This window comes from Triticum urartu, chromosome 3A (genome assembly GCF_056163025.1).
Source record: "Triticum urartu cultivar PI428250 chromosome 3A, HENAU_Tu73, whole genome shotgun sequence".
In the NCBI taxonomy this organism is placed as follows: Eukaryota; Viridiplantae; Streptophyta; class Magnoliopsida; order Poales; family Poaceae; genus Triticum; species Triticum urartu.
This window is the reverse complement of record NC_141875.1, coordinates 58,845,260-58,896,847: the sequence shown is the minus strand read 5'-3', so window position 1 is coordinate 58,896,847 and position 51,588 is coordinate 58,845,260. Positions and strand designations below refer to the sequence as shown.

Sequence of the window (51,588 nt, the reverse complement as noted above, 5' to 3'; positions counted from 1 at the left end):
AGGATGGAACTTCTAGTGATTTATGATGCTGATGATGATGATATCTGTCGGTTGAACTTGTATACTATTTGTAGCGATGCAACTTTGTGATGTCCACGATCCCTAGTTGCATCTAGTTGCTAACCCTTTCTTTTTCGGTGTTCTCTAGTATATTTTGTTGCATATATATGATTGTACATCCTCTTCATGAACATGCATCTCTAACAGGTACCTAGTTTCTTGATGGCGAGATGGAACTGCTATGTCGTGTACAAAGGGAAGGTTCCGGGGGTGTACAACGAGTGGAATGAGTGTCAGGCACAAGTGAATGGGTTCTCGGACGCCAGCCATAAAGGCTTCAAAAGCAGACAAGAAGGAGAAACTAGTTACTTGAGGTTCACGCTAGCGCGAGAGAGGACTCGTAACCGCCATCTCATGTACTGCATAGTTCCGCTCTCACTCATAGTGATAGCTCTTCTCGCGTATACCTTTGTTTAGATGGATGACGTTGTAGTTGCAAGTATTCGAGACTTGCATGTATCGCTATTTTCGAGATGATGACAAGATACCACTTTGTGTTGGATGATGATTATGACGAGACTATTTGTATGTATATGCTATGATTACATTTGTGGTCTCGCAGGCATTTGTATGTGTATCATGATGACATTTGTATGTGCTAAAGATTCTTCTATAAAGCCTGTTCAAATACAAAACAAATATGCCGAAAAAAACAAAAAACTACTAAAATTAGCAGTAGCGAGTGGAGAAAAGTTAGCAGCAGCGCGGTTGTAGCAGTAGCGCGCACAGGGGAAGCGCGCTATAGCTATTAGCAGCAGCGAGGTTCCTTTAAGTGCGCTGCTGTAACACTTGTGTAGCAGTAGCGCGGGTGGACCAGCGCTACTGCTATACGTTAGCTGTAGTGCCTTATTAGTAGCGCCGGCCCCCGTGCTACTAAAAGGCCGAAAACGCGCGCTGCTGCTAGGCTTTTCCCTAGTAGTGATAGGACCAGCGCAGCAGAACAGCAAAACACAAACGTAGACGAATTACGACCAGATCCGAGCAAATCCACCAAGAATAGATCTGCCGGAGACACACCTCCACATGCCCACCAACGATGCTAGACACATCACCGGAACGGGGGCTAGGCGGGTAAGACCTTATTCTATCTTCAGGGAGCCGCCGCTGTCTCGTCTTCCCGAGAAGGACACAAACCCTAACAAAACTTGAAAAAAAAACATGTAAAAACGGAGCCCTCCCGCCGGCAAAGGCCGGGATCCACCCCGCCGCCATGGCCCTAAGGCCACCGAAGACGAGATGGACTGGCGGTGGCAACGACGGGAGGCAAAGGAACCCTAAGCGTTTCTTGGGGAGGAGGATTTTCTTTGTTTCGTACTCTTGTACTCTTCCACGTCATTGTTCTTGATCCAGTGTGGTGATGTATTTTGGCATGCATCTAAACATTGTGATTACAACCCATAGTTTGTTAATCTCACTACAAAAAAGCTAGGATGGTTACCATATCGACAAAATTAGCTACATCCTTGGTTCATATATATGGCAAGGGGAATACAAAGTGGTTGACAGAATGGACATAAAACCCTAGTTGTCCATCATACCATCTGCATGAGTGGCTTGTGGGCTTGTATATATTATACTGACACGTCACAACTAATTTTGTTCGCAACTTCCAACAGTGTCGTGCTGATGTGTTCGCATAATTGCCAGCTTTTCAAGTCCTGAGTAAAACCCACAGTTTGTTAGAGGATTCTAATTAGCTCATGCAAAGAAAAATACCAATGCAAGATTCAACTTGGCATGATTTGTCCACCTTTGCGTGAGTAAATCACTAAATGGAGTGCTCAAGAAGCAAGAGAATATAGCCAATGCATACACAAGATTGGATAAGAAGAGAATGCACATATCGACGAGGCCAATGGAGTTTGGTGGAAAAGAAATTACGTGTGATGTTTTCTCTTTAAAAAGACGCAGTCCAAATATACAATAAGACAAAGTTCACTACCTGATTTGAACATCTTCCGTGTGCTTGGCACACGACAAAAGCCTTGTGGTTCATATGAAATGCAATATGATTTCATATGTGTTACAGATTACTTAATGTAATGTGATTTCATATGTGTTTCAGATTATATAATGTAATGTGATTTCATATGAAATGCAATTATATAATGTAAATGTAATGTGATTTCATATCCAACACAATTTTTAATGTAACAAGATTTCATATGCAACACAATTATTATTTTTATAAATCATTTATATTTTATAGTGGCGTTGTTTTTTATTGAACACCACAAAAAAATAAGTACATGTGCCGTCGGCCTACCCGTGCCAATAGTACCAAAGTTATCAGTGTCATTGGCCGCCGACGCCAGTAATATCGTGTTTCTACCGGCGTTGTAAGCCGGTGCCGCCAGTGAGCCTTATCAGCGCCGTCATACTAGCGGCTTCTCCGTTCCGTGCCACTAACAATGTTTTCCGGATGCCTCTAATAGGCTTCAATGCTTGTAGTCATCACTACGTGGTCTAGAATCTAAATGTAATTTTTATTATTCATGGTCTTCGTTGTACTACCATAATTGCACAGGAATAGATCAAAAGTTTTCCGACAAAAAATGTACCGGGAGCCGTTGGACATCATGTACACACAAATCAACACATATCATTCTTTTCAGCCCAAACCACACAATAATATGCCCCGATCCTCGGTCATGACGCCCAAAGCCCTCCTCACACTAGTAGAAACAGGGCTTTGGTCCAGGCCGAGGTGGCCCATTAGTCCCGGTTCAGTCCAAAACCGGGACCCATGGGGCCATCTGTCCCGGTTCGTGAGGCCAGGGGCCTGCCGGGCCTCGTGGGGGCATTAGTCCCGGTTCGTCTGGCCCCTTTGGTCCTGGTTGGTGGGACAAACCGGGACCAATGGGCCTCACTCCTGGCCCACCACCATTGGTTTCGGTTAGTGGCTTGAACCGGGACCACAGGCTGCCCTTTGGTACCGGTTCATGCCACGAACCGGGACCAATGAGATGCCTATATATACCCCTCGCCCGCGAGCAGAGCACCCCAGTGCTCTGTTTTTCTCTGGCCGACGAGGGGAGGGCTTTGTGGTGCTCTAGCTCACCTCCTATGCACATGAGGTGTTCGATGAATCCTCTCGAAGCTCGACCTCAAAGCTCCATTTTCCTCGAGATTTGTCTAGGTTTAGCGGCCCGCCACGTCCCACTCCCGTCTTCACCGCTGTGGATCGCCCGCACCGATCTCGTCGCCGGCACCACCGTGGTGAGCCTCTTGTTCTTATATTCTTTCTGAAAGAAAAAAAATTCTTACTTTAGCTAGATAGATACTTGTCTAATTTTCTTACTTTTATTATTGCTTGTTATTATATAGTGCGATGGTTTTGGTATCCGCCCCCGTCGGCCCTCGTCCTGGCTATGATTCGGATGTGGTATATATTTTCTTTTTATAACTATTTGGTTCATTTATTGTTTATGACAATCATGCCGACCAACGTGACATAGATTTTATTTATCTAGGAGGTAGTTGAACTAGAAATTCCAACCGACCCTATTGTTGAGAGGTTAAATTTAGTTGAAGAAGAAAACAATTACTTGAAGGAAAAAATAAAAAAATGAGGAGGAGAAGATGATATTGGAGTTGCATGTTGTGGATGTCGTCGATGATCACAAGATCAAGATGGATGCAATGCGGTTGACGATGAGAAAGATTAGAAAATATGCCATTCATACCGAGGCTTGGTATCATTATGCCGTCGGATCAATTGTTACCTTGGTTGCGATTATGATCGCATTTGTTTTCGCATTGAAATGTTTTACATAGTTTCAATGTATGGTTTAATTAATTAGATGCTCTGGAGAGCTATATGTTGTTAGATGAGAAATATGTATGTACTTTGGTTTTAATGTGATGATGAACTTCTATTAATTTGGTCACTTAATTATCTATTCATGATGTTCTGTAATGGTTTTTGACACACTTAATTATATATAATGCATGTAGATGAACCGGCAATGGATGTACGGTGGCAGACACACCTCCAAGTACGTTAAGGTCGTGCATGATTTTCTTGAAGTGGCTGAGGCAAACAAGCAGAATGGTTTTATGTGTTGTCCATGCCCTAAATGTGGGAATACGAAGTCGTACTCTGACCAGAAAATCCTTCACACCCACCTGCTTTACAATGGTTTCATGCCACACTATAATGTTTGGACAAGGCATGGAGAAATAGGGGTTATGATGGAAGACGGTGAAGAAGAAGAGGACGATGACAACTATGTGCCCCCTGAATACGGTGATGTTGCAACGGGGGAAGCTGCTGAAGATCAAGAGGAACCACACGATGTGCGCAATGATGCTACAACGGGGGAAGCTGCTAAAGATCATGAGGAACCAGACGATGTGCCCGATGATGATGATCTTCGCCGGGTCATTGTCGATGCAAGGACGCAATGCGAAAGTCAAAAGGAGAAGCTGAAGTTCGATCGCATGTTAGAGGATCACAAAAAAGGGTTGTACCCCAATTGCAAAGATGGCAACACAAAGCTCGGTACCGTACTGGAATTGCTGCAGTGGAAGGCAGAGAATGCTGTGCCTGGCAAAGGATTTAAGAAGCTACTAAAAATATTGAAGAAGAAGCTTCCAAAGGATAACGAATTGCCCGACAGTACATACGCAGCAAAGAAGGTCGTATGCCCTCTAGGATTGGAGGTGCAGAAGATACATGCATGCCCTAATGACTGCATCCTCTACCGCGGTGCGTACAAGGATCTGAACGCATGCCCGGTATGCGGTGCATTGCGGTATAAGATCGGACGAGATGACCCTGGTGATGTTGACGGCGAGCCCCCCAGGAAGAGGGTTCCTGCGAAAGTGATGTGGTATGCTCCTATAATACCACAATTGAAACGTCTATTCAGAAACGAAGAGCATGCCAAGTTGATGCGATGGCACAGTGAGGACCGTAAGAAAGACGGGAAGTTGAGAGCACCCGCTGACGGGTCGCAGTGGAGAAAAATCGAGAGAAAGTACCGGCCTGAGTTTGCAAGTGACCCAAGGAACGTATGGTTTGGTTTAAGTGCGGATGGCATTAATCCTTTCGGGGAGCAGAGCAGCAATCACAGCACCTGGCCCGTTACTCTATGTATGTATAACCTTCCTCCTTGGATGTGCATGAGGCGTAAGTTCATTATGATGCCAATTCTCATCCAAGGCCCTAAGCAACCTGGCAACGACATTGATGTGTTCCTAAGGCCATTAGTTGAAGAACTTTTACAGCCGTGGAATGGAAACGGTGTACGTACGTGGGATGAGCAAAAACAGGAGGATTTTAACCAGCACGCGTTGTTGTTTTTAACCATCAACGATTGGCCCGCTCTCAGTAACCTTTCAGGACAGACAAACAAGGGATACCACGCATGCACGCACTGTTTAGAAGAAACTGAAAGTATATACCTGGACAAATGCAGGAAGAATGTGTACCTGGGCCATCGTCGATTTCTTCCGACCAACCATCAATGTCGAAAGAAAGGCAAGCATTTCAAAGGCGAGGCAGATCACCGGAAGAAGCCCGTCATGCGTACCGGTGATCACGTACTTGCTATGGTCAATGATTTACATGTAATCTTTGGAAAGGGTCCCGGCGGACTAGCTGTTCCAAATGACGCTGAGGGACACGCACCCATGTGGAAGAAGAAATATATATTTTGGGACCTACCCTACTGGAAAGACCTAGAGGTCCGCTCTTCAATCAACGTGATGCACGTGACGAAGAACCTTTGCGTGAACCTGCTAGGCTTCTTGGGCGTGTATGGGAAGACAAAAGATACACCTGAGGCACGGGAGGACCTACAACATTTGCACGAAAAAGACGGCATGCGTCTGAAGCAGTATAAATGTCCTGCCAGCTACGCTCTTACGAAAGAAGAGAAAGAAATCTTCTTTGAATGCCTGCTCAGCATGAAGGTCACGACTGGCTTCTCGTCGAATATAAAGGGAATAATAAATATGCCAGAGAAAAAGTTCCAGAACCTAAAGTCTCATGACTGCCACGTGATTATTATGCAATTGCTTCCGGTTGCATTGAGGGGGCTTCTACCGGAAAACGTCTGATTAGCCATTGTGAAGCTATGTGCATTCCTCAATGCAATCTCTCAGAAGGTGATCGATCCAAAAATCATACCAAGGCTAAGGAGTGATGTGGCGCAATGTCCTGTCAGTGTCGAGTTGCTGTTCCCACCATCCTTCTTCAATATCATGACGCACGTCCTAGTTCATCTAGTCGACGAGATTGTCATTCTGGAGCCCGTATTTCTACACAATATGTTCCCCTTTGAGAGGTTCATGGGAGTCCTAAAGAAATATGTCTGTAACCGCGCTAGGCCAGAAGGAAGCATCTCCATGGGCCATCAAACAGAGGATGTCATTGGGTTTTGTGTTGACTTCATTCCTGGCCTTAAGAAGATAGGTCTCCCTAAATCGCGGTATGAGGGGAGATTGCCTGGAAAAGGTACGCTGGGAGGGGCCTCAGTAATATGCAGGGACGAATATTCTTGGTCTCAAGCACACTACATAGTTCTACAGAAAATAAATAATGCAAAAAACAAAACAAAAAAACAGGAAAAAATATTTTTATAGTAAAGTTAATCACAAACTTGTGATTCACATAAATTTCAAACAATTCAAATTTTAACTATTTAAATTTGAAAACTAATGGCACTAACAGAAAGTTTATAATTTTGCTGACCTAAAAGCAAAAAAATTTAAAAATAAAGCAAAAAACAAAAGAAAATAAATAATGCAGAAAACAAAACAAAAAAACTGGAAAAAAACTATTTTTCTAGTAAAATTAATCACAAACTTGTGATTCACATAAATTTCAAAGAATTCAAATTTTAACTATTCAAATTTGAAAACTAATGGCACTAACAGAAAGTTTATAATTTTGCTGACCTAAAAGCAAAAAGAATTAAAAAATAAAGCAAAAAAACAAAAGAAAATAAATAATGAAGAAAACAAAACAAAAAGACTGGAAAAAAACTATTTTTCTAGTAAAGTTAATCACAAACTTGTGATTCACATAAATTTCAAAGAATTCAAATTTTAACTATTCAAAATTAAAAACTAATGGCACTAACAGAAAGTTTATAATTTTTCTAAAACTAAAAGCAAAAAGAATAAAAAAATAAAGCAAGAAACAAAATAAAATAAATAATGCAAAAAAATAAAAAAAACTGAAAAAAAAATAAAAAAAACGGCCACCTATTGGGCCATCACGGCCTGAATACGACTAGAAACCCAACCTGGGCCAGTATTCAGGCCCGCAGGAGGCCCAATAGGCCCACAGATAGCATAGTGTAAGATTAGGCCCGTAAGCCTACATTTCAGAGGAGATCGAGAGGGCAGCCGCAGTGGGGCTTATAAACCACTCTCGAGCTCTCTCAGCTAGCGAGGTGGTACTAAACTTTTGACGCGGGGCAGCACAAGGCCTTTGGTCCCGGTTGGTGCCACCAACCGGGACTAAAGGGGTGCATTGGTCTCGGTTCGTGGCACCAACCGGGACTAATGCCTCTTTAGTCCCGGTTGGTGGCACCAACCGGGACCAAAGGCCTCCGCTTCCCGCCCTTTGGGCTGCTGAAAAGAGACCTTTGGTCCCGGTTGGTGGCACCAACCGGGACTAAAGGGAGGCATTAGTCCCGGTTGGTGCCACGAACCGGTACTAATGGCTTTGCTATATAATATGACACTTAGGAAATTTTCACTTCTCATTCGCAGTTGCCCCCGATGACATCGACACCGCCAGGCTGCCCCGACGCCGCCCGCCGCCCCCGCCATCGCCGTCGCCCACCGTCGCCCGCGCCTCGCCATGGCCCGCGCCCTCGCCCGACGCCGTCGCCGCTCGCCGCCCCTGTCCTGACGCGCGCCGCCCCGGCCCTGCCCCGACGCGCGCCGCCCCGGCCCGCCCCGTTGTCGCCGTCGCCCTGCCCCGCCCCCTTCGTCGTCGTCGTCCCCTGCCCCGTCGACGTCATCGCCGTCGCCATCCTCGCCGCCGACCCCGCGCCCCTGCCCCGATCACCTTGGTCCGGCCGGCGCCCTCCCTGTCCTATATATGCTTGTTTTTTTCATGTATATATGCTTGTTTTTTTCATATATATGATGATATATATATATATGCTTGTTTTTTTAATGTATATATGCTTGTTTTTTTCTTATATATGATGATGTATATGCTTGTTATCATAATTTTTTTCATATATATGATGATTTTTATATAGAATATGATGTTTTTTTGTTCATAGATGATCATATATATGATGTATGCATGGATGTGGATGAAATGAGATGAGATGAGATGTGTTTTCTGTTGGAGAAGAAAACATTTTTTCCATGCAGAAGTTACATTTTTAGAAAAGTTTTATATATAGCTAGGAAAGGAAGAAGAAGAAAAAGAATGAGAGGAAAAAGGAAAATAAGAAGAGGAAGAAAGGAGAAGAAGAGGAGAAATAAATAAGAAGAAAAAAGAAGAAAAAGAAGAGGAGAAGAAGAAAGGAATAGAGGAGAAGAAGAGAAAATAGAATATTCTATTTTCTCTTCTTCTCCTCTATTTCTTTTTTCTTCTCCTCTTTTTTTCTTTTTTTTCTTCGATCTTCTCCTCTATTAATATCTTCTTCTCCTCTTTTTATTTCTTCTTTGTCTTCTTATTTTTTATCGGATATGTCATTGTCGATATACCCCGTGTCCCGATAACTTCAACACGAGGGGGGGTGGGTTCGACCTACCCCCTCCCCGATAATGTTATTTTCCCATGTATGTTTGCAAAAGTTACATTTTTAGAAAAGTTTTATATATCTAGTTAGGAAAGGAAGAAGAAGAAAAATAATGAGAGGAAAAAGGAAAATAAGAAGAGGAAGAAAGGAGAAGAAGAGGAGAGGAAGAAGAGGAGAAATAAATAAGAAGAAGAAAAAAGAAGAAAAAGAAGAGGAGAAGAAGAAAGGAATAGAGGAGAATAAGAGAAAATAGAATATTCTATTTTCTCTTCTTCTACTCTATTTCTTTCTTCTTCTCCTCTTTTTTTTCTTCTTCGTCTTCTTATTTTTTATCGGATATGTCGTTGTCGATATACCCCGTGTCCCGATAACTTCAACACGAGGTGGGGTGGGTTCGACCTACCCCCTCCCCGATAATATTATTTTCCCATGTATGTATGCAAAAGTTACATTTTTAGAAAAGTTTTATATATCTAGCTAGGAAAGGAAGAAGAAGAAAAAGAATGAGAGGAAAAAGGAAAATAAGAAGAGGAAGAAAGGAGAAGAAGAGGAGAGGAAGGAGAGGAGAAATAAATAAGAAGAAGAAGAAAAAAGAAGAAAAGGAAGAGGAGAAGAAGAAAGGAATAGTGGAGAAGAAGAAAAAAAATAAAATATTCTATTTTCTTTTTTTCTCCTCTATTTCTTTCTTCTTTTCCTCTTTTTTCTTCTTTTTTTTCTTCAATCTTCTCCTCTATTAATATCTTCTTCTCCTCTTTTTATTTCTTCTTCGTCTTCTTTTTTTATCGGATATGTCGTTGTCGATATACTGCGTGTCCCGATAACTTCAACACGAGGGGGGGGGTTCGACCTACCCCCTCCCCGATAACTTATACCACGGGAGCACCCCCCGGCCCTCTCGCTCGACCAAAACTCTCGAGGACACCCTAACCCTAGAAAAAAACGATGCCGGTCTCCTACCCCCTCCCGCCGCGCCCCTACCCTTGAAGCGTTGCCGAGGCCACCCCAAACCCGGAATAAGCTAGGTCTACGTTTGCCACTAATATATCCACATGCTGTCATGTTTGTGTAATAATTGCCATGTTGTAATATTTGCAGAAACAATGGAGTTTGGACGAGACGAGGAACAAGAACAGGTGTTCGGGGACATAATCTTAGCCGGAGGTGATGTCATGTCATATCTTAAATACAATGATGGTCTGGAAGCAGAACAGGGTGAAGAAGAAGTAGGCTACGGTGATCGAAGAATGGAGGAGGAAACACATGATTATGATGGCTCCGGTGACCCAATGCTGGTGCAAGAAGGAGCCCGTCGTGACGGCTCCTGTAACCGAACAGAGTCCGGCCAGGTAAATATATTAGTTAAGCCTGTGATGACTAGCTAATTGATGCATTCATTGTTTTGGTATGTACACATATTAATTAACTCTCATCTAATTCTTCTTTTTTCTAGCCCTCCGGATTGAGCACAACTTTGGTAAAGAGACGAGGCCCGAAGAAAAAGTTGCGCTCGGATGAAAGGTTTGAGATCACAGAAATCGCGCGCGATGGCATGCCGATTGAACCCATCCGGACAAAGGAAGCATTTTCTGCTCAGTGCGGGGTTCTTGTTAGGGACAAGATCCCGATCAGCATCCAGCAATTGTATAAGCCTAAGAATGAAGACCCTGAGGTGTCTTATGTCAATGATATGAAGAAAGATGATCTTTGGACTGAGCTGAAGGCAAATTTCACCCTACCGCCAGAGGAGGTGAAGGAAATATGCCCTAGAGGCAATAATAAAGTTATTATTTATTTCCTTATATCATGATAAATGTTTATTATTCATGCTAGAATTGTATTAACCGGAAACATGATACATGTGTGAATACATAAACAAACAGAGTGTCACTAGTATGCCTCTACTTGACTAGCTCGTTGATCAAAGATGGTTATGTTTCCTAGCCATAGACAAAGAGTTGTCATTTGATTAACGGGATCACATCATTAGGAGAATGATGTGATTGACTTGACCCATTCCGTTAGCTTAGCACTTGATCGTTTAGTTTGTTGTTATTGCTTTCTTCATGACTTATACATGTTCCTATGACTATGAGATTATGCAACTCCCGTTTACCGGAGGAACACTTTGTGTGCCACCAAACGTCACAACGTAACTGGGTGATTATAAAGGTGCTCTACAGGTGTCTCCAAAGGTACTTGTTGGGTTGGCGTATTTCGAGATTAGGATTTGTCACTCCGATTGTCGGAGAGGTATCTCTGGGCCCACTCGGTAATGCACATCACTATAAGCCTTGCAAGCATTGCAAGTAATGAGTTAGTTGCGGGATGATGTATTACGGAATGAGTAAAGAGACTTGTCGGTAACGAGATTGAACTAGGTATTGAGATACCGACGATCGAATCTTGGGCAAGTAATATACCGATGACAAAGGGAACAATGTATGTTGTTATGCGGTCTGACCGATAAAAGATCTTCGTAGAATATGTAGGAGCCAATATGAGCATCCAGGTTCCGCTATTGGTTATTGACCGGAGACGTGTCTCGGTCATGTCTACATTGTTCTCGAACCCGTAGGGTCCACACGCTTAACGTTACGATGACAGTTTCATTATGAGTTTATATATTTTGATATACCGAAGGTTGTTCCAGGATGTGATCACGGACATAACGAGGAGTCTCAAAATAGTTGAGACATAAAGATTGATATATTGGACAACTATATTCGGACACAGGAATGGTTCCGGGAGTTATCGAATATAAAACGGAGTACCGGGGGTTACCGGAACCCCCCCGGGGATTAATGGGCCTCATGGGCCCAAAGTGGAGCAGAGGAGGGGCGGCCAGGGCAGGCTGCGCGCCCCCTCCCCCGCTAGTCCTAATTGGACAAGGAGGGAGGGGCGGCGCCCCCCTTTCCTTTCTCTCCTCTCTCCCTTCCTTCCCCCTCTCCTAGTTGGACAAGGAAAGGAGGGAGTCCTACTCCCGGTAGGAGTAGGACTCCTCCCTGGCGCGCCTCCTCCTGGCCGGCCGCCCCTCCCCCTTGCTCCTTTATATACGGGGGCAGGGGGCACCTCTAGACACAACAATTGATCCTTGAGATCTATTAGCCGTGTGCGGTGCCCTCCTCCACCATAATCCTCGATAATATTGTAGCGGTGCTTAGATGAAGCCCTGCGACGGTAGAACATAAAGATCGTCAACACACCGTCGTGCTGACGGAACTCTTCCCCAACATTCTGCTGGATCGGAGTCCGGGGATCGTCATCGATCTGAACATGTGCTAGAACTCGGAGGTGACGTAGTTTCAGTGCTTGATCGGTCGGGCCGTGAAGACGTACGACTACATCAAGCGCGTTGTGCTAACGCTTCTGCTTCTGGTCTACGAGGGTACGTAGACAACTCTCTCTCCTCTCATTGCTATGCATCACCATGATCTTGCGTGTGCGTAGGATTTTTTTTGAAATTACTACGTTCCCCAACAGTGGTATCAGTGTTGGAAATATGCCCTAGAGGCAATAATAAATTGATTATTATTATATTTCCTTGTTCATGATAATCGTTTATTATCCATGCTAGAATTGTATTGATAGGAAACTCAGATACATGTGTGGATACATAGACAACACCATGTCCCTAGTAAGCCTCTAGTTGACTAGCTCGTTGATCAATAGATGGTTACGGTTTCCTGACCATGGACATTGGATGTCGTTGATAACGGGATCACATCATTAGGAGAATGATGTGATGGACAAGACCCAATCCTAAGCCTAGCACAAGATCATGTAGTTCGTATGCTAAAGCTTTTCTAATGTCAAGTATCATTTCCTTAGACCATGAGATTATGAAACTCCCGGATACCGTAGGAATACTTTGGGTGTGCCAAACGTCACAACGTAACTGGGTGGCTATAAAGGTACACTACAGGTATCTCCGAAAGTGTCTGTTGGGTTGGCACGAATCGAGACTGGGATTTGTCACTCCGTGTAAACGGAGAGGTATCTCTGGGCCCACTCGGTAGGACATCATCATAATGTGCACAATGTGACCAAGGAGTTGATCACGGGATGATGTGTTACGGAACGAGTAAAGAGACTTGCCGGTAACGAGATTGAACAAGGTATCGGGATACCGACGATCGAATCCCGGGCAAGTATCGTACCGATAGACAAAGGGAATTGTATACGGGATTGATTAAGTCCTTGACATCGTGGTTCATCCGATGAGATCATCGTGGAACATGTGGGAGCCAACATGGGTATCCAGATCCCGCTGTTGGTTATTGACCGGAGAGTCATCTCGGTCATGTCTGCATGTCTCCCGAACCCGTAGGGTCTACACACTTAAGGTCCGGTGACGCTAGGGTCATAGAGATATTAGTATGCGGTAACACTAATGTTGTTCGGAGTCCCGGATGAGATCCCGGACGTCACGAGGAGTTCCGGAATGGTCCGGAGGTAAAGAATTATATATAGGAAGTGCTATTTCGGCCATCGGGACAAGTTTCGGGGTCACCGGTATTGTACCGGGACCACCGGAAGGGTCCCGGGGGTCCACCGGGTGGGGCCACCTGCCCCGGGGGGCCACATGGGCTGTAGGGATGTGCGCCTTGGCCTATATGGGCCAAGGGTACCAGCCCCAAGAGGCCCATACGCCAAGAGATAAGGAAAGGAAGAGTCCTAAAGGGGGAAGGCACCTCCTAGGTGCCTTGGGGAGGAGGGACTCCTCCCTAGCCGCACCCTTCCTTGGAGGAAGGGCTAAGGCTGCGCCCCCCCTCTCCCTTGGCCCTATATGTAGTGGGGGGAAGGGAGGGCAGCCCCATCTAAGCCCTGGCGCCTCCCTCTCCCTCCCATGACACATCTCCCTCCTCCCGCAGCGCTTGGCGAAGCCCTGTTGGAATCCCGCTACTTCCACCACCACGCCGTCGTGCTGCTGGATCTCCATCAACCTCTCCTTCCCCCTTGCTGGATCAAGAAGGAGGAGACGTCGCTGCTCCGTACGTGTGTTGAACGCGGAGGTGCCGTCCGTTCGGCGCTAGGATCATCGGTGATTTGGATCACGACGAGTACGACTCCATCAACCCCGTTCTCTTGAATGCTTCCGCGCGCGATCTACAAGGGTATGTAGATCCACTCCTCCCTCGTTGCTAGTTGACTCCATAGATTGATCTTGGTGACACGTAGGAAAATTTTGAATTATTGCTACGTTCCCCAACAGTGGCATCATGAGCTAGGTCTATGCGTAGTTACTATGCACGAGTAGAACACAAAGTAGTTGTGGGCGTTGATTTTGTTCAATATGCTTACCGTTACTAGTCCAATCTTGATTCGGCGGCATTGTGGGATGAAGCGGCCTGGACCAACCTTACACGTATGCTTACGTGAGACCGGTTCCACCGACTGACATGCACTAGTTGCATAAGGTGGCTGGCGGGTGTCTGTCTCTCCCACTTTAGTCAGATCGGATTCGATGAAAAGGGTCCTTATGAAGGGTAAATAGCAATTGGCATATCACGTTGTGGTCTTTGCGTAGGTAAGAAACGTTCTTGCTAGAAACCCATAGCAGCCACGTAAAACATGCAAACAACAATTAGAGGACGTCTAACTTGTTTTTGCAGGGTATGCTATGTGATGTGATATGGCCAAGAAGAATGTGATGAATGATATGTGATGTATGAGATTGATCATGTTCTTGTAATAGGAATCACGACTTGCATGTCAATGAATATGACAACCGGTAGGAGCCATAGGAGTTGTTTTTATTTATTTATGACCTGCGTGTCAACATAAACGTCATGTAATTACTTTACTTTATTGCTAGCCGTTAGCTGTAGAAGTAGAAGTAATAGTTGGCGAGACAACTTCATGAAGACACGATGATGGAGATCATGATGATGGAGATCATGGTGTCATGCCGGTGACGATGATGATCATGGAGCCCCGAAGATGGAGATCAAAAGGAGCAAAGTGATATTGGCCATATCATGTCACTATTTGATTGCATGTGATGTTTATCATGTTTATACATCTTATTTGCTTAGAACGACGGTAGTAAATAAGATGATCCCTCATTAAAATTTTAAGAAAGTGTTCTCCCTAACTGTGCACCGTTGCGAAAGTTCGTCATTTCGAAGCACCACGTGATGATCGGGTGTGATAGATTCTTACGTTCACATACAACGGGTGTAAGCCAGATTTACACACGCGAAACACTTAGATTGACTTGACGAGCCTAGCATGTACAGACATGGCCTCGGAACACAGAAGACCAAAAGGTCAAGCATGAGTCGTATGGTAGATACGATCAGCATGAAGATGTTCACCGATGTTGACTAGTCCGTCTCACGTGATGATCGGACATGGCCTAGTTGACTCGGATCATGTAATCACTTAGATGACTAGAGGGATGTCTATCTAAGTGGGAGTTCATAAGATGAACTTAATTATCCTGAACATAGTCAAAAGGACTTCGCAAATTATGTCGTAGCTCGCGCTTCAGTTCTACTGTTTAGATATGTTCCTAGAGAAAATTTAGTTGAAAGTTGATAGTAGCAATTATGCGGAATAGGTCCATAAACTAAGGATTGTCCTCATTGCTTCATAGAAGGCTTATGTCCTTAATGCACCGCTCAGTGTGCTGAACCTCGAACGTCGTCTGTGGATGTTGCGAACATCTGACATACACATTTTGATAACTACGTGATAGTTCAGTTAAACGGTTTAGAGTTGAGGCACCGAAGACGTTTTGAAACGTCGCGGAACATATGAGATGTTTCGAGGGCTGAAATTGGGATTTCAGGCTCATGCCCACGTCAAGAGGTATAAGACCTCCGACGATTTTCTTAGCCTGTAAACTAAGGGAGAAAAGCTCAATTTTTGAGCTTGTGCTCAGATTGTCTGAGTACAACAATCATTTGAATCGAGTGGGAGTTGATCTTCCAGATAAGTTAGTGATGTTTCTCCGAAGTCATTACCACCAAGCTGCTAGAGCTTCGTGATGAACTATAATATATCAGGGACATATATGATGATCCTTGAGATATTCGCGATGTTTGACACCAAAGTAGAAATCAAGAAGGAGCATCAATTGTTGATGGTTGGTGAAACCACTAGTTTCAAGAAGGGCAAGGGCAAGAAGGGATACTTCATGAAACAGCAATCCAGCTGCTGCTCTAGTGAAGAGACCCAAGGTTGAACCCAAACCCGAGACTAAGTGCTTCTGTAATAAGGGGAACAGCCACTGGAGCAGAATTACCCTAGATACTTGGTAGATTAGAAGGCTGGCAAGGTCGATAGAAGTATATTGGATATACATTGTGTTGATGTGTACTTTACTAGTACTCCTAGTAGCACCAGGGCATTAGATACCGGTTCGGTTGCTAAGTGTTAGTAACTCGAAATAAAAGCTACGGAATAAACGGATACTAGCTAAAGGTGAGCTGACGATATGTGTTGGAAGTGTTTCCAATGTTGATATGATCAAGCATCGCACGCTCCCTCTGCCATCGAGATTGGTGTTAAACCTAAATAATTGTTATTTGGTGTTTGCGTTGAGCATAGACTTGATTGGATTATGTCTATCGCAATACGGTTATTCATTTAAGGAGAATAATGGTTACTCTGTTTATTTGAATAATACCTTCAATGGTCTTACACCTAAAATGAATGGTTTATTGAATCTCGATCGTAGTGATACACATGTTCATGCCAAAAGATAGTAATGATAGTACCACCTACTTGTGGCGCTGCCACTTAAGTCATATTGGTATAAAACACATGAAGAAACTCCATGTTGATGGATCTTTGGACTCACTCATTTTTGAAAAGTTTGAGACATGCGAACCATGTCTATTGGTGTATATGCATAAAGAAACTCCATGCAGATGGACCATTTGGACTCACTTGGTTTTGAATCACTTGAGACATGCAAATCATACCACATGGGCAAGATGAGTGAAAGCCTCATTTTCAGTAAAATGGAACTAGAAAGCAACTTGTTGGAAGTAATACATTTTGATGTGTGCAGTCCAATGAGTGCTGAGGCATGTAGTGGATATCGTTATGTTCTTACTTCACAGCTGATTTGAGTAGATGTTGAGTATATTTACTTGATGAATCACGAGTCTGAATTATTGAAAGGTTCAAGTAATTTCAGGGTGAAGTTGAAAGATCGTCGTGACAAGAGGATAAAAGATCTATGATATGATCATTGAGATGAATATCTGAATTACGAGTTTGGCACAAAATTAAGACATTGTGGAAATTGTTTCACAACTGATACAGCCTGGAACACCATAGTGTGATGGTGTGTCCGAACATCATAACTGTACCCTATTGGATATAATGCATACCATGATGTCTCTTATCGAATTACCACAATAATTTACGGGTTAGGCATTAGAGACAACCACATTCACTTTAAATAGGGCACCACGTAATTCCGATGAGATGACACCGTATGAACTATGGTTTAGAGAAACCTAAGCTGTCATTTCTTAAAAAGTTTGGGGCTGCGACGCTTATGTGAAAAAGTTTCAGGCTGATAAGCTCGAACCCAAAGCGGATAAATGCATCTTCATAGGACACCCAAAACAGTTGGGTATACCTCCTGTCTCAGATCCAAAAGCAATAAGGGATTGTTTCTAGAATCGGGTCCTTTCTCGAGGAAAAGTTTCTCTCGAAAGGATTGAGTGGGAGGATGGTGGAGACTTGATGAGGTTATTGAACCGTCTCTTCAACTAGTGTGTGGCAGGGCACAGGGAGTTGTTCCTGTGGCACCTACACCAATTGAAGTGGAAGCTTATGATAGTGATCATGAAACTTCAGATCAAGTCACTACCAAACCTCGTGGGATGACAAGGATGCGTACTACTTCAGAGTGGTATGTAATCCTGTCTTAGAAGTCATGTTGCTAGACAACAATGAACCTATGAGCTATGGAGAAGCGATGGTGGGCCTGGATTCCGATAAATGGCTCGAGGCCATAAAAATCCGAGAGAGGATCCATGTATGAAAACAAAGTGTAGACTTTGGCAGAACGGCTCGATGGTCGTAAGGCTGTTGAGTACAGATGGATTTTAAAAGGAAGACGGACAATGATGGTAAGTATCACCATTAAGAAAGCTCGACTTGTCATTAAGATGTTTTCCGACAAGTTCAAGGAGTTGACTACGATGGGACTTTCTCACTCGTAGCGATGCTAAGAGTCTGTTGGAATTATATTAGCAATTACTGCATCATTTATGAAATCTTGCAGATAGGATGTCAAAACATTGTTTCCTCGACGATTTATGAGGAAAGGTTGTATGTGATACAACCGGAAGGTTTTGTCAATCCTGAAATATGCTAATAAGTATGCAAAGCTCCAGCAATCCTTCTAAGGACTGGAGTAAGCATCTCGGAGTTGGAATGTATGCTTTGATGAGATGATCAAAGATTTTGGTGTATACAAAGTTTATGAGAAACTTGTATTTCCAAAGAAGTGAGTGGGAGCACTATAGAATTTCTGATGAATATATGTTGTTGACATATTGTTGATCAGAAATGACGTAGAATTTCTAGAAAGCATATAGGGTTATTTGGAAAGTGTTTTTCAATGGAAAGCCTGGATTAAGCTACTTGAACATTGAGCATCAAGATCTATAAGGATAGATCAAAACACTTAATGGTACTTTCAAATGAGCACATACCTTGACATGATCTTGAAAGTGTTCAAGATGGATCAATCAAAGAAGGAGTTCTTGCCTGAGTTGTAAGGTATGAAGTTAAGACTTAAAGCTCGACCACGACAGAAGAAAGAGGAAGGACGAAGGTCGTCCCCTATGCTTTTGTCATAGGCTCTCTACAGTATGCTATGCTGTGTGCCGCACCTGAAATGTGCCTTGCCATGAGTCAGTCAAGGGGTACAAGAGTGATCCAAGAATGGATCACAGGACAGCGGTCAAAGTTATCCTTAGTAACTAGTGGACTAAGGAATTTTTCTCGATTATGGAGGTGGTAAAAGAGTTCGTCGTAAAGGGTTACGCCGATGCAAACTTTGATCCTAATCCAGATTATTCTGAGTAGTAAACTGGATTCGTATAGTAGAACAGTTATTTGGAATAGCTCCAAATAGAGCGTGGTAGCTGCATCTAGGAGATGACATAGAGATTTGTAAAGCACACACGGATCTGAAAGGTTCAGACCCGTTGACTATAACCTCTCTCACAAGCATAACATGATCAAACCCAGAACTCATCGAGTGTTAATCACATGGTAAATGTGAACTAGATTATTGACTCTAGTAAACTCTTTGGGTGTTAGTCACATGGGGATGTGACCTTGAGTGTTAATCACATATCGATGTGAACTAGATTATTGACTCTAGTGCAAGTGGGAGACTGTTGGAAATATGCCCTAGAGGCAATAATAAATTGATTATTATTATATTTCCTTGTTCATGATAATCGTTTATTATCCATGCTAGAATTGTATTGATAGGAAACTCAGATACATGTGTGGATACATAGACAACACCATGTCCCTAGTAAGCCTCTAGTTGACTAGCTCGTTGATCAATAGATGGTTACGGTTTCCTGACCATGGACATTGGATGTCGTTGATAACGGGATCACATCATTAGGAGAATGATGTGATGGACAAGACCCAATCCTAAGCCTAGCACAAGATCATGTAGTTCGTATGCTAAAGCTTTTCTAATGTCAAGTATCATTTCCTTAGACCATGAGATTGTGCAACTCCCGGATACCGTAGGAATACTTTGAGTGTGCCAAACGTCACAACGTAACTGGGTGGCTATAAAGGTACACTACAGGTATCTCCGAAAGTGTCTGTTGGGTTGGCACGAATCGAGACTGGGATTTGTCACTCCGTGTAAACGGAGAGGTATCTCTGGGCCCACTCGGTAGGACATCATCATAATGTGCACAATGTGACCAAGGAGTTGTTCACGGGATGATGTGTTACGGAACGAGTAAAGAGACTTGCCGGTAACGAGATTGAACAAGGTATCGGGATACCGATGATCGAATCTCGGGCAAGTATCGTACCGATAGACAAAGGGAATTGTATACGGGATTGATTAAGTCCTTGACATCGTGGTTCATCCGATGAGATCATCGTGGAACATGTGGGAGCCAACATGGGTATCCAGATCCCGCTGTTGGTTATTGACCGAAGAGTCATCTCGGTCATGTCTGCATGTCTCCCGAACCCGTAGGGTCTACACACTTAAGGTTCGGTGACGCTAGGGTCATAGAGATATTAGTATGCGGTAACCCGAATGTTGTTCGGACTCCCGGATGAGATCCCGGACATCACGAGGAGTTCCAGAATGGTCCGAAGGTAAAGAATTATATATAGGAAGTGCTATTTCGGCCATCGGGACAAGTTTCGGGGTCACCGGTATTGTACCGGGACCACCGGAAGGGTCCCGGGGGTCCACCGGGTGGGGCCACCTGCCCCGGGGGGGCACATGGGCTGTAGGGGTGTGCGCCTTGGCCTATATGGGCCAAGGGTACCAGCCCCAAGAGGCCCATACACCAAGAGATAAGGAAAGGAAGAGTCCTAAAGGGGGAAGGCACCTCCTAGGTGCCTTGGGGAGGAGGGACTCCTCCCTAGCCGCATCCTTCCTTGGAGGAAGGGCCAAGGCTGCCCCCCCTCTCCCTTGGCCCTATATATAGTGGGGGGAAGGGAGGGCAGCCCCATCTAAGCCCTGGTGCCTCCCTCTCCCTCCCATGACACATCTCCCTCCTCCCGCAGCGCTTGGCGAAGCCCTGTTGGAATCCCGCTACTTCCACCACCACGCCGTCGTGCTGCTGGATCTCCATCAACCTCTCCTTCCCCCTTGCTGGATCAAGAAGGAGGAGACGTCGCTGCTCCGTACGTGTGTTGAACGCGGAGGTGCCGTCCGTTCGGCGCTAGGATCATCGGTGATTTGGATCACGACGAGTACGACTCCATCAACCCCGTTCTCTTGAATGCTTCCGCGCGCGATCTACAAGGGTATGTAGATCCACTCCTCCCTCGTTGCTAGTTGACTCCATAGATTGATCTTGGTGACACGTAGGAAAATTTTGAATTATTGCTACGTTCCCCAACAATCAGAGCCTAGGTTTTATGCGTCGATGTTGTGCACGAGTAGAACACAAGTGAGTTGTGGGCGATATAAGTCATACTGCTTACCAGCATGTCATACTTTGGTTCGGCGGTATTGTTGGATGAAGCGGCCCGGACCGACATTACGCGTACGCTTACGCGAGACTGGTTCTACCGATGTGATTTGCACACAAGTGGCTGGCGGGTGTCAGTTTCTCCAACTTTAGTTGAACCAAGTGTGGCTACGCCCGGTCCTTGCGAAGGTTAAAACAGCACCAACTTGACAAACTACCGTTGTGGTTTTGATGCGTAGGTAAGAACGATTCTTGCTAAAGCCCGTAGCAGTCACGTAAAACTTGCAACAACAAAGTAGAGGACGTCTAACTTGTTTTTGCAGGGCATGTTGTGATGTGATATGGTCAAGACATGATGCTAAATTTTATTGTACGAGATGATCATGTTTTGTAACCGAGTTATCGGCAACTGGCAGGAGCCATATGGTTGTCGATTTATTGTATGCAATGCAATTGCGCTATAATGCTTTACTTTATCACTAAGCGGTAGCGATAGTCGTGGAAGCATAAGATTGGCGAGACGACAACGATGCTACGATGGTGATCAAGGTGTCGCGCCGGTGACGATGGTGATCATGACGGTGCTTCGAAGATGGAGATCACAAGCACAAGATGATGATGGCCATATCATATCACTTATATTGATTGCATGTGATGTTTATCTTTTATGCATCTTATCTTGCTTTGATTGACGGTAGCATTATAAGATGATCCCTCACTAAATTATCAAAGTATAAGTGTTCTCCCTGAGTATGCACCGTGGTGAAAGTTCTTCGTGCCGAGACACCACGTGATGATCAGGTGTGATAGGCTCTACGTTCAAATACAACGGGTGCAAAACAGTTACACACGCGGAATACTCAGGTTTAACTTGACGAGCCTAGCATATAACAGATATGGCCTCGGAACACGGAGACCGAAAGGTCGAGCGTGAATATATAGTAGATATGATCAACATAGTGATGTTCACCGTTGATACTACTCCATCTCACGTGATGATCGGACATGGTTTAGTTGATATGGATCACGTGATCACTTAGAGGATTAGAGGGATGTATATCTAAGTGGGAGTTCTTAAATAATATGATTAAATTGAACTTAAATTTATCATGAACTTAGTCCTGGTAGTATTAGCATATCTATGTTGTAGATCAATAGCTCGCGTTTAGCTCCCCTGTTTTTATTTTTTATATGTTCCTAGAGAAAACTAAGTTGAAAGATGTTAGTAGCAATGATGCGGATTGGATCTGTGATCTGAGGTTTATCCTCATTGCTGCACAGAAGAATTATGTCCTTGATGCACCGCTAGGTGACAAACCTATTGCAGGAGCAGATGCAGATGTTATGAACGTTTGGCTAGCTCAATATGATGACTACTTGATAGTTTAGTGCACCATGCTTAAACGGCTTAGAATCGGGACTTCAAAGACATTTTGAACGTCATGGACCATATGAGATGTTCCAGGAGTTGAAGTTAATATTTCAAGCAAATACCCGAGTTGAGAGATATGAAGTCTCCAACAAGTTCTATAGCTAAAAGATGGAGGAGAATAACTCAAGCAGTGAGCATGTGCTCAGATTGTCTGAGTATTACAATCGCTTGAATCAAGTGGGAGTTAATCTTCCAGATAAGACAGTGATTGGCAGAGTTCTCTAGTCACTATCACCAAGTTACTAGAACTTCGTGATGAACTATAATATGCAAGGGATAACGGAAACGATTCCCAAGCTCTTCGTGATGCTGAAATCAACGAAGGTAGAAATCAATAAAGAGCATCAAGTGTTGATGATTAACAAGACCACTAGTTTCAAGAAAAGGGCAAAGGGAAAGAAAGGGAACTTCAAGAAGAACAAGAAGCAAGTTGCTGCTCAAGTGAAGAAGCCCAAGTCTGGACCTAAGCATGAGACTAAGTGCTTCTACTGCAAAGGGACTGGTCACTGGAAGCGGAACTGCCCCAAGTATTTGGCGGATAAGAAGGATGGCAAAGTGAACAAATGCTATATTTGATATACATGTTATTGATGTGTACTTTACTAGTGTTTATAGCAACCCCTCGGTATTTGATACTGGTTCAGTTGCTAAGAGTAGTAACTCGAAATGGGAGTTGCAGAATGAACAGAGACTAGTGAAGGGTGCAGTGACGATGTGTGCTGGAAATGGTTCCAAGATTGATATGATCATCATCGTACACTCCCTATACTTTCAGGATTAGTGTTAAACCTAAAATAAATGTTATTTAGTGTTTGCGTTGAGCATAAATATGATTGGATCATGTTTATTGCAATACGGTTATTCATGTAAGTTAGAGAATAATTGTTATTCTGTTTACATGAATAAAACCTTCTATGGTCATACACCCAATGAAAATGGTTTGTTGGATCTCGATCGTGGTGATACACATTTTCATAATATTGAAGCCAAAAGATGCAAAGTTAATAATGATTGTGCAACTTATTTGTGGCACTGCCGTTTAGGTCATATTGGTGTAAAGCGCATGAAGAAACTCCATGCTGATGGACTTTTGGAATCACTTGATTATGAATCACTTGATGCTTGTGAACCATGCCTCATGGGCAAGATGACTAAGACTCCGTTCTCCGGAACAATGGAGCGAGCAACTGACTTATTGGAAATAATACATACTGATGTATGCGGTCCGATGAGTGTTAAGGCTCACGGCAAGTATCGTTATTTTCTGACCTTCAGAGATTATTTCAGCAGATATGGGTATATCTACTTAATGAAACACAAGTCTGAAACATTTGAAAAGTTCAAAGAATTTCAAAGTGAAGTGGAGAATCATCGTAACAAGAAAATAAAAGTTTCTATGATATGATCGCAGAGGTAAAATATTTGAGTCAAGAGTTTGGCCTTCAGTTAAAACAATGTGAAATAGTTTCACTACTCACGCCACCTGGAACACCACAGTGTAATGGCGTGTCCGAACGTCATAACCGTACTTTATTAGATATGGTGCGATCTATGATGTCTCTTACCGATCTACCACTATCGTTTTGGGGTTATGCATTAGAGACATCTGCATTCACGTTAAATAGGGCACCATCTAAATCCGTTGAGACGACACCGTATGAACTATGGTTTGGCAAGAAACCTAAGCTCTCATTTCTTAAAGTTTGAGGTTGCAATGCTTATGTGAAAAAGTTTCAACCTGATAAGCTCAAACCCAAAATGGGAGAAGTGCGTCTTCATAGGATACCCAAAAGAAAATGTTGGGTACACCTTCTATCACAGATCCGAAGGCAAGTTATTCGTTGCTGAGAATGGATCCTTTCTAGAGGAGTTTCTCTCAAAAGAAGTGAGTGGGAGGAAAGTAGAACTTGATGAGGTAACTGTACCTGCTCCCTTATTGGAAAGTAGTTCATCATAGAAATATATTCCTATGACTACTACACCAATTAGTGAGGAAGCTAATGATGATGATCATGTAACTTCAGATCAAGTTGCTACTGAACCTCGTAGGTAAACCAGAGTGAGATCCGCACCAGAGTGGTACGGTAATCCTGTTCTGGAGGTCATGTTACTTGACCATGACGAGCCTACGAACTATGAGGAAGCGATGATGAGCCCAGATTCCGTGAAATGTCTTGAGGCCATGAAATCTGAGATGAGATCCATGTATGAGAACAAAGTATAGACTTTTATTGACTTGCCCATTGATTGGCGAGCCATTGAGATTAAATGGATCTTCAAGAGGAAGACTGACGCTGATAGTAGTGTTACTATCTACAAAGCTAGAATTGTCGCAAAAAGGTTTTCGACAGGTTCAAGGTGTTGACTACGATGAGAGTTTCTCACTCGTATCTATGCTTAAGTCTGTCCGAATCATGTTAGCAATTGCCCCATTTTATGAAATCTGGCAAATGGATAAACAAAACTGCATTCCTTAATGGATTTATTAAAGAAGAGTTGTATATGATGCAACCAGAAGGTTTTGTCAATCCTAAAGGTACTAACAAAATATGCAAACTCCAGCGTTCCATCTATGGACTGGTGCAAGCATCTCGGAGTTGGAATATACGCTTTGATAAGTTGATCAAAGCATATAGTTTTATACAGACTTGCGGTGAAGTCTGTATTTACAAGAAAGTGAGTGGGAGCACTACAACATTTTTGATAAGTATATGTGAATGACATATTGTTGATCGGAGATAATGTAGAATTATTCTGCAAAGTATAAAGGAGTGTTTGAAAGGAGTTTTTCAAAGAAAGACCTCGGTGAAGCTGCTTACATATTGAGCATCAAGATCTATAGAGATAGATCAAGACGCTTGATAAGTTTTTCAACGAGTACATACCTTGACAAGATTTTGAAGTAGTTCAAAATGGAACAGTCAAAGAAGGAGTTCTTGCCTGTGTTACAAGGTGTCATGTTGAGTAAGACTCAAAACCCGACCATGACAGAAGATAGAGAGAGAATAAAAGTCATTCCTTATGCCTCAGCCATAGGTTCTATAAAGTATGCCATGCTGTGTACCAGACCTATTGTATACCCTGCCCTGAGTTTGGCAAGGGAGTACAATAGTGATCTAGGAGTAGATCAATGTACATTGGTCAAAATTATCCTTAGTGGAATAAGGATATGTTTCTCGATTATGGAGGTGACAAAAAGGTTCGTCGTAAAGGGTTACCTCGATACTAATTTTGACACTGATCCAGATGACTCTAAATCTCAATCTGGATACATATTGAAAGTGGGAGCAATTAGCTAGAGTAGCTCCGTGCAGAGCATTGTTGACATAGAAATTTGCAAAATACTTACGGATCTGAATGTGGCAGACCCGTTGACTAAACTTCTTTCACAAGCAAAACATGATCACACCTTAGTACTCTTTGGGTGTTAATCACATAGCGATGTGAACTAGATTATTGACTCTAGTAAACCCTTTGGGTGTTGGTCACATGTCGATGTGAACTATGGGTGTTAATCACATGGTGATGTGAACTATTGATGTTAAATCACATGGCAATGTGAACTAGATTATTGACTCTAGTGCAAGTGGGAGACTGAAGGAAATATGCCCTAGAGGCAATAATAAAGTTATTATTTATTTCCTTATATCATGATAAATGTTTATTATTCATGCTGGAATTGTATTAACCGGAAACATGATACATGTGTGAATACATAGACAAACAGAGTGTCACTAGTATGCCTCTACTTGACTAGCTCGTTGATCAAAGATGGTTATGTTTCCTAGCCATAGACAAAGAGTTGTCATTTGATTAATGGGATCACATCATTAGGAGAATGATGTGATTGACTTGACCCATTCCGTTAACTTAGCACTTGATCGTTTAGTTTGTTGCTATTGCTTTCTTCATGACTTATACATGTTCCTATGACTATGAGATTATGCAACTCCCGTTTACCAAAGGAACACTTTGTGTGCCACCAAACGTCACAACGTAACTGGGTGATTATAAAGGTGCTCTACAGGTGTCTCCAAAGGTACCTGTTGGGTTGGCGTATTTTGAGATTAGGATTTGTCACTCCGATTGTCGGAGAGGTATCTCTGGGCCCACTCGGTAATGCACATCACTATAAGCCTTGCAAGCATTGCAACTAATGAGTTAGTTGCGGGATGATGTATTATGGAACGAGTAAAGAGACTTGCCGGTAACGAGATTGAACTAGGTATTGAGATACCGACGATCGAATCTCGGGCAAGTAACATACCGATGACAAAGGGAACAATGTATGTTGTTATGCGGTCTGACTGATAAAAGATCTTCGTAGAATATGTAGGAGCCAATATGAGCATCCAGGTTCCGCTATTGATTATTGACCGGAGACGTGTCTCGGTCATGTCTACATTGTTCTCGAACCCGTAGGGTCCGCATGCTTAACGTTACGATGACAGTTTCATTATGAGTTTATATATTTTGATGTACGGAAGGTTGTTCGGAGTCTCGGATGTGATCACAGACATAACGAGCAGTCTCGAAATAGTCGAGACATAAAGATTGATATATTGGACGACTATATTCGGACACAGGAATGGTTCCGGGAGTTATCGGATATAAAACGGAGTACCGGGGGTTACCGGAACCCCCCCCCCCCCGGGATTAATGGGCCTCATGGGCCCAAAGTGGAGCAGAGGAGGGGCGGACAGGGCAGGCTGCGTGCCCCCTCCCCTTCTAGTCCGAATTGGACAAGGAGGGAGGGGCGGCGCCCCCCTTTCCTTTCTCTCCTCTCTCCCTTCCTTCCCCCTCTCCTAGTTGGACAAGGAAAGGAGGGAGTCCTACTCCCGGTAGGAGTAGGACTCCTCCCTGGCGCGCCTCCTCCTGGCCGGCCGCCCCTCCCCCTTGCTCCTTTATATACGGGGGCAGGGGGGCACCTCTAGACACAACAATTGATCCTTGAGATCTATTAGCCGTGTGCGGTGCCCTCCTCCACCATAATCCTCGATAATATTGTAGCGGTGCTTAGGCGAAGCCCTGCGACGGTAGAGCATCAAGATCGTCACCACACCATCGTGGCGACGGAACTCTTCCCCGACATTCTGCTGGATCGGAGTCCGGGGATCGTCATCGATCTGAACGTGTGCTAGAACTCGGAGGTGCTGTAGTTTCGGTGCTTGATCGGTCGGGCCATGAAGACGTACGACTACATCAACCGCGTTGTGCTAACGCTTCCACTTCCGGTCTACGAGGGTACGTAGACGACACTCTCTCCTCTCGTTGCTATGCATCACCATGATCTTGCGTGTGCGTAGGAATTTTTTTGAAATTACTACGTTCCCCAACAGGAGGATCCGGAGAAGCCAGTTAAAGAGCAATTAATCAAGTCTCATGCTCTTAAGAAGATGGCAGAGCTATTCAGTAGGTGGAAGAATGAGCTGAAAACGTTTGTCAACAACGAAGAGACACCAGAATTCATCGGCAGATATGAGAAGATCAGATATCAGTGGCCCACATTTGTGGCCTACAAGACATCGAAAAAGAGTAAGAAGATGTCGGCGACAAACAAGAAAAATGCTGCAAAGAAGAAGCTTCTCTATCGCACGGGGTCAGGTGGCTACCTCAAAGCCCGGCCTAAGTGGGCCAAGGCTAAGAATGATCTGCATGATAAAGGGATCGAACCAGAGACAATGAACTGGCCAGACCGTTGCCGTACTTGGTTCTTCGGGGCTGGCGGAACCGTGGACCCTGTATCAGGGAAATGCGTTTGGACAGACGAGCAAATGAACATACCAGTCAAGAAGCTAAAGCACTATATCGATGCAGCGCAGCAAGGGACGTTCGTTCCAGACAGAGAGAACGACGAGCTCACAATGGCCCTCGGGAATCCTGAGCACCCTGGACGGAAACGAGGCACACCAGGCTCCATTCCGTGGAGGGCTGGGTTTCCGGACGCCTGCAGTTACAAATGCCAGGAGAGGAGGAAAAAAGTGCAGCATACCCAAATGCAGGCGCTGCACACAAGGGTACAAGCGATAGAGGAACGAGAAGCAAATCGTAGCAAACGAACTGCCGAAGCTTCCCCCGAAGCTACCCCGCCATCTCAGCGGAGAAGCAGCGTGGCTTCCACCGAGCTGCTTCAGCCGGAGCATGTCTTGAAGCCTCCTGCCAGCTATCCCGTGGATGCTATCACGGAGTCTCAAAATTGCCACCTTATGACGCAATGGATGAATTTGAAGGTCAAGGCGGCTGTTGGCTCAGTCTTTCCTACTGAATCTGGCGCAACTTTTCACTGCCGGTCGATTCCAGAAGGATATGCTAGGGTGATGGTGGATGAAATAACTGAGGGATTTGAGGACCTCTAGCTTGACCACCCTACCGATGAAGGGGAGACTCGGCTGGGTTCTGCTCTGAAGACTCCATGCTTATGGCGGAAGGAGCTCATCAACCTTCCGAACTGGACGCCTCCGCTTCCTCCTCCTCCTACGGCGAGTCAGGGCACTCCGCCTCCTCCACCTCCTCCTCCTCCGACGAGTGACGATCAGGGCACTTGGCCTCCTTCTCCGGCACGTGGCGGCACTCCGCCTCCTTCTCCGCCTGCGCCGGCGTGCCTGGGCAGCCAGTCTCCTCCTCTGCCTCGTCAGCAAGGGCGGAAGAGACCCGCCGCCACTCCGGCTGCTCTGGCGTGTCGTAGTCCTCCTCCGCCTCGTAAGCAAGGAAAGAAGACAGCCGCAGCCGCTCCGTCTACTCTGCCGACGTCTAGCAGTACAGCCAGAGGCGGGAGGCAATACAGATTCGGTCCTTCTCTGAAGACTCCAGAGAAGTTACCATACGAGAGGACCCCGGAGGTGAACGCCGACATCGCATGAGCCGAAGTGAGGAACTTCTTTGAAGGGGTGAAAGCAAAGAAACATCCACCTCCGGAGGAGAAGGTAGATCCGGTGAAAGCGAAGCGCACTCTGGCTGCCCTGAAAAAACGAGCAAAGTCTCCGCCGAAAGGCAACTATGAGCGCATTATTGAAAAGTCATTTGTCGAAGCGGAGCGGTCGGGAAGTACTGTCAGTGATCAAAGGTTAAAAGAACGACGAGCTGGGAAAAAAATTCCCCAGCTCGGCGAACAAGCGAACCAATCGTGCCCCCCGCTCAAGGTGCCTACTAATGATTCGAGGATGGTGCCCGGTTATAGCAATCTTGGAGATTACCTGCCTGACAATGTACATTATGAGTTCTTGGAGGTGGAGGAACACAGATACGAGTACGGGAAGCCTCTCGTCAAAGATGAAAGATCTCTAACAACGATGATGCGAAGATTCCATGATTGATACATGAAAACCTGCAGAGAGTCTGGGGGGAGGAATACTTTGCCGCTGAGAGTTAGAGAGGAGCATGACCTCATTGGAATTGAACTGTTGAAAGTTCCATTTGAGGAGTTCTTCCAGTTTTTTTAATCAAAAGGCCCTCGATAAAGCAACGTTCACTTGCTACTGTCTGTAAGTAGTACTACTTCTGTCATTAAGTCTCTCTATATAGGTCAACTCTTTCATTGCATGTATTTATAATTATCCTCACTATATTATGCAGATTGAAGATCGCCGAATTGAAGAAAAGACAAATCAATGATATTGGGTTCATTAACACAAATCTCATAGATGCAACTGAGGTTAAATATCGTGCCGAAGATACCGAGGCCAACTTGCTACGATCATTGGTAATAAATAAAAACAAAGATATAATACTCTTTTCTTACAACTTCAAGTGAGCGTTACTGTCTTGTGCATATTCGGTTTCCCCTATTAGTCCAGGTTATAGTAATGTAACTGATGAGTTATGCATGCGCGCGCAGCTTCCACTATATTCTCGTAGAGATTAAGCTTGAGCAGGGACTAGTAACCGTCTTAGACTCGAGACGAAAAGATCCCCAGGACTATGCGGACATGACTCAAATGTTCAAGAAGTAAGTTAAATTGATCATTATCCACCATATCAGCAACTTTGTTCATTTCCTGATATATCAAGTGATTGTTTTCTTTGTCTGGCAGGGTTTGGAGAAAATTCATCAAAAAAGCTCCGAGACTGCCGAAGAAGCTGCAATTTAGACACCCGAAAGTAAGTACTATATAGTAACATGTTCCACGCATCTCCTAGTGATTCAAGCGCTAGTTTCATCAATACCATTTATAGCATGCTTGCTTATCAGTTTGATTGACCTCTATTTCTTGTAAAGTGGTTGTGGCAGGAACCCGGGAATAATTACTGTGGATACTACGTTTGCGAGTCCATCCGCCACACGACCTGTGAACGAGGGTACTCTGACGAACAATATGAAGTGCGTAAGCAATAATATTCACAATTTTATTTTATTACCATCATTTGTGTTGAGTTTCATTTATTCATATATATATATATATATATATATATATATTGACCCCCTTGTTCAAATTAGATGTTTCGGATGCGGGATGAACTCTTAGCATCAGTTCGTATGCGAGCAATTCAAGAGGAATTAGCGGCATTCTTCATTGACCACATGATCGCTGAAGACAGAGAATACTATGTGGACCCTGTGTTCATATATAATTAGGAGATTATATTGTAAGAGATAATTATTGTATATATGTAGCCGGTAGTGTCGGATAGATATACGAGAACTTGTTGTTCGACCAATCTCTCGGAGAAGGAGAGGTGGTCGATATCACTTCTCTCTGTATGCATATATGTTCATGACAATCTTCTGTTTCCTTTATTTGCTTACTAGCTAGCGTGTCTAGTCCTTTCTATATATACGTATATATAGCGTCATCCAAGCAAGGACATAAGAGAAGACACTTCTCTCTATTAATTAGCTAGCTAACACAATATATGAAACACCTAAATTAAACCCCCAAAACCCCCAACCCCCCCCCCCCCCTAAAAAAATAAAAACCTCAGTCCCTGAAATGCTGACGCGTGGATGCCTATTGGTCCCGGTTGATGCCACCAACCGGGACCAAAGGCAAAAAAAAAACCTCAGCCCCTGAAATGCTGACGCGTGGATGCCTATTGGTCCCAGTTGGTGCCACCAACCGGGACGAAAGACCCTCTTGCCTGGGCTCGGCGCACCGGCCACGTGGAGGCCCATCTGTCCCGGTTCCTGTTTGAACGGGACTAAAGGGCCAGGGCATTAGTAACGATCCTTTAGTCCCAGTTCAAAAACCGGGACAAACGACCCTTACCAATTGGGACAGAAGACCCTTTTTCTACTAGTGTCATGCTGGCAACCGACATAATCATATGAAAAATGCTAGAAAACTAACCAGATTTTGCACCAAGCAGGGTAACACAAGAAGAGTGGCGACATCTTAACCTGCATCAACGAATGAGCAGAAACCCATAATTAGTATAAAATACGTAGCAAACTCTCCCTGTAGCAGGAGTAGTTGGGACGGCATTTACACACGAAACTGTTATAACTCATTTCAGCCCAACCCACATAACAATATGGGTCTGTGTAGGACACATCTAGATGTGACATAGTTATGTTACATTTAAACTGATGTCCACTCTGTTTATGGTCTATTTTTTTGTCCTAATTTTTTTTGTTTCTTATTGATGCATTATATATTTATGGGAGCTTAGATGTGACATCCTTAAAAAATATTTAGATGTGAATTAGACAAACTGTAACAATATATCCCAATCCTCGATCATGAGTCCCAAACCCCTCCACAGGCAGGCAACCAATATAATCATATGATAAAGTCTGAAGTACCAAGAACATTGGCGACTCCTTGTTGCACCTGAATCGCTTTGTGCAAGACTACTACGGGCTAAATATTATCCAAATGGAAATCTATTGGATACAGTTTTTCCAAGTAACTCATCAGCAGTTTGGAAGGGTATCGAACATGGATTGAACTTGGTGAAAAAAGGTATGATCTGGCGAGTCGGCAATGGTAATCTTATTCGAACTTGGCGAGATCCATGGATTCCTAGGGGTATGCCTTTTACGCCTATTTCCCCTAAAAGAAATTGTCGTCTAAATAAAGTTGCTGATTTTCTGGATGCTAATGGTGCGTGGAAGGTAAATTTATTGGAACAATTTTTCTGTCATGTTGATGTTGAAGCTATTTTGAAAATTCGTACGTCGCCAAGACAGCAGGAAGATTTTATTGCTTGGCCTTTTGAGAAGTCGGGATCTTTCACTGTTAGGAGCGCCTATCATTTAGCTACGGGTGAGCACATGGACCGTTTCTCGCAAGGAGCAAGCAGCACATGTCCTAGTGGTGAACGTGGTATGTGGAATATTGTATGGCGTGCCTTGGTTCCTCCTAAGATGAAAGTTTTTGCATGGAAGGTAATTACTGGTACACTAGCAACTAACTTAGAGAGGAATCAACGTCATATTGGTACAAGGGCAACATGCGGAATGTGTGGGCGAGAAGATGAATGGTCATTTCATGCTTTACTAGTCTGTCCCAACGCGGCAAGCTTATGGGACGCAATGAAGGACCGTTGGCCATTGCCGAACAGGTATGATATTGCATGTACGGGTGATGAATGATTTCTTTACTTGCTTGCTGGTCAGCAAAGCAATGTCCGGGACATGATCATTATGGTGCTCTGGAGGGTTTGGCATTTACATAATGAAGTCATGCATGCCAAATCTGTTCCACCGACGAAGGTGTCTTGTGATTATCTATGCAGCTATCTTAACTCTCTGCTACAATTAGGCTGTATGGGTGTGGAAGAGGTGATCAAAGGTAAAGCTCTAATATTGATGGAACCAGTGATTGAGAAAACTCGGTCATCATCGCCATGCCTTCCTTGGCCGGCTCCTCCGCCAGGCTGGGTAGCTCTCTCTGTTGATGGTTTTTATTGTGCGGAAGATGGAGCTGCAGGATCGGGTATGGTTTTACGTGATGACAAGGATGGTGTTATTTTTGCGGCTTACCGATGCATTTATCACTGTAATGAGGCGCTGGAAGCGGAGTTACATGCGATTATAGAAGGATTAAGTCTCGCAATTCAATGGTCGAATAGACCAGTTCAGCTACAATCTGATTGTTTGGCAGCTTTATCAGCACTATCTAATGATTCACTGGACAGATCAGCATATGGTCATCTCGCAGAAATCAAAGGTTTACTGAAGAATAGGGTGTTTGTTTGTGTTAAAGTTTCTCGTGATCAAAACAAAGTTGCACATTGCTTAGCAAATTATGGTAGATCTGGGGATTGCACTGTGTGCTGGCTTAACCAATTCCCTCCTTTTATTTCTGAAGTTGTTGCTAAGGATTGTAATTCTGTGAGTTTGGAATAAAACACCCTATTTCCATCGCAAAAAAAAACATTGCTTGAGGGCTCCTCTGCGCTTGATCGCTTGCGTGCTGTGTAGGGTTATTTGAATTCTTTGCAGACTATGCAATGAAGCGTGCTGATGAATGCCGACCTGGTTGCCCCTGAGCCCCGTCATTGGCGAACATTCCCACGATGTTCAACACACACCTTTGATTAAGCATTATAGTCAAAACCAGTCTTGATCTAACGCAAAACAGCTTAGGGTGACATTTACCCAAGTTTGACAGTTTTTAGGGTTTAAATTATACTTTCCTCTTCAAAAATGCTCATGAAATTTTAAATTTTCATCACATATTAAATTTATTATTGTGAATTTGAAAAAAAAATTGGCTTGCATTTGAAAAATATTCACAGATTCAAAAAATGTTCATGAAATTTAAAAATGTCCTAATTGTTTTTTAAAGTGTGTGTAAAATAAATGCCCGTAAATTCAAAAAAAATGTATGCCATTTAAAAAGGGAAAAATAAAAGAAAAAGTAAAAGAAATATGTTTAGATGATGTTGGGGAGCAGAGGCAGTAGGTAGGCGGAGTCGTGGGCAAGCACCACATCTGTGGCATCATGCACATCGGCCTTGGCCGCTGTCGTCGGCGCGAGCTCTACATGGAGTGTCACTGGTCCTCAACGAGTTTCGAGTATCATATCTTATTCACAGTGGTCATTGCCACAATGGTGGAGGCCATAAGGACCACCACAGAGACCACTCGATGCATTGGAATTAGATAGATGAGAATAGGCTCCTCCAAAATAAATAATATTTGCAATATCAAAATTTTGGTTCATTGACTCTTCATGATGAAAGAAACAACTAGTTATTTGTTTTCAAATCTGAGTATTAAAGTAGAACGACGCTATGTATAGTAGCATGAATACAAATTTCCATTAATACTTATGAAACAAATAGGAGTTGTTTTTAAACTTTAGAAGATCTTGATTGGATTTTTTGAATAATTGAATGCAGCTAAAATACTTTTGACTCTACTTTCATGTGGTTCCGTGGCATAGCATGGGCATCTTACTCGTCAGAAATTAACAATTTATGACATGCATACAATTAACCATATGATACTTTTTTTTAGAAAAAAACATGTGTATATTGAGTGCTGAGACAACATATCAAAATTTAAATTCTAATATAGCTACAAAATTTGTTGGCTTGGAAACCATGGACACGATTAGACTCTTCTTGTGAATCGATGGGTGGCTATAGGCCCTACCGATGGGATGCAATGCTCCGATAATTTAGTGGGAGTCCTTAAAATATTTATCTCGTCAAACCACTACCGGACTCGCGGCTTATGCCTGCGGCCCAGGGCCGTCGACATAGGTCATTTGCCGTCGGCATAGATCTGATAACCATCGCTCTTCATGTCCTTGTCCTCAGTGTAGAATGTGTAGTCGTTGATATCGTACGCCTCATAGGTCATCAGGTTGTGCTCGGCGCCCTGTGACAAGGTGAATATGAGTTGTTCTTCCGCGGAAGAATCCTCATGTAAAGGGTACGACAGAAGCTTCTGCTTGAACCAACGCGTGAAATATGAGTTGTGCTCTTTGATTATATCTCCGTCCGTCCTCTGTTGGCCTCGGTCATTGTACGTCTTCTTAATAAAGGTTTTGTGCTCTACCATCCAAGGATCGACCACGTCTATGTGTTGTAGCGCGACTAGGTTTGCTCTTTCAAAGTCAGTGAGTCGACCCTCGAAGTCGACATGCATTTCGCGGCGACCCTGACGGTGACCCCATCCAACGAGCCTGCCGAGGTGCCTGTTGACGGGCAGACCAACGGGGTTCTCGACGCCTAGATAATTCGTGTAGTAGGAGATGCACTCTTCAGTCAAAAAGCCCCTGGCTATGCTTCCCTCTGGACATGGCATGTTGCGAACGTATCCTTTGATGACACTATTCATCCTTTCGAACGACATCATGTTGTGCAGGAACGTCGGCCCGAGTTGGATGATATCCTCCACGATATGGACCAGCAGATGCACCATAACGTCGAAAAATGCGGGCGGGAAGTACATCTCAAGCTCGCATAGTATCACCATGATCTCTTCTTGTAGCCTTCTGAGTTGACTCACGCCAACCGACTTCCGAGAGATGACGTCGAAAAAGTTGCATAGGCCAAATAGCGTTTCACGGACGTGCGCGTCCATGATCCCACGGATTGCAACTGGAAGTATTTACGTCATCAGCACGTGACACTTGTGAGACTTCATCCCGCTGAACTTCTGCTTCGCTGGGTCTAGGTATCTGCTTATCTTCCCCGCGTAACCGTAAGGAAGTTTTACTCCTACGAGGCAGGTGAAAAATTGCTCGATCTCCTCCTGACTTAGAGTGAAGCACGCGGGAGGGTAGTCATTTCTAGTCTTCTTGGCCTTTTTGCCTTTGCGACGACTTTCTGTGTCCTGCTTCGCCTCACCATCATCATCATCATCATTAGCGTGAAGCTCCTGCCTGATACCCATTGATTTCAAGTCTGCCCTTACTTTTGGCCCATCTTTGGTCCTCTCTGGCATGTTGAGCAGGGTACCGAGCAGACTCTCGCACACATTCTTCGTGATATGCATGACATCAAGGCTGTGAGGCACACGGTGGATCTTCTAGTACGGCAAGTCCCAGAAAACAGACCTCGTTTTCCATACCTTTAGTAGCGGCTCTGGCGCCTTTCACTCCTTTCCCGGCTCTGGCGCCTTTTGCTTCTTTCCTGGCAGTGGGCAATCTTTCCAATTTTTCAACAGCTCGTCTATTTCCTTGCCGCTCCTCGTACATGGGCGTCTTCGGGGTTCGGTTTCATCATCAAACAGATCCTTGCGTTTCCTCCACGGGTCATCATCGCGAAGCGACCTTCGATGTCCCATGAACACGGTTTTCGAAGACCCGGGATCTCTATCTAGCTGGCGATACGTTGTGTCATCCATGCACCTGACGCATCCAGAAAATCCGTGGACCACCTGCCCCGCGAGATATCCATAATCGAGATAGTCGTGCACCGTCGTGAGCAGTGCGGCTCTCATAGGGAAATATTATTTCTCTGCGGCGTTCCACGTATTGGCTGGCGTTTTCCACAGCGTGTCTAGCTCCTCTTTCAGCAGCCCCAGATACAGATTGATGTCGTTCCCTGGTTGTTTCGGCCCTTCAATTAGCATACTCATGTGAATATACTTCCTCTTCATGCATAACCAGGGGGAAGGTTATACATCCACACAAACACAGGCCAGGTGCTATGTGTGCTTCTCTGGCTGCCAAACGAATTGACTCCATCGGTGCTCACGCCCAGCACGATGTTCCTTGGATCGTTTCCAAATTCTGGGTCTTCGAAATTCAACGCTTTCCACTGGCTCGCATCCTTAGGGTGACTCAGCATCTTGTCTTTTTTATTTATCTCTGGATCATTTCTGTCATCTTCCCGCTTCTTCTCCTCCCTATCCGCGTGCCAACGCAGGAGCTTTGCTACCTTAGGGTCCGCGAAATACTGCTGCAGACGAGGAGTGATCGGAAAGTACCACACCACTTTTCGAGGAGCTTTCTTCCTCTTCTTGTATCGAGTGACGCCGCACACTGGACATATGGTAGACTTCACGTGCTCGTCCCGATAAATGATGCAATTGTTCATGCACACATGGTATTTCACGTGCGGTAAATCCAGAGGACACACAATTTTCTTCGCCTCCTCGAAACTGGTCGGGCACTTGTTCCCCTTGGGAAGACGTTCGTGCCAGAATGACATGCTCTCGTCGAAGCATGCGTCGGTCATTTTGTGTTTTACCTTCATCTCCAGAGCCATGAGAGTTACTTTCAAACGGGTATCCTCGGGCCTGCATCCTTCATACAATGGACTAACCGCATCTATTTCCAGTTGATCCAGCTTGGTTTTCTCTCGGGCGGCAGCTCTTGCGTTATCCGTCTGCTTGAGAAGCAGCTCTTGAATATGAGGGTCCTGCACCCAGCCTCCATCGTCGTCTGCTCCGGCATCTTCATCTTCATGATCATGCCCTTTGTCTTGATCTTCCTCATCATCATGTCCGGCATCTTCTACATGATGACTGTGTATAGCATCACCGTCGTGATCATGTCCTGGAGATTCTTCGTCTTCTCGCCCGCCCTCGCCGCGGTGGTTGTCTTGCTGCCCTTCCTCATTTCTTTCCCGGCCCCCATGGACGACTTCATAGTCATCTTCATCACCTTGCCACCGATGGCCATCCATGAAACCATGCAAGAGCAGGTGGTCCCGCACCTGCCCGGAATCCGGGTCCGCAATAAGGCTCTTCAGCTTGCATCTTCGACACGGACATCTTATCTCCGTCTCGTTCTTTTGAAGCATCTCGGCCTTCGCAGAGCTCAAAAACCTATTCACGATGCCTTCAGTCATCGTGCGGACCATGGTCGCCTGCGGGGTAGAGCAAAATGATATTTTAGAACCAAGAAAAAAATTTGGCATAACTTTCCCTAAAAATAGGACCAAAAAGAATGCATAGTGCCAAAATTCTCGCCGAAACGGAAATGAATCAACATTCCAGCAAAATATTGGCAACTATCACATTTCAAATACCGGTATCTGCAAACACAAACATATATGCAACACCACAAACATGCGCAACACCACAAACATACATAGATCTAGCTAGGCCACAAAAAGTGCATGTGCACTTTGTTGGAGCGAGCTAGGGAGAAAAAAAGTAGATCTACAACATAAAGATAGCTTTCCCCTTACTTACCTATCAAAAAAGGTAATTTAACCACTTAATTTTGATGAATCTATGGTGCAAATGAGGTGAGAAGGAGAAGGCAGCCGACACAAGCTTGGAGAAGGAGGTGGAGGGAATGAAGTGGGGAAAGTGAGTGTGTAGGTGTGGCTGTCCAAAATATTTAGCTGGTCCCAGGTTACTAATGGCGCACCACCCACTCATGCGCCATTAGTAACCCCACATACTAATGGCGCACCTGCTGGTGGTGCGCCATTAGTAGTTTTGCAATAAAATAATATATATATATATATATATATATACTAATGGCGCACCGTGGCATAGTGCGCCATTACTAGTTTAAACTAGTAATGGCGCACTATGCCACGGTGCGCCATTAGTAGTTTTGCACACAAAAAAAAGAATAAAAAAATACAGTAGTGGCGCATTGTTTGGCTGGTGCGCCATTACTAATTAACTAGTAATGGCGCATTGTGCTTGGATGCGCCATTAGTATGTTTGGAAAAATAAAAAAATTATTACTAGTGGCGCACCATGTGTCTGGTGCGCCATTATTGTCTCCACACTAATGGCGCACCTGCACATGGTGTGCCATTAGTATATAGTAGTGGCGCACCACATGTCTATATAGTAGTGGCGCACCACATGTCTAGTGCGCCATTAGTGTGAATTTCATCTATAGCCCTTTTCCTAGTAGTGCGGACGGGCTTTGAATAGTGGACCTCTCCACCCGGTTGTTTCAGCTCAACACAGAGGGACACCTGGGAGCAACATCCGGGCCAAACCCACAGCTACATCCCCTCCGTGTAGTCCCGATGCGTCCGTTTCACCCCTCCAGGTGCCGGCGGCGGCGCCGTCCGCGAGGGGGGCCACGCCCCTTAGACGCGTACCGGGTGTTTGCAACCGCCACAACACTCCCAGACTTGTGAGAAGCCGCGTATGCAAGATTGGCGGCGTGCTAGCACACGGAGGCCGCCGGCCATAGTCGTAGACGTGCGAAGGGCATTCCGCGTAGAGAGAAGTGTTCAGATACTTCTCCATCACCAAAAATTATGAAAAATTACCATCGCTCCTATAGCACATGTACCCACGTCGTGTAAAAAACTCATGATTTTATCGCGATCTGAGTATTTAATAATATTCATGCCGCACCGTTACCGCAGAACGTCTACTACTGTGTCATCGCCGTCCGTGAGGGGGGCCACACCCCGGAGACGCGTGCCGCCTCTTCGGACATGCCACAACAACACCCCGCATATATGAGGGGCCGGTGCGACGCTCCGGTGGCATTGCTACCCCCCCCCAGGGCCCCCGTCCCTCCTAACCCTGGAGCGGTTGACCACGAGATCTAGCCCTTTGACTTTCCACAGACGGGCTTTGAACCGTGGACCTCTTCACCCAGTTGTGTCGGGTCAGTGATACATCCATTTTGCATCATGCTTTTATATCGATATTTATTGCATTATGGACTGTTATTTCACTTTATGTCACAATACTTATGGCTATTCTCTCTTATTTTACAAGGTTTGCATAAGGAGGGAGAATGCCGGCAGCTGGAATTCTGGGCTGGAAAAAGAGCAAATATTAGAGACCTATTCTGCGCAACTCCAAAAGTCCTGAAACTCCACGGAACATCTTAAAATAAATAAAGAAAAATCATCGCCAAAGATGAAGCCTAGGGGGCCCACACCCTGCTCACGAGGACGGAGGGCGCCCCCCCTCCTAGGGCGCGCCCCCTACCTTGTGGGCCCCCTGGTGGGTCTCCGACGTCCATCTTCTGCTATATGAAGTCTTTTGATGAGAAAAAAAATCAGAAGGAACTTTTCGGGACGAGACTCCGCCGCCATGAGGCGGAACCTTGGCGGAACCAATCTAGAGCTCCGGCAGAGCTGTTCTGCCGGGGATACTTCCCTCCGGGAGGGGGAAATCATCACCATCGTCATCACCAACGCTCCTCTCATCGGGAGAGGGCAATCTCCATCAACATCTCCACCAGCACCATCTCATCTCCAAACCCTAGTTCATCTCTTGTATCCAATTCTTGTCTCAGAGTCCGGGATTGGTGCTAGTAGGTTGCTAGTAGTGTTGATTACTCCTTGTAGTTGATGCTAGTTGGTTTATTTGGTGGAAGATCATATGTTCAGATCCTATATGCATATTATTACCCCTCTAATTATGAACATGAATATGCTTTGTGAGTAATTACGTTTGTTTCTGAGAACAAGGGAGAAGTCTTGCTATTAGTAGTCATGTGAATTTGGTATTCGTTTGATATTTTGATAAGATGTATGTTGTCTAGCCTCTAGTGGTGTTATGTGAACGTCGACTACATAACACTTCACCGTTATTTGGGCCTATAGGAAGGCATTGGGAAGTAATAAGTAGATGATGGGTTGCTAGAGTGACAGAAACTTAAACCCTAGTTTATGCGTTGCTTCGTGAGGGGCTGATTTGGATCCACATGTTTTATGTTATGGTTAGGTTTACTTTAATACTTTTGTTGTAGTTGCGAATGCTTGCAATAGAGGTTAATCATAAGTGGGATGCTTGTTCAAGTAAGAACAGCACCCAAGCACCGGCCCACCCACATATCAAATTATCAAAGTATCGAACGCGAATCATATGAACGTGATGAAAACTAGCTTGACGATATTCCCATGTGTCCTCGGGAACGCTTTTCCTATTATAAGAGTTTGTTCCGGCTTGTCCTTTGGTACAAAAGGATTGGGCCACCTTGCTGCACTTTATTTACTTTTGTTACTTGTTGCTCGTTACAATTTATCTTATCACAAAACTATCTGTTACCACTTATTTCAGTACTTGCAGAGAATACCTTGCTGAAAATCGCTTATCATTTCCTTCTGCTCCTCGTTGGGTTCGACACTCTTACTTATCGAAAGGACTACGATAGATCCCCTATACTTGTGGGTCATCAGCGCGCCGCCGCTCCCCTCCGCGGCCGCCGCCGCGCAGTGCCTCCTCGCGCGCGCCGCCGCCGCCGTGCGCTCCTACGTGCCGCCGTCGCTGGCCCCTTCCTCTTCCTGTCGCTTCTGACGCCTTTCATGGACTCTCCGGGCTACTTCACCATCTGCGGTGGAACCGCTCCACTGCCACACTATCAGCAGGCTCTCCCCGCTGGCCACCAGGCATTCATCGGCGCGCCCTTCCAGCCGACTGGTGCCGGCTACGGCGCCCTGATTGCGCCGCCGCCTCTCGGTGGTTATGGCCCGCCCGTCCTGGCGCCGCCCTACGGGAGCCTTCCACCGCCGCCGGTACCTGTGCCACGGGACCCCACCCTCCTCGCCGCTCAGCACTCCGTGCCATCGCCGAGTAGCTCTGTCGGTGGAGGCGACTGGTACATAGACTCGGGTGCTACTACGCACATGGCAGCTCATCCCGGTAACCTAACCTCCTCCACTCTCGTTCACACACCCACTCGTATCACCGTCGGCAACGGCTCCTCCTTACCTATTACTCATATCGGTAGCACTAGTTTTCCCTCCACTTCCACACCCATCAATATGTCTAATGTTCTTATTTCACCTGATTTAGTCACGAACCTAGTTTCCGTTCGTCGTCTTACTCGTGAGAACCCACTTACTGTTGAATTTGACGGTGTTGGCTTTTCTGTGAAAGACGCCCGTACCCGGATGGTCCTTCATCGATGTGACAGTCCCGATGAGCTCTACCCCGTGCACGCCGGCGCCTCCACATCCACACCCGTCGCCCTTGCCGCCGGCGTTGACCTTTGGCACGCTTGCTTGGGTCACCCGAACCACATTGTCTTACGTCAAATTCTTAGGAGTTTCTCTTTCTCATGTGATAAGCTCGACGAGCACTCTTGTGAGGCTTGTCGCTTAGGCAAGCACGTTCGTCTTCCTTTTAGTGCGTCTTCTTCAGTTTCCACTTTTCCGTTTCAATTACTTCATAGTGATGTTTGGACATCTCCCGTTGCGAGTAACACGGGCTATCTATATTACTTGGTGATTTTAGATGATTATTCGCATTATGTGTGGACTTTTCCCCTTCGTCGTAAATCCGATGCTTTCGCCACACTCACCGCCTTTTATTCCTGTGTCACCACCCAGTTCGGTCGCCCCATACTCGCACTCCAAACTGATAATGGAAAAGAATTTGACAACGTCGCTTTTCGCACAGTTCTCGCCTCTTACGGCACCACCTTCCGTCTAACTTGCCCCTACACTTCCCAGCAGAACGGCCGCGCCGAGCGCATTCTCCGCACTCTTAATGACTACGTTCGCACGTTACTCTTTCACTCTAACGTGCCCGCTCGGTTTTGGCCCGATGCCCTCGCTACCGCCACTCTCTTAGTTAACATTCGTCTGTGTCGCCTCGGTGGAACTACGCCCCTCACCACCTTCTCTTCAGCACACCACCATCCTATGATGGTCTCCGCATCTTTGGGTGTCTCTATTATCCTAGCACCACGTCCACCACGCCACACAAGCTTGCACCACGATCCGTCCCATGCGTCTTTCTTGGCTACCCTCCTAACACCAAAGGTTACCGGTGCTATGATCATGTCACTCATCGTGTGTACACCTCGAGGCATTTGTACTTTGTCGAGAAGGTGTTCCCATTTTTTCAGGTTCCTCCGGCTTCGGCCCCTTCATTGCCGGCCCCCGTGCCCCCTTCGTGGAGCGATGCGCGGCGGCAGCCCCCGGCTGCCCCCCCGGCACGGCGCCCTCTGCCGCCACCACCTGGCTTCGTGACTCCCTCCCCCGAGGTCGAGTCTGAGCGGGCCCCAGGGTCCCCGTCTCCTCATACGAGGTTGAGCCCGGCACCTTGCCCGCCCACCCTGTGATGGGCTCGACGTCACCCTCACCCATCGCCTCTTCCGCCGCCGGCTCGGCCGCCGCCGCTGCCGCCGCGGCCCCCCAGCCGCACGGGGTGCCCCCACCGTCGCGGCACCTGCCAGCCCTGCTGCCCCGCCACTTGGCGTGACTACCCATGCCCGGGCAGGAGTGCTTCGGCCCAGCACGCGCTACTCCGCCGACGAGTATGTGTGCGCCGCCATCACCCGTCCCCACCTCCGCTCGCGCTGCCCTTCGGGATCCCCACTAGCTAGCTGCGATGCAGGAGGAGTTCGATGCCTTACAGCGTAACCGCACGTGGCATCTTGTTCCGCGACCCCCTCGTGCCAACATCATCTATGGCAAGTGGGTGTTTCGCCACAAGACTTGCCCGGACGGTTCTCTCGAGCACTACAAGGCTCGGTGGGTGGTTTGTGGTTTTCGGCAGCGTGCAGGCGTGGACTTCACCGACACCTTCGCCCCGGTTGTGAAACCGGGCACGATTCGCGCCGTGCTTCAGCTGGCGGTCTCACGCGCCTGGCCTGTGCACCAGTTGGATGTCTCCAACGCCTTCTTGCACAACGCGTCGATCCAAATGAACGCACATCCGCTTTTCGTCTGACAATGCTAAGACCAAGACGAAAGAAGTGGCGCTCGCTAGCATGATGAGGGGGTGAAGATCATGAAGGTGGATCTGAACACCGTGTCGCCGAGGAAGAGGTCATGGTTTGAGAAGATGCAGTCCGACATGCTCAAATTCGACGACGAGTGATCTATGGCGGAGAGCGTCATCCCTTTTTTGTATGCTGACAATTGTGCTGGTATGGCCACACCCCTTTTTGTGTGCTGGCATGTGTACCGGCCACTGACAAATGCACCATCATGAATTGTGATGATTTTTTTGAAGGTTGATATTGTATGCCGGCCGCTGGCATGGTCGCTGACATGATCTATTGTCACAGACCTTTTAAATTTATATGTGGACATAGAATGAATTGTGCATGTTGGATGCACGGCTGAATCAAAATAAAAACAGGATGGATGCCGAGCAAATGGTCAATCCAAACGAACGAAAAATGAATAAAGCGCTCTTTCATTTGGATCAACACGCTGGAGGTGCTCTAACAGAAAGCAGAAGAGGGACGACGGATGCGCATTGAAGATAGGGAAAACTTTGTTTTTGCCATTTTAGTTTTTGCCAACTTTACTTATGCCACTCTAGAATTTGACATCTCACTTTTGCCATTCTTAGCTTTTGACAATACATCACAAATGCCATTCCGTGGCAAAAACGATAATTTTTTATTTCACTTTTGTCACTCTTAGCTTTTGACATGTATCACAATTGCCACTCTACAATTATCGTTTTTGCCACAGAATGACAAAAGTGATATATTGTCAAAAGCTAAGAGTGACAAAAGTAAAATGTCAAATTCTAAAGTAGCATAAGCAAAATTGGCAAAAACTAGAGTGGCAAAAACAAAATTTTCCCTTGAAGATACTGGCTGCAGCAAAGAAGAGAAGTAGAAGCTGCCCCGCGGAGGCGGGGCCATGCCGCCATGTCGCTGTCGGTGCGCGAGCGCGTTTGCTTGCCTCCTCGCCGGTGCGGCAGCGGTGTGGTTTCTCAGCCCCACTGTTCACTGCGCCGAGATTTGATCTGATCTCCTGCGGCTGCAGCCGGATTGAATGCCCAACCGAACCGCCCGCCGCAATCAACACCCGGGCGCGATCGACGGATGGGATAGTTGGGTCGAGGCACCGCCGCGTCGGTACCACCGTACCTCCGACAGGGGAGACGCCCAGCACGTACGCCGGTGTGCGCGCACGCGGCCACCCGCAAGCCGACGGGGCGGCAGACGCTCAAGGCGAGGCCGCGGGCGCGGGGACGCTTTGCTTGTGGCGCGCGGCGGGGACTTACCAGAATCCATTTTTGACGAGGGACCAATCACGCAACCGAGAGGCAAGTCACCGGGCGCACGAGCTTTTGCTCGCCTAGCCTCGTGAATGAATGGGTTCAGAGTTAAGGCCCAGCCAGTTTCCGGTCCAACAACTGTTCTTCCAAAACTGCTCTCGCCCGCCTTGACAATTAAACTCAAACCAAAAACAGCCCACTCGCTGGCTCCACGACTTAGTTGGCTGCATCTAATACAGCCCACTCGCTGGCTACTGTGTTTCTTCGTTCTTAGATCGGTTTCTATTTCTCGTTCGGTTAACTGATAGAGGAAAAACAAATAGGACATGTTTTGAGTCAATTTGACTATTGACTTTTGGAAAAATGGTCAACCATTGACTTTTTCATAATAAAATAAAATAAAAATACAAAAATCGAAAAAAGCTCATTAATTCAAAATGGTCATAGATTTTAAAACTTTCACAAATGAACAAATTTCATCAAAAATTCAAAAACAATTCATCGGTATTTAAAAATAAATCACAATTTGAAAAAGTTCATCATTCTGAAAAACTTCCATCTAATTTGAAAAAAAGTTCATCAAACTTGAAACAAATGTTCACAAATTAGAAAAAAGTTCCTCAATTTTGAAAAAAAATCATTGATAGTGAAAAAAGTTCATAAACTTTAAAAAAGGTCATCAAACTGAAAAAAGACCATGCATTTTGAAAAATAAATAATAAATGATTGAAAACCATGCATAAAAAATTGAAAAAGAAAAAGAAAAACTAAACAGTGAAGGCATCACATCACAGCAACAGTGAAGAGCAACCGAGCTCCTGGCCCAGATAACATACCAGCGGAGTTTTATAAACATTGCTGGGACTTTGTGAAAGGGGATATCATGCGCTTGTTTGATGCTTTTCATAACAACACTTTAGATGTTGCTCGTTTGAATTATGGAATGATAACTCTTATCCCGAAAGTGAACAGAGCTAAAAGGATCCAGCAATATAGGCCAATCTACCTCCTGCGATGCCCTTATAAGCTTATTACCAAGGTTTTGGACAATAGAGCGGCCCTTTTTGCTGATATCCTCATCAGTAAGCATCAAAATGCCTTTATAAAGCATAGGAACATTATGGACGGTATCTTGACCCTTCATGAGATTCTGCATCATACGCAGCGTAAGAAAAAAGTTGGTGTGGTATTGAAACTCGATTTCGAAAAAGCCTATGATAAAATCAATTGGGATTTCCTTCTTGAGTGCCATAAAAACAGAGGTTTTGGCCCTGTGTGGTGTGGCTGGATTCATAGTATCCTTAAGAATGGGACCATTAACATCAAGCTGAATAACGAAACTGGCCCCTACTTCCAAAGCTGCAAGGGAGTGCGACAAGGGGACCCGCACTCGCCTTTCTTGTTCAATATGGCTGTGGAAGCTCTATCTAAAATGATCCTTAATGCACAAAAAGAAAAAATGCTGACAGGTCTCGCTCCAGACCTGATCAATGGGGGTGTTGCTATCCTCCAGTATGCAGACGGTACTGTCATCTGCTTTGAGCATGACAAGGAAGCTGCAGTCAATTTGAAACTCTTGCTTTATATATTTGAACTCATGTCAGGGCTAAAGATAAATTTCCTTAAAAGTGAAGTTTTATGCATAGGGGGTGATGATGACAAACTTACCTTTTACTCCGAGCTCTTTAACTGCCAAATTGGGCATTTTCCTATGAAATATCTAGGGGTTCCTGTGAGTTACTCCACTCTTCGTGCACTTTACTGGGATTTTGTGGATGATAAATTCCTCAAATGCTGTGAATCTTGGATTGGAAATGCAGCATATTTAGGGGGGAGACTGACCTTCTCAACTCTTCTCTTACTAGCATCATATTCTACTACATGTCTATGTTCATGCTATCTAAGAAAGTGATTGAGAAGTTAGATAAACACAGAAAAAAGTTCTTTTGGCAGGAGACTGATGGTCGGAAAAGATACCACTTGGTCAAGTGGCCTAGAATCTGTAGGTCCAAAAAAAAGGGGGGGGGCTGGGAGTTAAAGATCTGCATAGACAAAATATCAGCCTACTCACCAAATGGTGGTGGAAATTGGAAACACAGCAAGGGCTTTGGCAGGAGGTGATTCATGCTAAATATTTCAAAAATGACACGATCCCCTCGGTGAAAAGTAAGTTTGGGGATTCCCCCATTTGGAAAGCTATTATGAAAGTAAAGGAAGTGTATTTGGTAGGGAGGAAAGTGAACTTGAACTCTGGTAATTTAGCCAGAGTTTGGAAGGATCCTATTAGAGGTGCTGCCCCCTTGAGAGATAAATTCCCAACCTTATTTCACATATGCAACTATCAGGAGATTACTGTTGCTGAATTTAAAAATTTTGAGGGTAGTGACCTGTTCAAAAGAAATTTACACCCTCCCCTCACGGATCAGTGGAAGGATCTGGTTGAGGTCGTTAACTCTTGGCAGTTGTATGCCGAGACTGATCAGATTAGTTGGGCGTTGGGTAAAAAAGGTAAATTCTCGACCAAATCGGTCTATACCTACTTGGAAAGGCATCTGGCTGGATGTGACTATAGATGGGTCTGGAAAGCAAAAATCCCCCTTAAAATCCAAATTTTTCTTTGGCAAGTGTTCCAAGACGCGGTTCTGACTAGAGAAGTCATGAGAAAGCGCAATTGGGTAGGCAATCCTAAATGCTTTTTTTGTGATAATGTGGAGACCTCACAACATCTTTTCTTTACGTGCCCTGTGGCTCGGGTGGTATGGAGGACGGTTGGATGTGTGCCGGGCACATCTTTATGTCCAAATAACATTTGGCAGTACTATTCCTGGTGTTATATTTTCCTTCCTGATGGAACTAAACTTTACACCTCTGGTTTGGCAGCAGTTTGTTGGGCGATATGGAACAATCGTAACCAAGCTACTTTTGAACATAAAGATCTCAAAAGCCCTTTTAATGTGGTGTATGCTGCTTGTGGTTTTTTGATGTACTGGGCAGGTTTGATGGCTGGCAATGATCGGGAGGCCATGGAGCACGGAGCCAAGATGCTCAGGTCCAGTGCTTCGATGACGATGAGAATCTGCGCGGCTCCAACCAACTCAGCTTCGAACTGATCCCTTCTACATCTATTCGGAGTTTCAAGTTCTCGTCTGTCAGGGATAGGCCGCCTTTCACTCCTGCGCGGGTGTTTTCTGATTGCTCTTTTGTGAGCCTGTAAGCTTGGTGGATTTAGACTATTTCGGGTTCCTTTTGGAGACTCCTTGGTGTTTAGATCCTATAGGTTGCGTGATCATAGGTGTCGCTGGGTTTTCGCCCCGCAATGAGCTGCTCGATGACGAGTGCTCATGGTGGGTTTCCCAGTGGTGCTCTGAACTCGCCCCCCTTTCTAGTTTCCTTGCCATGTTGTTGGTTCTTGGGTCTGTGGTTCTCTGAACTATGTATTTCCGTTATGCTTTTAATGGAAAAGGGTTGAGGCCCGGTTCAAAAAAAAATCACATGACAAGAAAATAAGTTAATAGACACAGCATATAAGCTCTACCTGTTTTGTTCGTCCTATTGCACAAAACCATGAGCGATGTAGTTCGAATCCCCGATCGGACGCCTTATTTTTCGAAGGTTTAAAGAAAAAAACTAAATAGGCCCAACCCAGGAGGAAGTGGGGTGTGCGACAGTTTGCGTAATGACTTATAACGGGCGCTATGAGCGCTAAATAGGAAATCTCCTAAAAGAAAACCAGTAGTTGTGTTGTAGCAAAGAAACCAGTTTTTTTAGCTAAAAGAGATAAAAGTCTTTCTAGTAACAAATGGGGAGTTTTATATAATAGGTCCGGAATAGAAAAAACACATGATTGTAATGCCATGCACATGTGTGAATCCTACAGGATTTTTATTCCTTCCAAGTCACACACAAAAATAAATTATTTTTTAAAAGAGGTTTGAGTGGATGCTAGATTTCCTATTAAATGCACTGCAAAGGATTCTTCAGGAAAAAAATCTTGTAAGATTCAGGCCTATGAATCAAATGACCTATATAGGAAAAATTCCGAAGGATTCCAATGCCCTCAAATTTCTTTGGGAATCCTTTGAGTCAAAGTGGCTGTATCGTTTGTCATATTAATACGATTCAGATAGACATGGGAAACATATTTAGGCACTCCCCAAATGATGCGGGATTCACCACGAATCCTTTGCATATTCTACAAGTGATGGTACGTAGTGGTCAAAAAATACACCAGAGATCGTTGCTTCAAGATTGATGCAAGGGGCAAATGGCAAATGCAAGGTGCATTGGCTGGCTTGGGAGAGGATGTGCAGAAGCAAAAAGAGTGGCGGGATGGGCTTTAGGGACTATGATCCTTTCAATCAAGCTCTACTAGCCAAACAAGCTTGCGGCTTGGTGAGCAACCCTGAACCCATTATGTTCACGTGTGTTGCAAACACGATATTATCTATATGGGGAGTTCTTGGAGGCCCCTTGTCCCAAAAGAAGTTTGTATACTTGGATAAACATCATATGCAATAGGGATCTCCTCAAAGAATGTTTGATTTGAAGGGTCGGTGATGACAAGTGAAAGTGTGGGACGATAGGTGGATCCCGAGGACAAGTGCTTATCATCGACTGGGTTACAAGGACAATACCAGCGTTACACGGGTGTGCCGCTTGTTGGAGCATGAGGGCTCTAGCAGGCAAATTCCAACTCTCGACAAGGTACTCCATGAAGGCAACATGCATGATGTTAAATAGGCCGTGCTGGCACGGAGGACTTTCCAGCTTGGAACTTCACAAAAAATGGCGTCTTCACAGTCTGCTTCGCATACCATCTTGGCGGGGCTGAGAGTTCTTTATCAACCAACGGACCTCCGGGGCGGCTAGAGCTGTGGATCACGGACGTTCCGGGCAAGGTGAAAAATTCACATATGGAGGTTGTCGTCAAATGGGTTGGCAGTTGGTGAAGATCTCCCACAAAGGCAAATTAAGAGTGATGTGCATTGCCTGCGAGAGAGAGGAGTCCATAGTACATCCCTTTTGGACATGACAACATGGAAAGGAATGCTAAAAATGCATTGCTAAGGCTGATCGCCGGATTTGTGCCACCACATGGTATACAGGACCACGTCGACCTCAAGCGTTGGTTCCTGGACTGGCTATGGATTTTTTGTGAAGTAAAAAACAAGTAGAAGACAACAACTGCCACTTGGCACTAGATTAATAGATTAGTCCAAAAATATGATATAAAAATTATTTAAAAGTGATAGTATAATAGCATGAAATAATCAAAATTTGTAGATATGTTTGAGAGATATCAGTACCCAGGTTCACGTTCCACCTTGCTGAGGTTCGACGGTCTTGATGCTGATGACATTGGTACACTGGTAGTCTGGGTTGACGGCCTCAGGGTCGAGGTTGAAGGTCTTGTTCTCGATGGCCTTTTGTAGCCACTCCTTGAGACTAGCCATAGTGGAGAGTAACTTCAAGAGTAACATACACATTATTCTAGACTATATTATTACCTTCATAGTGGGTAGTAACATAAGTGTGGTGTCATGCAAAGCTTCATCTATTAGGTTATAGACTCATATTGTATTGGGATATGTGATGTTACGGTAAGTAGCTAAGTTACTCAATTTGCCTCTCTCCTCATTAACTCAATGCCACATAGGCAACTTTGCTGAGTTGAAGGTTATGTTACTCTTGAAGTTACTCTCACTATGGCCAGTCTGAAGGCAACACAGTCTTTGATGATGTGCCCGACGTATCTGTGGTAACAAACTAACGATAGAACAAAGCATTGATATACATGTTTACCTATTCTGGCTGAGTCGGTGCTGGTAAGGTCAATGCTCCGTGGGCGCGATGAAATCCTTGAACATGTCACGAATCACGTCCCGTTGGAAGATGTACTGCTTCTTGAGCATATCTTGCATCAAAAAGAGCAGTCGAGCTTGGGTGGAGTCGTTCTTTGTGCCGAGACTTGGCATGCTGCCTTGTAATGTGGAGGGGAACAACCGAGTGGCGTTGACCTTCGCCGGGGCCTTTGCTTTGCTGGTAGGGTTGCTTGAGCTGGTCTTCGCTATATTGCCAAGGCGTTTGGCCAAGTCAAAGGTGTCGGCATGCCTGACGTGATTTCTCAAGCTCGAGTTTGGTGGTTGCGACGACCGAGAGCTTGATGAAGTCCTTGGGATTTCAGCGTGACAACGCGAAGGATAGTGCTGCTACATGCCATGAATGCATATTTCGTTGCCACTTTTATTACATTGTAGGGTTTGTATTTAGACTTATTATTTGTATCAGACTAATGTGTGTATGAAAATTAATGTAAGAACTCTAAAACTGGTATTGAAATAGTTCACTTTCCTTGTGATGTGAAATCTTATGGATGTGGATGCATACTTACTGTGATCCTAGGAAGTTATGTTGAACATATCCACGGTCCGGATTCTCCTTTTGAATCTTCTTTTGTCA

The 51,588-nt window shown here is 45.0% G+C and overlaps 1 protein-coding gene across 1 annotated transcript; it reads left to right on the top strand.

Annotated features, from left to right (window-relative positions):
* Positions 1-4,017: 4,017 nt before the first annotated feature.
* Positions 4,018-41,992, top strand: LOC147978522 (uncharacterized). Its single transcript, XM_087514778.1, has 4 exons — positions 4,018-5,893; positions 9,876-10,126; positions 41,529-41,758; positions 41,956-41,992. The coding sequence occupies exons 1-4, from the start codon at positions 4,018-4,020 to the stop codon at positions 41,990-41,992; spliced, it is 2,394 nt and encodes a 797-aa protein (XP_087370904.1).
* Positions 41,993-51,588: the final 9,596 nt, after the last annotated feature.

What these genes read in the sequence shown, in the direction of transcription:
- LOC147978522 (XM_087514778.1), top strand. Translation starts at nt 4,018, where the DNA reads ATGAACCGGCAATGGATGTACGGTGGCAGACACACCTCCAAGTACGTT. An exon ending in ACCGAACAGAGTCCGGCCAG is followed by an intron (nt 10,127 to 41,528) that starts GTAAATATATTA and finishes CACTATCAGCAG; the next exon opens with GCTCTCCCCGCTGGCCACCA. An exon ending in TCTGTCGGTGGAGGCGACTG is followed by an intron (nt 41,759 to 41,955) that starts GTACATAGACTC and finishes CACCTGATTTAG; the next exon opens with TCACGAACCTAGTTTCCGTT.